This window comes from Clytia hemisphaerica, unplaced genomic scaffold, assembly GCF_902728285.1.
Source record: "Clytia hemisphaerica strain Z4C2 unplaced genomic scaffold, Clytia hemisphaerica genome assembly, whole genome shotgun sequence".
Lineage (NCBI taxonomy): Eukaryota > Metazoa > Cnidaria > Hydrozoa > Leptothecata > Clytiidae > Clytia > Clytia hemisphaerica.
The window spans coordinates 257254-317299 of record NW_027104535.1 but is presented as its reverse complement, the minus strand read 5'-3'; the positions used below and the strand labels follow the sequence as shown (position 1 = coordinate 317299).

General features: G+C 35.7%; 3 protein-coding genes and 2 long non-coding RNA genes across 6 annotated transcripts; 1 reads left to right on the top strand and 4 right to left on the bottom strand.

The window, feature by feature from the left end:
* Positions 1-9830: 9830 nt before the first annotated feature.
* Positions 9831-15860, bottom strand: LOC136822529 (uncharacterized). The gene is made up of 9 exons (XM_067078796.1): positions 15657-15860; positions 14372-14587; positions 14047-14117; positions 13624-13936; positions 13246-13476; positions 12552-12848; positions 11743-12039; positions 10974-11258; positions 9831-10114 (listed from the first exon to the last, which is right to left on the bottom strand). The coding sequence occupies exons 1-9, from the start codon at positions 15775-15777 to the stop codon at positions 9846-9848; spliced, it is 2100 nt and encodes a 699-aa protein (XP_066934897.1). The 5' UTR covers positions 15778-15860; the 3' UTR covers positions 9831-9845.
* Positions 15861-23130: 7270 nt separating this feature from the next.
* LOC136822537 (uncharacterized) lies at positions 23131-27185 on the bottom strand. 2 transcript variants are annotated; one of them, XR_010848909.1, is made up of 4 exons: positions 27103-27185; positions 24432-24482; positions 24026-24099; positions 23131-23502 (listed from the first exon to the last, which is right to left on the bottom strand). It is a non-coding gene; the product is annotated as an uncharacterized lncRNA (long non-coding RNA). The 2 variants fall into 2 exon arrangements; XR_010848908.1 differs by lacking the exon at positions 27103-27185 and having other exon boundaries at positions 24432-24605.
* A 7164-nt stretch (positions 27186-34349) lies between these two features.
* LOC136822544 (uncharacterized) lies at positions 34350-35920 on the bottom strand. Its single transcript, XR_010848910.1, has 3 exons — positions 35840-35920; positions 35338-35404; positions 34350-34732 (listed from the first exon to the last, which is right to left on the bottom strand). It is a non-coding gene; the product is annotated as an uncharacterized lncRNA (long non-coding RNA).
* A 2834-nt stretch (positions 35921-38754) lies between these two features.
* LOC136822510 (PPE family protein PPE10-like) lies at positions 38755-39450 on the bottom strand. The gene is made up of 3 exons (XM_067078777.1): positions 39339-39450; positions 39099-39206; positions 38755-38909 (listed from the first exon to the last, which is right to left on the bottom strand). The coding sequence occupies exons 1-3, from the start codon at positions 39448-39450 to the stop codon at positions 38755-38757; spliced, it is 375 nt and encodes a 124-aa protein (XP_066934878.1).
* A 1955-nt stretch (positions 39451-41405) lies between these two features.
* LOC136822527 (collagen triple helix repeat-containing protein 1-like) lies at positions 41406-42476 on the top strand. Its single transcript, XM_067078793.1, has 2 exons — positions 41406-41695; positions 42035-42476. Exons 1-2 carry the CDS (start codon positions 41462-41464, stop codon positions 42386-42388), a joined length of 588 nt encoding a protein of 195 aa, XP_066934894.1. The 5' UTR covers positions 41406-41461; the 3' UTR covers positions 42389-42476.
* The last annotated feature ends 17570 nt before the right edge of the window (positions 42477-60046 follow it).

The window sequence follows — 60046 nt, the reverse complement described above, 5'->3', positions numbered from 1 at the left end:
TAAAGATTCAGTTTCATCCACTTGCATTAAATGCTCTCGTCTTGTGCGGTACTTACTTGCTCTCTGATTATGCATTCTGATTATGCAATGGTGTATTGTATTGGTGGTCACTCACGCTTAAGCTTTTAAGCTCTAGAGGAGTGGGATAATTTTAAATTGCAATAAATCTTACCGTCAACTGCTCTAACTTGGGACTATCTGACAAAACATGGGACGGCCATTCGGCCACCATTTCACTGAACCTCCAAAGTCATTTGATTTGAGTTAATGAACGGCGGATTAAAAAATACACGATTTCTCTTTCACACCAAGTAGGCTTTTAACTCGAAATATAGTGGAATACATGCGAATGTTTGGAACGAAGAAGACCAAATTAGTGGCAATACGACTGGAGCGTTTGACGTCACTCGCATGGCATATTACACACTCATTATTTGTTAATCCTATCGGGCGATTAGGTGGCAGGCGTTCTCTAATTCTCCAATCGAAGTCCGGTCATTTTGAATGAAAACAAAAAAGTTAAGGGCGCACTATCAGTGAAAGTTCTCGTGACATGTTATGACGGAAAGTATGATTGATAACTTGGTGGAGTTATCAAAACAAATTTGATTTAATAGTAAGTGAAAATACAGGCCAGAATATCAACAGTTCCATGTTCGACTAATCCTCCCAAGCTAGAGCAGTTGTGTTGACGTTAGATTATTTTCAAGCACAGTTTATGAAATTTGGTCTTCATGAAAGGAAGTTTTCTGTTACTGTAGAGTAGTCTGAGTCAAAAAGAAGAAAGAAGTTTATTATTTTACACATATTTGTTATATACCTATTGTACGACCCTGCCAACGCACCGGACAGTACAGTATTTTGTCGGATGCCAAAAAGTATCCCTCAGTCACACCGGAAACCTTTTGTCCAGTGTCAATTTTTGAACTTCTGCAGGCTAGCTCTAAAGCTCTAAAACAGCATCTAATAACATGAAAACCAGAAAATGATTCTTTGATGGGCAGTATAGACCTAACTCTTCATACAAAAATTACGGGAAACGAATATTTGGACTTTGTACCCTATGCTGCACACAAGCACGCTAAAGTACAATAATCAGTTTTTTGAAGTTTGCAAAGAAATGCCACATAGAAGATTATTCAAATTCAGTATGTGAATAGAGCAGTAAAAAATACAACTTTTCTATTTTTCCTTTTTTTTGCAATGTGCCCTCCTGGTTATTACCATAATGGCTTTATGGCAACTCCTGAACTTGGGCACAGGATGTACGGTTACACATTTTGTGGATTGCATTGTGGAGTCACAAGAGTGCTCAAACTGTGAGCAACGAGCAATGCATAATGCAGGAATGAAAATAAAGGTATAATGATAATTGAATACTATCCACTGATGATCTGCGGCACTATCGTAAAGCTAGAATCGCTTCGTGTCCTCTTTGCTTGAGAAAATGATTGGTTAGATATTATTAGATGCTGTTTTAGAGCTTTAGAGCTAGCCTGACAGTTAGTCACACTAGGAAATCTAGCTTTCAGAAAAAACAACATCAGTCATCTACAGGATGTATTTGCAACAACAAGGATGAGCAGAGTTACCTGAATCAAGTTCGCAAGACAATTAATTAAAACTTGAAAGTTTGAAACAAAAATAAAATGCGCAGCAGCCAAAATCAACCAACCAAAATTTGTCATTCAATTCTCCCAAGACAGTGCTTCAATTTTTAAGGCCTAGTTTATACGCACGCTAAAGTAAAAACAATTCCGCACATGTAAATATGGGTCAGTGTTTGAGGTCCGGCAAAATTTCTGGGAAATAGCCTACTTTAACCGGATTAATTTTCGCGAGATTAAATTTCATGGTTTCGCGAATTTTCACCATTTTCGCGAAAATAAAACTCGTGAAATCGTTTGGGATAGCTCGTTCGCGAAATTAAATCCGCGCGAAATTTTTCAAAGGGGTCATTCGCGAAAATAAATCCACCTAGGTTTTTTTTTAATTTTGCTTTTTTTAGTTCACTTTTCTTTTCCTTTTATGACACAATGATATATGCAGGAATAGCTGATGCTATACGGCTTGGTTCGAAAGCGCTTCCATCCCTTGACCCCTTTGACGATATTGATCCATTGATTGACCAGATTGATGTGAGTACTGATATCAATGCCGTGTGCAATCTCACCGAAGAACAGATTGAGGGAAATCAGTAAGATACAGAGGAAGAAGATAACGGCGAAGATGACGACGAGGACGCGTGGGTTTTGCCAGAGAAGCAACGCTCTGCATTTGACATTTTTGAGAATTGAGATGATGAGAAAGAATTGTAATTTTTGTAGCATAGTTGTTTTTAGCAAAATTTTCAAGTTTCAAGAAAATCGTAAAGATGACCGAAGTAAATTTTTTTTTAATTTCTTCCCTTCGCAAAATTAAATCCACGCGAAATTTTTGAAAAGGCTCATTCGCGAAATTAAATCCACGCGAAATTTTTCAAAGGGCTCATTCGCGAAAATAAATCCAAAAAATTCGCGAATTTTTGAAATCGCAAAATTTAATCTCGCGAAAATTAATCCGGTTAAAGTATCCGGCAGTGCGCGGATCTAGAAGGGTTCCGTTTCTTCCCTATATATTTTTCTTGGGAAGTTGATCTTCAAATTAATTCTCAAGGTTGGCTTGGCTCAAATTATTTCATTTATGGCTCAAATTTTAGGCAATTTCTCATAGTTTTTGGGAACGTTAATTTCATTTAAAAGCGAAATTTTGTGGCGCATTTTTTGCTTGAGAGTCAGGTAAACGATATTAGCGCTTTCGCAGCATTAATTTTTGATACGCATTTTGGCGGGACGCTATTGTGACTAACTACCTGATGGGAATCAAAACTATAAAGTGACTTACAGCAATATGTCAGATCTAACAAAATTAATAATGGCACTGTCATCATTGACAATAAAACAAAAGATTTTCTGTCAAGAGTCTTGTAAACATTCCAACAATTTCCATAGAAATGATCTGTCACAGGAGTCTACCATTCTTAACACGGTCCAAGGATTGAGCAGCCGAACCGCTCCCAGAACGCCGGGGAGCTCCCGTGCGGGCTGAAAAACTTTAATCTGTCAATCATCTCCTCAAGCGAAGCGGATCATCAGTGGATAGTATTCAATTATCACTGGAGATGCTAATCAAAAATAGTGTGACATTGTAAAAAATGCTCAAAATCAACTTTTTGGAATAACTCTTCATATTTTTTGAGTCAGCCATAGAGATTTCACAGGGTAATAGACCTCAACGTGGAGATATGATTAAAAAAAAATGTTGTTATTTGAGTCAAAATTGTGGCTGCAGTTCAAAAATTCTAGTTTTTTTTAAAGTGTAAGTCACACGATATTGAAAAGTGATCTCTGAATGGGACCTTCTAGACTTGAAAGAAGAAAGGCTGAATTTTCCAAAAAGTGTTAAATGTACCTACTTTTGCGTTGTTAAATGTACTTTTTTGTGGCTTACATTTGAACTATTTTTTTTTTCAAAAGTTAATAGATAATAAGCTATGGCACCTCAGATGCTGGGAAATGGTTTGAAAGTAACCAAAAGTAAACATACACTACTAGTGTAACATAGAAATTTGTTAAATGAGCAGAAAATGTGGCTTACAGAAGATATTACTTAAATTATTACCATTTTGTCAGCCACATTTTCTCTCAATTAACAAACTGTCAGCCACATTTTTGTACTGTTATTACAAAATTCAATCTTTTATCAACAACTTCCCGCAAAAAGCATTCATGTAGCTGCTACCATTGCCAAGTAATTGACTCTCAAAGTTTGCAGGTAGAGTAAGCCACAGGGCCTGTCAGCCACATATTTTACTCACACTTCATGCTTTAATATATTTAAGTTGAGTGAGCCACAAAATTTCGTTCTTTTTGCAACAGGTAGATAAATTATTCAGCTTAACCATGGATGTATTTTGACATGTAAGCCACACGATGGCCTCATTCTATGAGCAAAATAGTGGATGACATCAAAAATGTCACAAAACAGGGGTTAATTTTTTATTAGCATCTGGAACTTTTGAAAAAAAAGGAAAATAGAAAAGCTTTATTTTTTACTGCTCTAGCTATTCACATACTGAATTTGAAAGATCTTATATGTGGCACTTTTTTGCAAACTTCAATTCAAAAAACTGATTCTTGTCCCGCCTTTGCATGACCTTGGCCTAAGTGCTTGTGTGCAGCATAGGGTGCAAAGTCCAAATATGCGTTTTCTGTAATGTTTGTATGAAGAGTTAGGTCTATACTGTTCTGGACACCCACCAGACACGACGTGTTTCAAAAATAATGCACACCGGACTCAAGTCCAATGTTGAGATTGTCCGGTGTTAAAAATTATCCTCAACTGACACCGGACTTTGCTGTAGTAGAGAGTCGTCGTCAAAAAAACGCAACAAAAACTGGTCTGTCTGGTGTGTTGACAAACAGGCAGGGTCATCTTGTTATAACAAGCAAGAAGCTAAATGCATGCCTATTAAAAATAATGGGAATCAATCAAAGTTGCAGTCTTGACTTACCAACACAACCAGGACAAAAGTAAGGTTCAGCATTGGTTTGAAAATTTCTTTGTCTGTACTGTGCTAGTACTGTGCCAAACGCAAACTGGGATCGCCGAATCCGTTTTGAGGATCAAAACACAAGGCGGATTATCGGACTTCGTAAACACACCATTTATGGCGGGAAAAAAAAGATGGCTAACACACCCTAGTGTAAGGCGCCGCCGCCTCCCTGGCGCCACAAGCCAGCATAAAAATAGAACTTTGTGGTGTGTAAACTCATTCTGAAAAATATTTACATTTCACGTAATTTCATATGTTGAAGTTTTTCCAATGTATCTCAAAAGGATAAACACAATAGTAGGAGGTCTTTCATATTTTAGAAAGCATTATTATATCGCGCACAGAAAGTTGTTCTAACAATGTCAATTGATTGATTGAAATAGCTTTTGTTTTAAATTTTTGATGGGATTTTTAGAAATAAATAGGATAATTCATATACAAAAAAAAAATGAAAACTGAAGAAAATAAAGGTTTAATTACTGTACCATGATAAAGCCTTAAACTTTGCAGATGTGCACCAACTCAAATGTCAAGGTAGTTTAGAATTAGTACACTACGGGTGGGGTTCTTCAGCATCCAAAAATGCACTGTAAGGGTGTGTTTCTGTGAGATTGCACTGCAAGGGTCGAATTTTAAAACAAATTCAAATTGATAAAAAGAAAGATTTTTACTTCTCGTTTGTTTGAAAAAGTTTCTATTGTCTGATAATTACAGCTGACAAGAGCATTCTTCTCAGTTTTCTTTAAATAAAAACAGAAAATTTCCCAAGCTTCTTTTTTCACGCAGATTTACAGCTGAGAAATATAGTGCACTATAAGGGTTGGGTAAATCAAGAGAAAATGCACTGAAAGAATACCTTTTCAGCCATATTGAACTAACTGCACTGTAAGGGTATGATTTTGAAAAAAAGATTATGCGCAACACGTACCGCTGTTTCGAAATCGCGTGCGCCCACAAGAGGAAGACACTGTCCTGATTTGAAATATGTGTCTGATATGAAACGGGAACACTTATGTCATATAAAAATAAAACCTTTAAATTGCGTATGTACTCGGCTTTATCTATTTTTAAATTCAATAGATAGAAAATCTCAAGTATATCGTAATAGACTCAACATAGAAAAGTAGTGTTTGAAGAAAAAATGACGAAGACGTGATTCGTAATTCCTGGAACGGAAGGAGCGTGTGAGGTTACGTCACTTTTTTTTCTTAAAACACCGAAACACGGACCAAAAAAATGCAAATACCGTCAAAGAAGTAACGATATAGCTTTGTTTATATTGAATTTGAAAGTAACTTTGATCAAAACGGAACGTCTCCACTACATAGTTCTAGTTATATATCATAGTTAGAAGTTAACTTTCATACCTTAATTCCCGATAATGGCAGAAAGTTTTTAAGATAAAAAGCAAACATAGATGTCACGAATATCACCGTGTATTAATCTCAGAAATGTTTGGAGAATGACGCATAAGGATCGAACCGGTTTAACTCGATTAAATTTGTAGAAAAAGTTTCCCTTAGCGGGTAAAAACTGACAAAATATGACACAAAATTTAGTATGACTCTTAGGGGTTACGAAACTTAATTTTAAACAGACACACCTGTCAGGTGGCTGGGCAATCCTTCTGTTTTAATGGTTTTACCCAAACCATTAAAGGCCTTATTATAAAATGAATTTCAAGATTTTCAAGGTGGCGGTCTACCGCCAAATTAAAAATCATCGCAAAAATTGTCGAATTTCAGTTTTTTGGTGTTTTGAGATCCTTGGGTCCTGAAATTTTCAGGGAACTTGTCTTATGCTGTTAGGCATGGAATGAATATAGATAAGATTCTTTAAAAGCTGGTTTCTTAGTTTGAAATCTCAAAAAATCGATTTTTAGGTTTCTGACTCACAGAAAAATATTTTTAAAAATTTTCTCAATTCATTTTGTAAGCTTTATAAATATTAGTCATTTAAATAAAGAATTAACTTCATAGCTCAACTCAGTATTTCAGAAAGCCTGATACAAAAATTTTGGACTACTTTACCCCCTGACTGGTTTTACGCCCGTCTTTGGTTATTTTTAGATTTTTTTTCTATTTTTAAAAATTTTAATAGTTGTCACATATTTCCTGAAAATTTCATAAAGAAATATTTAGTTGTTTTTGTTTTATTGACAAAAATGTAATTTTTTGATTTTTAGTATCTGACGGTAGACCGCCATTTCAAAGCAAATCTGTGCACTATTCTCGCAAGAAAGCACAGTGAAAAATCAAATTGGAATATTTGGCACATTTTAAAGCTTTTTTTAATGCTGTTTTGGCAATGTCAAATACCTTGTTGAAATCCACAAACTTGTAACCTTTATATTAATAACCATGGTCTGTATGTCGTATGTTTGTTTGTGATACACTACTTTTATTTTCAGAAAGTTTTTTTGATTGATGGTTTCGAGATGCAGCAGCTTGATTCTACATATTCTTTCTATTTCTTTTGAAACTAAAAAGGACCATCTACATATTGCGGGTCAGTCAAAAACTTGGCCTACCTCTGTGGTCCGGCCATATGGCCTCCCTTATAGCCCAACAAAAAAATCAATTTAGACGACCTTAAATCTTCAGACCACTTTTTTGGATTCTAAACCCCCAAAAGAAACATAAAATATCAAAACTTGGTGAATTATCTTGACCCGGACCAGATTGGCCTCATAGTGTGTGAAGCTTTAGTTCGCCAAGCTCAAAAGGGATTCTTTAGATTATTCTGGGGGGGGCAAAGGTGTGCCCCAATAGAGGTTCCAGTGATTCTCAACAAAGAGAAAATTCCCACTGCGCTCCATGAAATCGGAAGTGCCAGGGCGGTCCCCCATCCATGCGGTATCTTGGCTAGACGATGCTAAACATCCATGACCTTATTAAATTGGGTGCTTTCGCCGTAGTATGTTTCTCCCTTTCTTGTGTCAATCCTTGCTATCAAATACCGTGAAATCTATGTCTGTTGCATAGACTCAAAACTTATTTATTTTATTAAGGTAGGCCATAGGATAGGCCATATGGCCGGGCCACCGAGGTAGGCCATGTTTTCGACTGACCACTTTTTTTTATTGAATTTGATATTTGATAAAATAGATTTCACTTGTACGGTATGCCTATCATTGCATGAACAATTCCATCGATAATCTTTTTCGTTTTTCTCGATAACCGTCCACTTTTTCCAAAATGATAGAGTGGTATTAAAAACCCGCACCGAGCGAAGCGAGAATAATCTTATCGAGAAGTCGGGCTGAAACGGTATCACGCGGGAAAAGTGAGCGTAGGAGTTAGGTAAGCGTAGGAAGAAAATTTGTCGGCGGCAAGGGCTGAAAGGACTGTTAATCAACAGCCTCTCACCAACTTTTGCTCGTTCTCCTACGCAGCTCCTATTATAGCAAACGCCCGCCGTCTTTATGTTCCCGCCCTCTGACTTGATTAATTAACAGACTAGTTTGCTAGTCTAATCAAAAAATCAAATCTGACGAGGCTTGTATGGCTGGCTACCTTGAAATCTTAATTTATAATTCTTACTACTAGCCATAACTTGCATTAAGATGCCACCGCAGCAAAACGAACACATAGAGTTGAATTTGCGTTCAAAAGGAATGATCTTAGCCCTACAGGTAATTTTTGTTAAGAGTGACCTCTCATCTGAGACAAATTTCTTTCAAATGCTAAAAGATGTGTCAAGGGAGTGATTTACAGTCTACTTAGTGACACCCGTGCCTTGTCTTACACGTTTTTTATAAGAACAATTTTATAAGAATACGAGGCTGAAATTTCGCCAAAACCTAAGAACAAATTAAGAAGAATCTGAGCCTCAGATATCAGAAATTACTGAGAAGTACAGGTTTCCATTTTCATTAATATTGACATTTAAGCCTGAAAAACTCATATAAGATTAAGCGCAACCCAGCCAGAATCATATGACTTACTGGTTTTTCCTATTAAAAGCGTATATCTGAAGATACTGCTCTTCATATGTTATTGCCACCGCAGGAAGCCTAAAGCTTCCGAGGATGGCATTCATAGCTTCACGCATAAGGAAGTTGGGCAAACATCTCATAATTTTGCTCGCGTTTTCAGTATTTTAGTTCCGGTTAAATGGTGTACCGGTAACATTCTTAGCTTGACTGTATTTCTATTGTTTTATCATCATTAAAAACACTTTCCGGATTTTTTTTGATCTGATTACCCATTTTCAAAGCTCTAAGATAAGAATGCTACCATTAAGCGGAACTAAAATTCTGAAAAAAGCGCGCAAAATTATGAGATGTTTGTCCAACTTCCTTATGCGTGAAGCTATGAATGCCATCCTCGGGAGCTTTAGGCCCTCTGCGGTGGTAATTACATGGCACAATACCCTAAAATCACACTTTAATTTAAGGCATATACAAATTTCTCAAATTTACCTTATGATTTTTAATCAACGTTTCCACTTTTTAAATCATATCGCTTGACACATCCACAGCGTATTGGAATGTAGATCACTGGAATGGCTATCATCAAAAAAAAGATATAAGGCACAAACCAAAAAATGCTGACGTCAGCAAAACTTGTTTCTGAATAACTCCAGTTTTGGCTGATGATATAAACGTGTGGAATTTTGAACAAAGTTGCAAATCATTAAAATTCATCTTGAGAGGAAACTATTTTGAAATATCGCTGACGTCAGCGTCACTTTATTGCAAATTTTCGTATTTTGTTGATTTTTACTGAAGGGTTTGGGGTCTATACCGGATTTCATTTAACCCAAGTTAAAGTACTTTTAAACTGGAGTAATCGTAATATATCACAAAACTTTTAGGTGTTAAAGTATGTGGACACATAAAATTTTTAACATGTATATAAACATTTCCTAATTTACAAATCAAAAAAATTAGAATGAAAACTTTTTCTACCGTAGCTTTGATAAATTTGATAAATGTATATTCAAATCTTTATCATACTTTGATAAAAATCTCCTTCATATTCGAGGTCCCGAGAAGCATTGAAATTAAATCCCGAAGAGCTAGATTGGGATTGGGATCGTTGACCTTTCTCAAACAAAAAAAAGTGAAGCTTCAAGATTTTCGCCAGAGTACATTCATATCAGATGGGCTTTAAACTCAATACATCCAGCTACCATGCTGATGTAGAGCTGGAGGAAGGAAAAATTACCAATACCCCTTACCTTTGCATTGTTTTTTTTTTCAACTCCAAAATAATATGAAAATCTTCGCTTATAATTTTTCAACTATTTAATTGTTTATATTACTCATATAAAAAGTTTCCATTTGAGCATACTTATATCTGAAGAGGGATGGAGACGAGCCAAAGACAAAAGAATTTCTGCGGGTAACATACCAAAAGCCTCCATCCATTGCTTCAACAACCAGCTCATTATCACCGAAGCAAGGACCTGATTTAACATCTCTACACATCGAATTCTTGCCATTGTTGACTGTTGGATATTTTCTTGGTGGGTTCAATTCAAAAATGAAGGTTTGATTGCTATCTGCTATTCTTTCTAAAAACCAAAATGTAATTATACTCATTAGTCAAAAGTTATACTTAATGATCATTATTCAATAAATTCTTTAACTGTAAATAAAATAAAACAGGATACTCTAATATTGAGCTCTAAACAGCCACAAAGACCGAGATGGAACCAGAATTGTACTCTCCGCAATTGTACTCTCCGCTTTTAAATATATCCTCTCATTCTCTCTGCCAGTAATTCTAACTGATCCGATTCTGTGGAAAAAGTTGACTGGTATTTCCATGATTTCGAAAGACTCTATCTTTGTGAGAGCCTGTACGAGGACAGTTTGGAAATCCTGTCTCAGATTACCGAGTGAGCTTTTTTACTTTTAGATGAAAAAGAGAATCAAGGAGCTAAAAGCTAAAAGCTGATAGCGATGAAGATTAATGTTTTTGATTTAATGTTTTAAATTTTTCACAAGTGGATAGGGTATCTATAGGGTCATACAAGGGTGTGTTTAGCTTAAGCAAAACTGCAGTGTGTCCAGTAAAAAGCGAAACGAGTTATATACCGACATAAATCCTCGTAACCTGTGTTTATTCTTATGACTGAAGAAGCCCACAATTCATTATTCTAAACCATATACCTTATCGGGGAAAATTTTCGTCGGTGAAAATTTTCGTCGGGGAAAAATTCGTCACTTGTCCAAAATTTCGTCACTTTTCCCCGACGAAGTTTTCCCCGATAAGGTATATGAAATCTTTCCACTTTTTTCCGGACACGTTGTAAACCACAGTAATGTTACTAGTCTACACAATAGACAGATCCAGGCTTTTAGGCCTTACTCTAGGAGTTTTACGCTCGAAACGAAGGAAGATATGACGTAGCCTATAATGTTACTTACTATTCCAGATCCAAGGTTTATCAGTAAAAGCACCAAAGATTCTGCTGTTATTCTCAAGTAATTTGAAGATTGTCACAGTATTATCTTTACCATTGTTTCTGCGAGACGAAGAGATGCTATCAGATTCATACTCGAATCCACAAGCACTGTAAAAACCTGCCCTGTTCATATGTTTTGAGTAATAAGAGGTGCGCAAACAATTTGTGTAGCGTCCAAATTTTCTTGACTCTTTCAACCATTTTCCAATCACTTGATTTTGAGTTATGGTCAAGAGATTTGATTTGACTGAAAGTGAAAGTTTTAAAAAATTAACTCAAAGATTATTTTGAAATAATATGTAAGAATAGTAGTTAAATCAAATATCGGGTATAGTCTGTAGCAATCAAGGTCGTAATACTATTTGAGAAAAAAAGAAAATTCCCACGAAATCTTGTAGCAACTAACGGTTTGGAAGTGCTCTAACTTTAGGTTGGAAGGATAGAGTTTAGATCTGAGTTTTAATGCTAAACTTAAGACTTAGGACCTTAGAATCTGAGAATCCAAAAGTTCAAGAATGGTCCAATAAGGCTCAGAATATAGCCTGGAAGTCTATAAAACCCTCCCAAATTGAATATTCGATTACATCCAACAAATAGCCCAAAAGTGATATTTTCGCCCCCGAGCTTCAAATTTCGAAAAGCGAGAAAACGACGAAAATTCGCAATAGGTATGTTTCGACACAGATAGGGAAGTTTGCAATAAAATGGAAAGCTTCGTATTTTCTACTTACAAGGCAAGAATATGACGCGTGAAATATTCTCAACAATAACTTTATCATCTGTCTCATTCCGGATGGTACAAACAAAAGTTCCGTCATCAACCACCAGTGCCTTCACCAAAAATAAATCATCTTTCGTTATGATGGTAACATTCTGTACCGGTACATCCGCATTTGTGATCGTCCCGTTCATATATTGAGTATTCCCGTATGCAAAACAACTGATATTGACAACGTCACCAGCTAGAGCTATGATCGAGGGTAAGGAGGTTTCTGGGTTCAGATTTGTCTTTTCTGTTTTCTCGGGAGCTGAAATAGTTGTAAGATAGCTGATATTTTTATAGATTCTACGCAAGGCTTGGGGCCACCTTCCCTCCTCCAATGCCCTGGCTTTATATTTTCAATAATCCCCTCTTCTAGATAAGGCTTCTCCTATGTAGGGGGGTTTCATGGTTGGCGGAGGAGCGGAATCAGCCCTTTGTTCGGACGGAGTGGCGGAATTTGGCGAAAATTTAGACGGAATTACGGAAATTGGGTTCTCCGACGGAGACGGAAAATTAGACAATTTTAGTGCAGAAAAACAGAATTTAGCAAAAAATTTTGCAGAAGTGCGGAATTGTGGAATCGGATACCCCCTGAAACCCCCTCTAAGGGTTCGTACACATTTTAAGGTAGAATCTTTTCCAGATGACGTAAATAAAACATAATGCATCATTTCAAAAGAGTGACCCGTAAGGCATGAAATTAAAAATGAAATTTCTTTGCATAAACGAGTGTAATGGGAACATATAGAAATGAAATAAAACCAAATAAGAAGTTACGTAAAATCTTAACCACAGTTGCACTGTTAACCTTTTCACTTCCACTTCGGACAGTACAAAGATATGTTCCATTCTCAGATACTACAGCTTTCACATTTAATAAATTGGCCTTTATAGATTCGCTCACGGAAGGGATTGGCATTCCGGATCTCGTGATAGTCCCGGTCATTATTCGGGTGTTTCCGTATGCTGAACATTCGATGGATGTAACATTTTTTGTAGTTTGGATGAATGAAGGTGAGGACGATTGCAATTCCAACGAACGTATTTTCAATTGGACTGTCATTTGAGCTTTACCTTTGAAAGGAAACAGACAAACAGAAGTCAGAGATCAAACATTCAATACACCCTGCGACATTTTAAAACAATGACTTGTTGTTGCGGCAAGAGTTGGAGTCACTTAGAGCCATAAAGCACATCTACATATTTAAAGACCCAGTGACATTAAAACAACTCTGTCTTGCAGCCCCAGCAATGGAACTTCCCCCATAGTGGGTTTTTCCTATTGAATTTCAAATGGGAATAAAAACAAAGTTAATTTTCCAACGGGACTGAAATTGTGGGGTAAATTTCCAACTGGGGCAAAATTTCAGCCGAATTTTTTATTCGCGGGGGTCCCAACGGGTGTTTGACACAGAGGTGTACTGAAGTTCTACATTTTATATAGTTTTGAGGAATAAAGCAACGTTCTTACCAAGCATGTTTTCAGCTTCACAGACATAGAACCCTTCATCTGAATATCGTACATCTTTTATAAGCAACTCTTTTTCTCGGATATGAAAGCGACCGGCTGGTAATGACCAGAATATTCTTTTCCATGTAATTTTGGCAGGTGGATTGGATCGTACTTGACACAAAGGGAAGTGGAAATCAACTCCTTGTGGTGCAAAAACCAATGCTTTTGTGGTATTTATGACTGGGTGAGCTACAAAGAAGAATAATGACACGACTGTTAAGAACATGCAAAAAGCGAACCCTATGTTAGTTGAGAGTCAGGTCAGGAGATTATTTTACCAGTTGGAAAGAGGGAACAAAAATTTTTAGAATAAAAATGACTTCGATAAATTCTTACACAATGTGTGAAGATTTCCTGAAACACTAACTTCTCCGAGCAAGCTCTTCGCACGGCATTCGATCGGTCCTTGATCGCTCCATGAAATATTTGAGATGATCATTCGACTTGAAACTTCAAGGTTTTCTTTATTCTTCCAAGTGATGGTTTTAGCGTTTTTAGCTGAACTTTTCCAAGAAATTTCAGGCAATGGGTTTCCAGAAAAAGAACATTCGAATGTTGTTGAATCAGTTAGATTAACAATTCGGTCATCAAGTGAGCTTTTGATCAATCGTGGTGGTTCTAGGCTTAATCCTCTTGGTCCTGGAGGACCCTGAAACCGAAATAAATAAGTCATTACTCTAAGTCTGAGTCAAAAGCTCCTTTTCCAAGAGTGCATGAGAATTGTTTACTGACAGAAATTGGAAAATATATTTTACCTACCGGTGGTCCACGAATGAATTTAGCTGTTGATTTTACATCGCTGGAATCCTTGTCAATAGTGGTGCATTTTTCTAAAATAAAATATTGAAATTTATGATATCACAATTGCTTTCTTGTTTGGGCGTAAACAAAACCAATGCTTGTTATGTATGTAAAGTGAGATGCCTAATAGGGAAATACGCTCCGCTATTATAACATATCCCTGGATATGCACAGACGAACTCAGAGATTTAGATTTTTCACTGAAAATATTTCAAACCGGTTAGTTGAATTAAATATAATATTTCTATCCTCAGAATTTAAATTACTAACAACTCAATAATACCTTTACAGCCACACTGGGTTACGAATTGTTTACAAATGTTTTTCGTAGGGAATTGCATGAAGAATTTTTCCAAAGCTTGATTGATTTCTCCATTGAATGTTTCATTCGATTGCTTTTGAACGAAATCAGTTAAGGTTTCAATACTTGATAAAATGTTTTGTACATTTTCATCCAGCATCTTTGGAGCATCACGTCGAGATCTGTCTTTTACCACATCTACAAAAGGAGAGATTTAAAAATTAAAAAAGACTATTCAATGCTTTTTAGAGTATTCGACCAAAAAAGCTAAGTGGACCACGAGTGGACCACAAATTCATCATCTATTTCATTAATGCATAAATGAAATTTGCGTTCCCGTTTCGTGCTCTGTAAAGGAGACCTACTGTTTTACACCCTTGTCTCGTAGCCCCGGTTGAAATTTTCCCACTAGTGGGAATGAAAATCTTTTATCATAATTCTAAAGGGTATAGAAGTTCTATTATTCTCAGGTCGAAAAATCCAGCGGGATAATTTTGGAGTAATGAAGTATAATCTCAAAGGGCTAGATGCGAATCTTCAACCTTTCTCAGGCAAGAAAAAGTGAAGCCTCAGAATGTACGCCGTATTTTTTGACGACGGATTGAATTTAGCAGTTTCTTTGTTTTCGAGTGTTTTTTTTTTAATCTAGTGTAAAATTTTATTTTCAATCCGGAAGGCCGTGTAACTTAGGTAGGATTCAGTGGCTTCAAATCCGATTCGCTTCTAGCCCTTTGGGCTTATACTTTATTGTTTTTGGAGTGCAAATTTTTGAGATGATGGGTTTGATGGGGATACAAACAAAGTCATGCTGGATGGGGTCCCAGCCTGGGGGTACTAGGATTGCGAACTGACGGGGGGTGCTGCCCGACTTTCAACCTTTGGACCCTTACCGGGACTAAAAAGAAGAAAAGAAAGGAAAATTTTGTGAATTTTACGACTCTTATTGGGACTAATTTGACCTATTTTTAACCAAATTCGATCTTTCCGGGGGTAAAAAGTTGAAATTTTCCTATTTCTCCGACCCTTAGTGGGACTGAAATTTGATTTTCTGATTTTTCCGACCCTTAGCTGGACTTTTGAAATCTAAAAAAGAAGGGTGGCACATACCGTACCCTCCATTTGCCTAAGTACCCCCCCCCCCTGGGGGTCCCAGCGGGTTTGTGAAACAGAAGTTCTAAATTTAGTCAATTAAAAATATTTTTAAACATTTAACAAGTCTATCTAAAGATCTATCAAACGCAGAGAAAAACGATGTGAACTGACATACCCTTACTCCAATTTTCTAACTCCAATCTGTTAAATCGAGAGTCCACTTCCAGATATCTTAGAAAATTAAAGACAGAAAGACAGCCAAAACAGAGAACTAATAACCAAGGTAGTTTCTCCATATCTTTCTCAAACCACTAACAGTAAATATAGTGACACAGATCAAAGAAAGATTGCAGACAACTTTTTACTCAGTTAAAGTCAAAAGTTTGAACTCACTTAAAAAGTCACTTGAGAACAATGACTTTCTCAGAATAATTCGAGACTCCTTTCTGTTAGTACTAGTGCTCAATTTACAACAATTTTGACTATATTTTAAAACTGTCAGTGTGTCTCATATATCTATTCTACAATTTTGAATCGATAACCTTCAAGAAATATTAATTAATTTCCATTGGTTTTGTGTGCACCAACCTTTGTTTTGTCTGCTATCTTTCAACGAATGCTTGTCCTAACATATTTAACACCCCTGTATCACAGATCTGCTCGGACACCAGCCCAACTGCTGCAACCGGAAAATTTCGTCAAAAACGAATCCCCTGCGGGAGAAATACCCAACAATTTTAGCAACACTGGAATATTTACTTTGATTTCATCCCCAAAATTGCACTCTAAAAACCATCCCCATTGGATTTTTCGATTAAGAAACAATAGAATTCTCATTGGGATTTCGATAGAAAGTTTCAACCATTGAGTTTAAAGCCCGAAGGGCTAAAGTAGAATCTAACCTTTTTCAGGCAAGAAATAGTGAAGCCACTTATTTACCATCCAGAACGCGCCTAGAACGCGCCGCAATCATGACGACGGATTGTATATAGCGGTTCCTTTGTTTTTGAGGACTGCATTTTTTAAAATCTAGCGATAGATTTTCCTTTCAATCCGGAGTTTGTGCAAAAACCACGCACGGGCGTTCTGGATAGGAAATAAGTGGCTTCATTTCCTATCCAGGAGTCTCGAGTCTAGCCCTTCGGGCTTGGAAGTCAATGGTTTCAACCCTGCTGTCGGAAAAAGTTTCACCGGGGCTGAGACAGGGGTGTTATTGTATACTGTAGAAAAGATAATTCAGAGCACTTTAATTTCTGAGAAAAATGATTCAAATAATTTTAGAAAATAAAGATGAAAAAAGACGAAGAGAAAAAATAAACATTTTATTCCTTTGGGCTATAATCTTTACTGTTTTTACAGAGGTAATTTGAAGCCTTTTGGTTCTAGTTATATAGTTAGATATAAACAAACTCTATGCCTTTCAAAACAACTGTCTAAGGACAATGACTAGACTGGAGTCGTTAATAATGCATGTAATACTAGTAATACTAACACAAATAATGACACGGGATTTAGTTTGTATAGACGACTGGAAGAATCCGGTGTTCCAGCCTTATATAGATACCCCGGCTAGCTACGCAGAAACTTGCGTAGCGAGAAAAAAATTTATCAAGCAACAACAAACTCTCAAAACAAAATCAACTCAAATGAAAAACCTTTAACACACACTTTCCACACTTTTTTTGAGCGGGAAAAAATTATAATTACAATATTGACACTTTTCTTTTGTTTGGAGTTAGTGCACAAAGGTTTCTAGACGACTAAAATTGTTCCCTCCATTTCTTTTTTGCTTTATTTCATTTTAGAAGTTCATGATTTCTACTATGTCTGAATTAGTCGTCTGGCTTGCTAGACTAGACAATGACTGGTAAGAGAAGGATAGACATGACCAGAATTTCTATTTGAAAAGAACGCTAGTGGTCCGCAATGATAAATTTGATGTGGCGAAAAAAGAGGGGTGAATAGACCTTTTGAAGAATTACGTCACGAACATCACTTGCCTCATATTCAACCAATTACCATGGCGATTATGTCCCTTGAGAAATCAAATGATTTTCTTATGAATAGAAAGAAGTTTCAATAAAATCCACATGGCAATAATTTCAAAACGAGGTAAGTGATGTTCGTAACGTAATTTATGAAAAATTCTATTAATTTGGTCATGTTTCAAGGAGAAATGCCAATGCCAGCTACGTCAAGAATTCAGGAAAACGACTAGAAGGACGTCCACCTAAAAGATGACGAGATCTCATCCAGGAAGACACTCTGGCATTCCACTGCTGGCAGCACAACGACTAACCAACAATAGAAGAAGATGTAATGAGTTTGTGGCATTGAGAAGTTAAATGATCTATTCGGATCAGGCACATGCGTTTACTTTTGTTTAGTTTCATTTTTGATAGACATCACAAGCCTACATTCTTATCTTAAAATCAGCGTGGTTTCAGTTGGAAACTCCGTAGTGAAGGGTTTCTTGCTAGAAATTGTATGAAATTATATAGGAATTTTGTTATCGCCTGAGAAAGCTATTGAAGCAAAAATTGAAAAATTAAAACAATTTCAATTTTAAACGTGACACACAGATTAATAGAAAATTCTTTATCTAAAAATGAGGAAACAGCGCAATTAAAAAGGAGGAGCCTTGAAGAAGCCTTTGCCAAAAGAAACAGATAATCACCTAGTAAGAAAAACGCAAATTTAGTTTTATTTAAGATTGATAAATATTTAATATTGACTGTTCTATTCACCCCATATGCTACTTTTCCATCAGAACTTTCAATCACTGAGGCCAAGCTGTTGTCTTGGAGCACATCGATGAGGTCTAAGTTCATTGCAAGTTATTGTTCTTCTTCAAACACAATCAATAATGGGCTGTTCCATTAAAAAACCATACAGTGGGGTGGACGAACCTTTTCAAGTCAAAAAAAAATATTGAAAATTTGTGAATAGCCCCTGGAAAATGGCAAAATTTGCAAAAACACCCTTGGAAAAATTCTTCTCATACATTAAGGCGAGGGTGGACGAACTAAAATCAGTCATTTACCCCTGGAAATTTTACAATGACTTTTTACCCCCTTGGAAAAATGAAAAAAACACCCCCTGGAAAGTTTTCTCGGATTACCCCCTGGAATGTTCGTTCATCCTGCATGGATATAAAATGGAATGGTCCAATATTAGATGAGTAGCATTTTCACAATTGGAACCAATAGATTACTAATTACGATATCATGGCATTGCTATCATCGGTGGTTGCTCATAGCAGAAACATATTCCCCAAAATTCAGTCAGCATAAAATCTTGTTCATAACAACCGAGACATTTTTTGGCATTTCGTTCAACCTCTGTGCACAAAGGGAAATACGAGCATGAGCGCTTAGGATGTTCGACAATGGTATTTCTGCGACGTGTTGTCGAAATCGTCGTCGTCGTCGGTTTTGTTGCCGTTGTGGTTAGTGTAGTTCTAGATGAGCTGACGGTCGTAGGTTTTGATGACTTTTTGTTTGGTTCCTCTGTGTTTGTGAAGTACAGAGGATATGCTGTGACCTAGGAGTAAAATAAAGAGATAGAAAGGAATCTTGAAGAGTAGAGATTCCCACAATACATCTGCATAATGCTAATCGTTATTACTAAGTTGAACCTTTTAGACGGCAAATAAAACGTCACCTCAATAAGGAGGTTTAGGTCCCTAGCACATTCGTAACAGCTCAAACCTAGTTTTCTTTTCGCAGCTTAAATCATATAAATGTTGAAATAGAAGCCGAGAATTTTCCTGAATGTTTCAAATCCATTTTCTAGAGCCACTGTCAACATTTGAACATAAAGCCTAGACGGGGTAATCTTTTTAAAATAAAAAAATATTACAAGGTGTTAAAAAGAAGGGACTTCTATTGCAGAATACAAGAAACTTACCGTACATATAAGACAAATTGAGAAGAAAGCAATTTTCAATTTATCCATCGTGGATATCCTTATCCAAGATCGTGGATTCAATCTTCCAAGGCTTCAGTCGGAACTCACTCTCAATAGAATTTCTTGTCAAACAGGTTGCTAGTATATTAAGCAATGCAAACTCTGTTTCACCACAACACTTGGCATCTAACGTTGAAAGTAGCTATTACGATGCTTGTTGCGGTTAAAACATGTGCTCTAAAATTCAAAAGCGTAATAGAAAGAAAAATGAAAAACCGCAACTATTTATTACCCTAGACCGTTATCTCCATATAAAGAAATGAAAGACTTTTTTGTGTATAATACAGAACATAATTTCACATTAGCTTATCACATGTTTTCAAAATTGTGCTATCAAATTAGGGTTTTGGAAATCTTGGAAATCTCTTTAATTAGTAAATTTCTTTTTAATGAGTTTTCGAATGAGGTTTTGGCTATTAGAAGAAAATCATAACAATGTATTTAACAAGTAATCACCGGACGCAAGATTAACATAGAATCAATAAGGCTTAGAGCTCTGAATGCTTGGCCCTAGGGTCTACACACGGGGGGGGGCACTGAACTTGACGGCCGACGGGGATGTGCTGCGGGAGTTTGAAAAGTGGACCCTGTCAGCTGCTGTCAGATCTGAATGTTTGCTAAATCTTGGACCCTACCAGAACGGAAAATCGAAAACTGTTCCTATTTTCACGCTGAAGCGGCAAAAATGACTGAAAGTAGAAGAAAAGTTGAAATATTTCCATATTTCTACCCTGAAAATTGTCAGAAATAACCAAAAGTCGACCCTGTAAGCTACACTTGTAAATTAGTTAGATTTAGGGCCCTGTCAGATATCTTCAGAGCCTAAAAAGGGACCCTGACCAGCGGCACGTCCCTGTACCTAATTTTGCCTAAGTGCCGTCCCCTGTGGGCCTACATAATTTACTTCTAGCTTCTACTAAATATACCAATGAAATGTCTCTCATTCAACAGTTAAGTAAGACGGCTAATCTGTGGAATTTGTCCTTTATGTCAAGAGTCGCCAACATACTTATGTTAATGGACAAAATATCCTATCTCCTTTTAGTTGGAATATTGAGCGGATTTCAGTAATACCAGACTTGGAAACTTATTCGGAGCATTTTTTAGCATTTTTTTGGCAGCAAAAACCTTTTCATCCTTCCAATTAGAAGAAGCCCATTATCAAATATTCGAATGTTGAAAATGACGTCAATTTTCTCTTGCCAAAAGTCGTTTGATATATTTCTGTATATTGATGGTTTTTTAATGAAGTCGCTAAATTTAAACAGTTAATTAGTTTAAAAAATATTATTGGTGCTATAAAGCAGCTCTTTGAAAATATCAATGTTGCTAAGGATTGAAGATAAATCCTCTTAGGTTCCAAATAAACGCTTGTTAATTATTTAAAAATTTTCCAACCCCCCGGACCTTATTAGGACCCTCCCGTCTATTAATTTTTAAGAATATTTTCAGTTGGCAAAAAGAAGTCCCCTTATTTTGCTCCAACAAACCTGATTTTAGCCTATATTTACCTTAATTTGCAAGCAAGAGAATTTGAAATCCTTACCCTATAACAGCAAGAGATTTGTTCTCCCGTGGAAATTTGAATCCTGAAATTTTATTCCCACTGGCTTAAGATTTCTCAACGGGTCACTGAGACAGAGGTGTGTAAAAAAATTAGCACGAATTTATAATTTGCACAGTCAAATTAGTATTTTCTTGTCTGATAGAGAAATATGTTTGAACCCTTTCTCATATCTGCTAAATGGAAGGAGGGAGACCAGGCTATGCCGGATGCAGCCACATCATCACATGGCCCCCGGCGTGCGAATCGAATTGAGGGGGCCAAAAAAATATGTCGTCCACCATGGTTGGGCGACGAAGAAAATGTTCGACTTTTCACCCTTATTTCACCCCTCTAAACTGTATACATAAAATTTTTTAAAGTAGAAAAAAATTACTTTACAAAATATTGGGGGATGGGGCCATGGCCCCCTGGCCTCCCCCCCCCCGGTGACGGGGGCCATGTCATCAATGCTACTTTTCCATCAGAACTTTCAATCACTGAGGCCAAGCTGTTGTCTTGGAGCACATCGATGAGGTCTAAGTTCATTGCAAGTTATTGTTCTTCTTCAAACACAATCAATAATGGGCTGTTCCATTAAAAAACCATACAGTGGGGTGGACGAACCTTTTCAAGTCAAAAAAAAATATTGAAAATTTGTGAATAGCCCCTGGAAAATGGCAAAATTTGCAAAAACACCCTTGGAAAAATTCTTCTCATACATTAAGGCGAGGGTGGACGAACTAAAATCAGTCATTTACCCCTGGAAATTTTACAATGACTTTTTACCCCCTTGGAAAAATGAAAAAAACACCCCCTGGAAAGTTTTCTCGGATTACCCCCTGGAATGTTCGTTCATCCTGCATGGATATAAAATGGAATGGTCCAATATTAGATGAGTAGCATTTTCACAATTGGAACCAATAGATTACTAATTACGATATCATGGCATTGCTATCATCGGTGGTTGCTCATAGCAGAAACATATTCCCCAAAATTCAGTCAGCATAAAATCTTGTTCATAACAACCGAGACATTTTTTGGCATTTCGTTCAACCTCTGTGCACAAAGGGAAATACGAGCATGAGCGCTTAGGATGTTCGACAATGGTATTTCTGCGACGTGTTGTCGAAATCGTCGTCGTCGTCGGTTTTGTTGCCGTTGTGGTTAGTGTAGTTCTAGATGAGCTGACGGTCGTAGGTTTTGATGACTTTTTGTTTGGTTCCTCTGTGTTTGTGAAGTACAGAGGATATGCTGTGACCTAGGAGTAAAATAAAGAGATAGAAAGGAATCTTGAAGAGTAGAGATTCCCACAATACATCTGCATAATGCTAATCGTTATACTAAGTTGAACCTTTTTAGACGGCAAATAAAACGTCACCTCCTCAATAAGGAGGTTTAGGTCCCTAGCACATTCGTAACAGCTCAAACCTAGTTTTCTTTTCGCAGCTTAAATCATATAAATGTTGAAATAGAAGCCGAGAATTTTCCTGAATGTTTCAAATCCATTTTCTAGAGCCACTGTCAACATTTGAACATAAAGCCTAGACGGGGTAATCTTTTTAAAATAAAAAAATATTACAAGGTGTTAAAAAGAAGGGACTTCTATTACAGAATACAAGAAACTTACCGTACATATAAGACAAATTGAGAAGAAAGCAATTTTCAATTTATCCATCGTGGATATCCTTATCCAAGATCGTGGATTCAATCTTCCAAGGCTTCAGTCGGAACTCACTCTCAATAGAATTTCTTGTCAAACAGGTTGCTAGTATATTAAGCAATGCAAACTCTGTTTCACCACAACACTTGGCATCTAACGTTGAAAGTAGCTATTACGATGCTTGTTGCGGTTAAAACATGTGCTCTAAAATTCAAAAGCGTAATAGAAAGAAAAATGAAAAAAACCGCAACTATTTATTACCCTAGACCGTTATCTCCATATAAAGAAATGAAAGACTTTTTTGTGTATAATACAGAACATAAGTTTCACATTAGCTTATCACATGTTTTCAAAATTGGTGCTATCAAATTAGGGTTTTGGAAATCTTGGAAATCGTCTTTAATTAGTAAATTTCTTTGTTAATGAGTTTTCGAATGACGGTTTTGGTATTAGAAGAAAAGTCGTTAACGTGTGAGGGATGGCCGTTTCCGTTGTTTTAATAGTTGATGTTAATGAGCTCGAAGTTGTGTGTGAATTACTCTTAACTACATTTGGAATGTTATTTGTAGTAGATATTTGAGTTGTAGAAACTATCGGTGTAGTTACTGTTAGAATTGTTGTAGCTGGTTCATTCTCATTCTCTGACACGCCAGATTCTGTCAAGGAAGTCGCTTCTGTTCTGTTATTGGTTTTGCTTTCGACTGTTTCTTGAAATGTACTGGAGCTTGTGTTTTTGTTGTTTGTTTCACTTTCAGAAGACACAAACACAATGGAATCACTCTGTTCTGTCGTTTCAGCGAACATTGATATGAGTTCATCTTCTAAACCAATGGCTGCTGATGTTGTCTGAAATAGAAATAGCTTAAAAATAATTTAAAAGAATACCTCGATCGATGAATAAATTGATGAAATGTAAAGGTTACTTTTTGCTGCAACTCTTGATATGTGTAACTCAAGATTACGTCATTTTCCCTATCGGAAACACCCAAAAACACCGTAAATTGAGCCATGAGTGTTACTAAGAATAACAACAAATGGTTCAAATTCCGGTTTTTTCGGGTGTTTCCAAAATGAAAAATGACGTAATCTTGAGTTATACAATCTTATAAAACACCAACCTCGTTCTCTGCGCATTATGAGCTTTTTTGATGCTTACTGATACCGCTAGATAATCTCTGGCACCCATCAGTAACGTAAATATACATGGGGACGAGGTTGATAAAACACCTATCAATTCTCAACAAAAAGGCCCTATGGAAGGGACACTTTTAGACATTCATTGGTTCAACACCAGTACAATTATAGTATTAGATCATCTAGGTAGGCCTAGGTATTGTTTGTAGAGATATGACTAATAAGTGAATTTTACCGGTTTGATGATTTGCCAGCAGCTAAACGAAACCACCATTAAGAGAAGTTTTGATCGATCAATCAGGACCATAGCTGTTAACAAAAAAATCAGTCTTAAAACTTATACATGTACATGCACATATTTAACAAAAATATTTACCTGAAATTGAGCCTCAGAAAGAATAACTTGGTGAAAAAGTGAACCTTAGAGAGGCGCCTTTCAAAATATTTTCTACCCTTAGACTTCGACGTACCTTTAGAAAACCCCTTCAATTCCGACCCTTTATAGTTAATATTGTGGCTTTTTCATTAGTAAGAGACTTAAGAAGATAAAAAACTGACTCTAACAGCCTGGAGATAACCAGAACCTATTTTCAGTACGACAGAATGTGAAAAGATATTCAAACTCAGAGTATATTACTTACTTGTGACAGAGTGATTGCCCACAAAAGAAATGCTACAAACCAGTCAATGCTCTAAACAAATAAATTCACAATTTCAATCAGTGTTTTCCTCTCACAAGATGAAAACAATTCGAAGTATCGTAACGAAGAGGAGACTACGGTATAATATGATTTCTATTTTTTTATAAAGTGATACCTGAATTGATGACAAACTTTTATATGGGCGAATCTGATACCGTTTATAAATAGAAGAATGAATTCAAAATCAGAAAATTGGCACCAAATTTGCCATTAAACCAAAACCTTAATTAATTTGAAACCACATAAGAGCGATGACCTCATCTTTTTTCATTGACGCTCTTGTATGTTTTTGTTGTTAAGATGAATCCTTAAAGTTCTCTTGAAGCAAAATAAATACCGTTTTTCTTCCACCTAGGCAAAAAATCTAATCACTGCTATAAGTTTTTCTCCAAGCATAGATAATAGGTAGATAGTAGAAAGGGTCCCATCTTTCTTTTTTGATTAGTGTCTTGCTTTTCTAGTTAGAATATGATCTCTCTTTAAACACACCCTTTGGTTTTCCTCTGCATTGGAAAAGATTCGATCAGAAAATTTGGTCTTCCGTTTCATTCAGATTACTTTGAGGGCCCGAATAGCAGAGGGCCTGAACAAAAGGGAAGGTCCAAAATTCTTTAAAAATCGAATAAAAGGGTGGATCTGAATAAAAGGTCCGAAATTCTTCTCCTAAACACTCAAAATAAGGTAATTATTAAAGCTATTAGAAGACTCTTTAGAGAAACACAACTTGTGGTAGCTGAAAATATTTTCAAAAATAAATAAACCAGGGGGTCCTAATAAGAACAGGGCGAAGAAGAAGCGGCGAAGCGGGGACCTTAGAGGAGGAGAGAATACACTGTACTCTATTCTTTACTGGAAAATCCAAACATTTGAAATCTGGCGATTCTCTAAAGTCAGTATATTCTTCAAGTCAGTGGCTAAAACGTTCTAACAGGGTCAATCGGAAAGGAATGATTGATACTTTCGCCAGGAGAATAGCTTTAAAATCATCAATTCCATTTTAACATAATAAAGTTCAGGGGCAAGAACATGAGATTTATCCCCTCAGAAGGACAATCACGCGATTTTGTTTTGTCAGTACGCATGACATCACCAGATCTTCAAAATGCACACTTTACACTTTAAAAAAATGAATTCTTTTGCACATACTTAATGTAGTGACGTTATATCTTAACCAAAAAGTAAATAAAAACAAGTTTCGGGAAGTTTGGTGACGGGGTAAATAAACTATGGATGATTTTAGTATTTCTGATAATGGGTTATTTTGTATCCTATTATGCCGGATGACCAGAGGTTGCTTTGGAAATGCTGCACAGTGATTTCCACAAAGATTAGCCTAACGTTTGCACCGATTCTCGAACTTCAGCGGTATACATTCACACCCCTGTCTCATAGACCCACTGGAAAACTTTTCCTCAGTGGGGATAAAAATTCCTATTGAAATCCGGATGGGAATAGAAATTTTATTGTTCTAAGGTTAAAAGATCCAGTGGGTATGGTTTTGGAGTGCAGTTTTTAAACATTGAATTTCGAATGGGGCTGAAATTCCAGGATATTTTCCCACCGGGAACAAGATTTTTGCCAAATTTTCCAATGGGGCTGGGGTCCCAGTGGGTCTGTGACACAGGGGTGTACTCCTAATTGGCTGACAGGAGGAGGACAAGAGACATGAATTGTTTTCTGTATTAAACATTAAGGGAAGGAGGACAAGAGACATGAATTGTTTTCTGTATTAAACATTAAGGGAAGGAAGATGTATCAATGTGGGAGTATTTATCAGGAACTTTTAATGTGGATGACCAGATGTGATAATTCGCACATTTTTGGCTCCATATCCAACTAGTTTAGATTACTTACATAAAAAATGTGATTTGCGCGTAATCCGTAATTGGCCGATTCCGTTTCGACATTAATCGGAATTCTTAGGGGCGGATCGGGAAATATGAGAAATATTTTTACGAGATAACTATCAATGATTTCTGTTCATGGCTTGACGTGATTTATATGGAAGTCGAGTCACTTTATCAATTATGAACCCTATTCTTTTTTGTAAATCGAATTCTAACTAACTTTCTGGCTGATTTTCAAGGGACCGAATTTTTTTTTGAAATTGTAGAACGATTTGAATTTTGAAGAGCATTTTATACAGTTCTTTCCAGCTTTAGGAACTTTATTAATCAAATCTTTACACCCCGTTCTCAAAGACCCACTGGTACCACTTCCCACTGGAAAAATTGGCCAAAATATCATCCCCAGTGGAAAATCATACTCCAATTTTTGTCCCCGCCGAAAATAACTAGATAAGAAAATCCTCACTGCAAAATATTGTGCTATTTTTTCCATCCCCACTGAATTTCCTGACTTGAAAAAAAAGGATTGAAATCCTCAGCCATAGAAAATACGGGAATATCAATCCTCTTCAAGTTTCAGTCCGTTACTTTTATCCCCAGTGGCTGAAAAAGTCCTACCGGGTCTGTGAGAAGGGGGTGTATCTTTACAGTAAATGTCACAGTTTGTTTGTCGCAAGGTTTAGATTCTACACCACCAAGAAAGGACTGGAAACAAAAGAAATTCAATCTTGGAAAAATATTGTAACAGATGAAAAAATTGATACCTCAGCTCAAGATTTCAGTGCTACCAATTTTTTCGTTGTGCTCCTTTTCGTAAATCGACGTAAATTTGAATGAGGGTTGCTTAAATTCATTGGTTAAACCTTTTTTTAACATCAGGTTTTATGAGAAATGTCAGGTTTAATTAAAAGATTTTTTTCAATGATTTCAATCCCCTCCTTCTTCTTTCGTAATACTCATGTCTTTACTTGCTCTTGGTTTCAAAGTGTAACATATGCTGAAAATAAATACAATATTTTTGAATGAATAACGTAATTAATGTAAATGATATTATTAAAACTTGAAACCGAGTAGTCCGGAAAATGTCTCACAGGAAAAATAAAACCAAAAGTTCAAGAAAAATATGAAAGTTAGAAAATTATCTTATAACCTTAATCACCGAAAGACTAAAATACCAAGGAAGAATGATATAATTTTGACATGATAAAATTAAATGCAGCACCTGTGTTATTGCAGTCTGAATCTGTAAACAACTGCTTGTAGTCCAAGTCATGCAATGTAAGGAGAAAAAATCCGTTAGTGGATGCTAGCTGCCTAGTGTTTACGGAGTGTCAGTATGTTTTTATATTCCGTTTTAAAGCCCTGCAGGAGCTTGACTTGAAACTTTTGAATGGAAAATAAAGCCGCTTATTTCCCAAACGCGTGACCGACAGGTTTTCAAGCAAACACCATATCGAAAGAAAAATCCATCACCATATTTTGAAAATACACCGCTTAAAAATAAAGAAAGGACGAGATTCGATCCGCCATTCTAAATGCGGCGCAAATCTTAACCCTATTTTTATCAGGGGGGGGGTGTTTTCCACCAGGCTGGCACTCTTTAGCTAATAGCTCACTGAATATTTTTTTTAACACTTTTTGAAAAGTTTTGAAAGTTTTTGACTTTTAATATAGTCATATTAGCAGCATGTATACCAAATTTTACAATTATATACCGACCAGATCAGGTTTTATGACTTTTTTGTGCAGGCATATCATAAAATCCAGCTAAAACCCTGTAAAATCCCAAAATCTTAAATTTAGCATAACTTTTGATCTAGGCATCCAACTGACTTCTAATTTTGACAGGTTTTAGGTATCAATAATAAATTTTAAAAAATATTTTAAAAATTTTCATAAACTGCTGACGTCATCAAAAATGACGTCATTGTTTTTTGAAAAAATTTACTCATTTTCTGCATGGATTCTAAACGTCAATTTTATTAGTATGTTAAAAACCGGCAAACATATTAAACATATTTATTTTGGCTTTTAGAAATTCAAAACAGAATTGAAAAATCTCCATTCGTTCAACTTTAATTGCTATTTTATTGAATAGTTCTTTTTCATTGGTCAGCGATAATTGTGAAACTTTGTGATGACGTCATCACCTTTATGATGACGTCATCAACCCAAATTTTTTTCTATGAACTCCTTTTATGGTAGAGAACATTTCTGCCAAATTTCAAGTCCATATCTTTTCTAGATCAAAAGTTATGAAAGGCTGGTGGAAACCCCCCCCCCCTTGAGAATACAAAATCCGAAAAAGCCTGATAATAATAGGGTTAAGGCTTAACTTTTTTCTTGCTTGAGAAAGGCTGAAGATTCCACGCTTTAAACACAATGAAAGACTAGCTTGGGAAGTACCAATTTTTCGCTTTCATACGATCATGAAATTATAAAAAAAGTCACCAATCGATCAATGGATATTTCAAAAGAATGATATTCCTAATGGGGATGAAATTTTTGCCAAAGTTTCCAGTGGTAAAATGGTACGAATCGGGGAAAAGGGGGGGGGTCAAATTATGAGAATTTGACTTTGGTTATCAACCAGGCTAAACTATCATCCACCATTTTTAGATTTTCAAGCAAACATTTTAAGCCTAACTTACCTGTGATACTCGCTGTAACTTATACCTTCCTTCTAACGAAAAATTAACAAACAGCTGGTCGAGGGGAAAAGATAGATGCAGAGGTGATACGGGCCGGGAGCTATTAATTAGTTGTAATAATTTAATGCGGAGAGATTTTCGTGAATGACAGGAAACTGCCTTTAATTGATATGATGATTGCTACGTCATTAATGAGGTTCGCATAATTATTGGTAAACAGAAACTCGTGATTGGTTTATGAGCCATAATTTATGCAATTATCTTTTTTTAGCTGTCGTTTACCGTGATTAGGTTGATTATTTGTAAACAAGATATGATTATCTTTTGCTAAATGAGTTTAGAGCTAAAAGTTATAAAATTATAAAACGAATCTGTAATTCAGTTGTATAAATCAATTTTTTATACCGATCAAAATCGATTGGAGACTTTTGAAATGAGTATTTAGAGGCATGTATCCACCTCACCCCTTCACCCTTCACTAAAAATTTCCGAAAATTGACAAAATATTTTCGAAAAATTGTGAAATATTCTGAAACGTTGTAATCGGCACAATTGCTTGTATGTTACGCTGAAAGAAAGATTTTGTAGTGATATTTTTATCAGAAAAGAGTCTTTCTTCCAGTTCGCCCCCTAAACAAAACAACAAGGTTTTGCTTTTGGTATTTTACGTTTAATTGGTCCAGATTGGACAATCTTTCAACATCAAATTATCTTTCCAACAAAGTACTTCTTCAATTTAGTTATATCTATATACCTTCAAAAGTAATGTATCAAAATGTGCAGACTGCAATGGGCTGTTCCATTAAAAAACCATACAGGGGATGGACGAACCTTTTCGAGTCAAAAAATAAAGCATTAGAAAATGTGGGGATACCCCCTGGAAAGTGGTAAAGTTGCCAAAATTGCCCTTGCTAAAATTCTTTTCATACCTTTAAGTGAGTGTGGACGAGCTGAAATTAGTTTCTTGCCCCCTGGAAATTTTAAAATAACTTTTTACCCCTTGAAAAAATTTTTTCCCGGATCACCCTCTGGAAATGTTCGTCCACCCCCCTGTGTGGAGATAAAATGTAATGGCCCAATTCTTTTTGAAACAGACTATAGCAGTATCGATTTAAAATAGCATAATTACTGGCCGCCAAATGAAGCATCTCAAGCAATCGTGAAAATTGCACAACAATCAAATTCTAGCCACAATCTCTAAACCATGGTTATGAATAAATAGTTCTTGGCAACTTCTTTGTAACTTTTTATAGGAAACCTCTTAGATCACAACAAAGATCAACAGTGAAAGGTAAAAACTAAATCAATATATTCTTATATAAAAAACACTCGGCGGACGACTTTAGTAGTCAATGAAGAATGCACCCAACTGGCACACAACGTTGTTTCAACATTCATCTAACGTTATATCGGCTGAGAAAACGTTGTGTGCTAGCTGGCCAACCCTCACTCTTAAATCATTTTCAATGAAAGGGAAGTAAACTTGGCTAGACATTTTCGGTGCGTATCAAAGTCCAATCGTACGTAACGCAAAGTCGCTTACGTACAGTTCTCATTACTGACATGCGTTTTTGTACTTTCAAATGTAGCCAAACTCATCGGCTACTGGTAATGACAAAGGGCGAAGGAATTTCTGAGAATTGAAAAATTGAAATATGGGAATTAGATTGATAATTAATGAATTGAAATGAAAAATAGATTATTCTAATATTTCCGTATATCACCAATAACATAAAATTCTACCTAAAAATAACTTCATAAAATATACTTTAATTTTTGATATATATAATCTTTAAAACTTTTATATCAAAATGTACAAGAAAAATAAACATGTAAATATTAGTTAAAATTGTATTTCTTTAGACTGCAAAACAGTATCGTGTCGAGGATTGTGAGATTTGGGGAAAAAAAAGACCTTTGACTCCAACTTAATCAGGTGCTACTATAGGTGCATTAAATATTTGTCTTCGATCCAAAAAGCTTGAATATGGGTCAGAATCGACTTGGCTTAAGAGACCGACCACATAGGATGTACAATAATAATTGATGAATTTAAGGTTGTGGTATCGCAGGTGCCTTCTCGTAACAAAAGCATAATCCCCAAAATTCCTGAAATTCGTACCCATCTGAGCCACCATTTTTGCATGAAATACATTTCTTCACAGCCTTATCCGCATCTGTGCACAAAGACTGTTGTATACAATCTCTCATAACGATGGGTGCTCCTGTTGTTTTTACCGTTTCTTTTTCTGCTGTTGAACCAGTGGATGCATCAACAGTTTCAATGTTATTTGACGTTGAATCACTATTGCTTGGTGAAGAAGTTTCAATATTGTTTGATGTTGGTGATTCGATTGGTACTCCCTTTGAAAGTTGCGCACTCTGAAAGATAGAGATAAAAAAATGAAAACGTTAAGCCTACTATTTCAGTTGAAGAACTTTTTGCAAATTTCGTTTTACGAATACAATACTGCTGAAAAGCACTCTTCTCTGAAACAATACGCACCCAATTCTATAAAATTGTATGATAAATTTCTAAATAAAAGGCTTAAACTTACCATGAAAACGAGTAACAAAAATGTGCAGTAAACAGTATTCTTGTTCGACATCGTTAGTATTGTAAACTCTTTAATAATATTTTTGCGATCTCTTGTGTTCGCCCACTGGATATGGAAAATGTGAATGTGCGTTTGGTAGACAGCCAAATGCTTTTTATACCAATCCCATCGCAATTGCTTCACTATTAATAGGATGATTCTTTTCCTGCTCAAAACGAAGTCATTAATTGAGAAACCACATAATTTGTCCTCTCGTTAAGTTCTTGGCATACTTTATGTGACGCTGCTATGTATAATGCTTTTGTTTTGAACTTCTCTTTTGACCTGTCACAAGAGTTTTATAAGACAACGCCCTCAATATGTTTCTTTACATCAGTTTTTATTTGTTTGTCTTAATTAATTAATCTTAAATTGCTTGTTTTGATTTTGTTTTTGCTTCCAGTTTTTTTTTGCAATGCTAATAAGGGGCTTTTTTTCCGTTACCTATTCCACCATTCATTTAAGTTATTAATTCGATCAATTCTTGGACTTGCCAAAAACGGACATTACCTACATTGGTTGCGAAAGGCAGCATACTCTTATTAGGTAGATCGAACGGCAAAGAAGAAATCACTCGAGATGAAAGATATTCGAATGAAGAGGCTTTAAGGTTTAGCAAAATTTCCATCAATTTGTTATAAAGCAAAATTGTAACAATACATTCATTTTACAACTCTGTAATTCGATTTTTGGTTTAAATGTAAAAATTTCATCTATAAATTTAAGATTTTTGAGCACGCTCTTCAGGACACCATAACCAATATTACAAAATCCCTTTCGTTCATTTTGTGCACATTTAAAAGGAGAAAAAAAGGTTTTAAGAATTTTACTCCACAAGTTTTTCAAAAAGACAGCTAATTTTCACAAATTTGGTCAAATAAATGACACTTCTTATTTCTATGGTGCTCTAATGACTTGTGTGCTAATAGTTTCAATTATTCTCAATCATAAGGTCTTTCAAGCTTTTTGACCTACTCGTATTCCAAACTATCACCAGCCTAAAGTTGCTTGCCGTTTTGTGACCTTTTTGCTGGGTTCGATCTTTTAAGGCTGTTCGAGCTTTCATTGACCGATCTTTGAAAACTCCAAAATTAAGCCTTAGCGTTAAGAACTCCCTTCCTCGAAGGCCTTCTCGTAGTATTAAAAAGTTTTTTAGTTAGGGAATTAATTTCAAATCAAGGGCCAACAATGATGGTTATTCACGAAAACTAAATGCCGGAGGTCCTTTTGCAAGCCTGTAGGCGTCTTATTCATAATAGTTAATAGCGACTTGTAGTGATTTGGGGAATTTTCCCAACGCCGAAATTAGCAGTTTTCGATAAGAAAGTCTTTGGTCTTAGTTTTAAAAAATCACGATTTTTTAAGGGTACAATAAAACCATTCAAGTTAAGACACCCCTGTCTCACAGCTCCGGTGAGAATTTCCCAAGGGGTGAAAATTTATATATTGAAAACTTAAGGGGAATAGAAAATCTATTGTTCCTAAGTCGGTTTTTAATTTTTTCCTATAATTTCAAATGGGAATAAATCTAAGTGAATTTTCCAGGGGGACGTGATAAGAAAACATTCGAGTTGTATGAGTTCTAATATATGTAAATCTTTGCGGAATCCTTAAATGAGTCGAGTAGATATTCAGGCTATATCGGTGTTCAGGTTTATGGCGACTCTTCTGTGGTAAGGGGCCATTTTCAGAAGCTTCCTTAGGACGCACTCCCATATAGTCAGCCCACAAGTGAAGAGTAGATGTTTTGTAAACTAAGTAATAATAATCTAAATTGTCTACTGAATCTGACAGCTGACCAGAATATGCTATTGGTACTTTACAGACAGGTCTGTGGACCCCCCTCTTAGGCATTCAGGAACCTCTGATGCTTTTGGCTGAAAATTTTAACCATTGTGAATAAGTAAACAAGTCAAGTCAACAGCATTTTCCACAATCTATATAAACTAGGGCTTGTTTAGGGAAATAAAGGCTATCGGTAGTTTGTAAAATTACACGATAACGGACAAACAAAAGCTTGGATCGGCACCGCAAAATAAGATTCATGTAATCTCCCCTCTAAAATATTTTCAAGGAACAATCATGCCATCAATGATGCCGATATTTCTACCGAAGATAACAAGTCCCTTTTCAAGTTGCACAAAAGATGACATTTTACTATGTTTGGTTATCCAGTGTAATTTGATTTGGAGGTTACCAATGGGCACCCCTGTGTCAAAGACTCACTGGGACACAAGCCCCACTGGAAAGTTTGGCAAAAATTTCGTCCCCGGTGGGAAAATCCTTTAATTTCAGCCCCACTGGGAAATTAACTTTGATTTCGTCCCCATTCGAAATTCCATGTTTAAAAATTGCACTCCGAAACCATCGTCACTGGATTTTTTAAACTTGAAACAATAGAATTTCTATCCCCATTGAGATTTCAATAGGAATTTTTATCCCCACTAAGGAAAAAAATTCTACCGGGGCTGTGAGACAGGAGTGTCAGTGGGTACCCTTCTATAATCTCTTTACATGCCCATGGTTGACTTCAAAGCCCCATTTTAAGAAACCTGTTACATAAATTCTAACTTATATTCTAAAGTAGGCTGTCAGCAAAGTTTCATTTGTTTATAATAATCCCCTTAGAAATATCATCTAAAATTATGAGCTACAGATCTGATGATTTTCAAATGAGAGAAAGAAAAAAGACTTTTTTTCAGAGAAGGTCCAGTCGATCTTGCCTTTAAATTAATTTTGGTTAAAATAAGCTGCATATTTGAAATAATAAATACCATGCTATAAATAATGTAATATTGATATAAACAAAACGGGCAGTATCCTCTGCGACAATTCTATCAGAAGAAGCCGTAATAAATAACGTTTCAGCTCTTCATTAAATTTCAAACCACTCCATCCCACTGAAATATTAAAGCTTTTAGACACCAAGGAGCTTGTTAACACAGTAGCCTTCCTGGTGACGGAACATCTTCTCAAGGCATTGGGTGCTGTGGTGGTTGATGCAGACACCAGCACTGATTCCAAAACAATGCGAATTGAAATTGATCAGAGTCATAACAATGTCCACACGAAGCTGCCGCGATGTCTTCTGGTGTGCACGAAGGACTCAATTGTTGAACGGTACAATCTTGCATTGCTTCTGTTTGCTGTAAGAAATTGAAACAACTCGTGGTTAAAATATTGCAGACAAAGACAATACTTAGGTAGTCTGAATGTTGGTACATTATTAGAGGTAATGTTGCGAGTGCTCTTGTTCCAAGCATTTTTGCTTATTGGGTTTTGCTAGTGAGGGAGTTTCTTATTGATGACTTTTTCGATAAAGAAAGGTTGCCTCGCACAACCCCCTCTCACAGACCCGGTGGGACTGAACGTGATGTGGATTGATATTCCCATATTTTTTATGGCTGGGGATTTTAATTCTTTTGTTTTCAAGTCAGAAAATTCAGTGGGGATGGGAAAAATAGTAAATATTTTGCAGTGATGATTGGTTTATTTGATTACTTTCAGTGGAAGCAAAAATTGGAGGACAATTTTCCATCGTGGACGATATTTTTCCAGTGGGAAGGGATCGCAGTGGATCTTTGAGAAGGGATGCAGCCAGTGAGTTTATATGGTCAATTGTTACAGCTGAGCATAGTATAGAACCATGAACAAGACTGGTATTCTATTGGTCGATTTTTTAGATCTGGAATCTTCAACAGAACTACATTTCAAAAAAATATTACTCAGACTAATAAACAAATTTACATACCATCATTGCAAATACGAGATAAAAGCAAATCACCAACATCACCAAATTTGACTTGAACATCGTTCACCTGCAAAAAAGTGAGATAAAAATCTATTGAAGAACAATTCATAAAAAATTTGATAAAGCAAGGTCAATAATTTTATACTTTTTGTAGTCAAACTTTGGCGCTTATTAAAAAACAACTCAAATTTGGGGAAAACACGTTATATAAAATCACAATTACTTATAATAGATAAAAGAATTTTGAATCACCAAAGAGTCTACTCAAGTCTATCTCGATATTTTTAATTATGAAAATGAAGATCATAGGACAATTATACAAAAAGTAGATTTTTTCTTCTTCATTTTCATATTTCAACTCTTGAATATCTTTTCAACAAACATAAAATCGCTATTTAATTCGAATTTTATGAAAAGTTAAAGCCTTTTGTGTCTTCGCTGCAGATTATAATCTCGATCAGCCCACACAACCCTCGAACAGAAATCAAATAAAAACACCCACCTTATCTGGTAGCAAGTGGAAATAAAAGCGATGTTATTCTTCTTCTCTTCAACGAATCGTTTGCTGCTTTTGACTTGAATAACTTTAATGATTTATTGATGTATTTTACTAACTGGAAGCCTTTTATATACGACCGCAAATCACGCACACTAGTTAAGCCGCACAACTATTTCAAAAGAAAATTCAAAAAGTATCTATTGTCTCATTTCCCTTGAAAAACAATAGAAAAACACTGACTGGATGACGTTTGTATTAAATTATGTTACCAATGCAATGTTCTTAACAGTAAACAGCTATATTTTCAGATTTTGGCTCTGATTGTCCGTGACTTTAAAGATATTAGGGCAAGGACATCGGAAATCTTGCAAATTGATGACTAATCTTTCGATTCTATTCAAAGCTAAAATCAACGGATGTCCATGGGACCTGGTAATGAGAGTCATTCCAAAAGTAATATAATTTTCATACTTTAGTGATCTTAGTCCGAAAAAAAACAATTACATCTTTCTGCTTTTATCCGGACAAGAAGAAGTCTGGGAAGCTTATATTGCTGAGATCTTGTGATTTTTGAATAAAATATCTATAAAGTGTTATGATATGGAGGTGTTATTTTCGCTGATGAACGACTTGGCAGAGCGCCCAGTGTTTCCGTTAATGTAATCAAGGGAAGCGGTAACCACTGGAAACCGAACAACAAACCGTTGTTCTTTTTTTGGTTTACTTTTTATGAATGTTTTTTCTAGCGGGATTCTAGTATAGATTGGAATTCTTCTGTAGATAGTCTTTTCATTGTTTCGTGGGATCCACGGCCGTATATAGGTTGACTGTTTTCAACAGAAATTTGGAAAAAACAGGGACTTGAACCGGGATCCCCCGGCTTGTAGTGCTCACACTTTAGACCAATAGACCATCATCCTTTTATACAATATCAATAGATATTTGATTCCCAAGGCAGGGTAACTCAGTAGATATTTGAATGAAATCAAGAAATACAACCTAAAAGTAGGTCATCAAAAGTGACATGAACAATTACATTTATGTTTGAAATTTGACTTGGACACACTGGGTATAGGCTGATGTAAAGATTTTCATTTTCGTAATGCTTTTCTGAACAAGACCTACAATCATAAATAAAATCTTTAGGTGCCATGTCAATTCAAAATGACATGATGAAAATCTTAAAAACCGTTATCTTTTTTTGTCAGGAAGAAAATTAAAAACCATCTAATCATCGAACAATTATTCTAATCGCCTTTTTAATGACCACGCGACAGGCGTATCTAGCATAGTTTTTGACTTCACAAACCGGATACAATCTTTAAATAGGGGTTGAGTTATTTGGAAACCCGGTTCGAGAGTGACGTATCATTACGTAGTATTACGTAGCAAATTGATGTGTTTGTATTTTTTGACATGATTTATATTTCTGGTTAACGAAAGATTGTTTTGACACGAAATCTAGATAAATATCATGTGAACTTTCGATTACTCACTATATGGGGGCTATATGAAGAGCGGTAAGAAAAGGAGAAAATATGTTTTAATGAAAATCTGGTGTAAAGAAAAACTCGTCTCAAGACCATTATTTTTGATTAAGATTTCTGATCATTCAAAATCTGTTTCATTTGAGACAAACACCTTTGAGGGAAAATTTATTTGCTCAAAATTGGAAGAATAGTCTCTCAAAGGGTGGCAAAAACGTCGAAATACTTTACTCGACATCGTTGCCTCGCCTAAAGTCTATTCACGATAAGTGTGCACTCTTTTTTCATTTACCTATAACTTTTGAAGGAATTCCTCAATCTTTATAAATTTGGTATCGTTAGAAAGATATTAGTGAGTGGAACAATTTGGAATAAAAAAATCTATAAAAAGATTCTAAAAATGAAGATGAAAATGAAGAAGAAAAAAATGAAGATCTTATGGAAAGTTGCTATAACTATTATTTTCACTGAAGTGACTCCTTCATTATCGAACGTCATCACTGTGAAAAAATTTCTCAAAAATAATCATTCAGTCAAAATATATCAAACAAAGTTATAAGCTGATTGACGTCTAAAAAGGCTGTTTTCTGCTGTTTTCTGCTGTTTTTTGGGGTCAATCACTTAATAACTTTGTATCATAACTTTATATTGAATAAATATTTTAGTAAAATTTCTTCACAGTGATGACCTCCTAAGATCAAAGAATCTCTCCAGTGAAAATGAAAGTTATAGCACTTCTCTACAAGATCTTCATTTTTTTCTTCTTCATTTTCATCTTCGTTTTTAGAATTTTTTTAAAGACTTTTTTAGTTCAAATTGTTCCACTCACAAATATCTCTCCAACGATACCAAATTTATAAAGAACGAAGAATTCCTTCAAAAGTTATAGCGAAAAGAAAAAAGAGTGCACACTTATCGTGAACAGACTTTTATGGTGGCCTAGGAGTGCAATAGTGAAAAATATAAAAAAAAACATTTGAAAATGAATTCAAAACCAAAATTAAATTGAAATTAATATCAAAGTCAAAATCAAAATCAAAATAAAATTGAAATCAAAATTAGAATTAAAATTAAATGAAATTAAAATCAAAATCAAATTAAAAATGAAATGAAATTGAAATCAAAATTAGAATGAAATAAGATTAAAATCAAAATTAAATTAAAATTAAAATCAAAATCAAAATCAAAATCAAATTAAAATAAAAATCAAAATGAAATAAAATTGAAATCAAAATAAAACCAAAGTGAAATTGAAATCAAAGTGAAATCAGATTTTTTTGCGTACGTGGCCGAGGAGTGCAATAAGGACAAAAATACAACCCCTCATGGCCTAGGAGTGCAATAGTGCATGGAGGTTGTAAATGAAAAAGTGAGCATGCCAGCAGGACTTGGTGGTTATGGTGAATCTGCAGCAGGAGTTGGTGGTTCTGGTTAATCTGCAGCAGCACTTGATGGTACTGGTGAATCTACAGCATGAGTTGGTGGTTCTGGTGAATCTGCAGCAGGAGCTGGTCGTTCTGGTGAATCTGCAGCAGGAGTTGGTCGTTCTGGTGATTTCGTAGCACAAGTTGGTCGTTCTGGTGATTCTGCAACAGCAATTGGTGGTGATAGCAATACGGTGATTCTGCAACAGAACAAATATTTTCCAATTTTTTTTTCAAATATTTTTTTTAATTTTTTTTTATTTTCAAAATTTTTTTAATTTTTTTTTTACTACAAAATTAAAAAAAAATTGCAAAAAATATTGGAGAATATTTGTCCTGTTGCAGAATCACCATAACCACCAACTCCTGCTGCAGAATCACCAGAACCACCAACTCCAGCTGCAGAATCACCAGAACCACCAAGGCCTGTTGTAGATTCACCATAACCACCAACTCCTGCTGCAGATTCACCAGAACCACCAACTCATGCTGTAGATTCACCAGTACCACCAAGGCCTGTTGCAGATTCACCATAACCACCAACTCCTGCTGCAGATTCACCAGTACCACCAACTCATGCTGTAGATTCACCAGTACCACCAAGGCTTGTTGCAGATTCACCATAACCACCAACTCCTGCTGCAGAATCACCAGTACCACCAACTCCTGCTGGTATGCTCACTTTTTCATTTACAACCTCCATGCACTATTGCACTCCTAGGCCATGAGGGGTTGTATTTTTGTCCTTATTGCACTCCTGGCCACGTACGCAAAAAACTCAATTTGATTTGGAATATTTTGACTATTGCACTCCTCGGCCATGAGAGGTTACATTTTTGTCCTTATTGCACTCCTCGGCCACGTACGCAAAAAAATCTGATTTCACTTTGATTTGATTTTGATTTTGATTTTGATTTTGATTTTGATTTTGATTTTGATTTTGATTTTGATTTTGATTTTGATTTTGATTTTGATTTTGATTTATTTTGATTTTGATTTTGATTTTGATTTTGATTTTGATTTGATTTGATTTTGATTTTGATTTGTTTTGATTTTGATTTTGATTTTGATTTGATTTGATTTGATTTTGATTTTGATTTTGATTTTGATTTTGATTTTGATTTTGATTTTGATTTTGATTTTGATTTTGATTTTGATTTTGATTTTGATTTTGATTTTGATTTTGATTTTGATTTTGATTTTGATTTTGATTTTAATTTTATTTCATTTTGATTTCATTTTTAATTTGATTTAATTATAATTTTAATTTTGATTTCAATTTTATTTTCATTTTGATTTTGACTTTGATATTAATTTCAATTTAATTTTGGTTTTAAATTCATTTTCAAATGTTTTTTTTATATTTTTCACTATTGCACTTCTAGGCCACCATAGTATGACTTTAGTACCCCCCGGGGTCGATTCTCGTAAAAAAAGACAAATCGAATCAAATTATGCGACTCGTATAGTCGTTTCATATGCATTTCCTGAAGCAAATCAAACCGGTTCAGAGTATGTTTACACGCTTTTTTTATAAGAATACACTTTATAAGAATGTCGTCCAGTAAGGTTCACTCCTTTCACAAAACTGCCATTTTATGCTTGAGACGTATGTACTACATGTTAAATCTAGTCTGAATTATCCTAATCAAAGAATTCTCAGTCGGTAGAGCATTCGCTTTACAATTTAAGGGTTGTGGTTTCGATCCCCGGTCACCGCCAACTCCAGCAGATGAGTAGCTTAGATTGGGTAATCTGATCTAGGCGGTAAGTTACTGGGAGCTGAGAGTAGATGTGGTGCTCCACCTCAGCATTCAATCTCCCAGGTCTAGCGCAAATAGAAAAGGGGATAGACTCCCTCACTCCCGGCTCCGCCGACAGCCACCAGATGTATATACTTACTTACTTATAGAATGATGTAAGAATATTTTAGGATGATTTTCCCAAAAAAGTTAAGAATATATCCATGATGAAATGGATTTACACCATTTTTGTAAAAAAAAGCGTGTATGAAATGAATGTGCTGTGAGATTTTTTGAAAGAAAAACTCGAGTACCCTTCAAAAGGTTTAAAGTGTTCAACCTACGCTAAACCTTCGGGCAGGTGGAGAAATAGTTCTCAAAAAGTTTATAAAGCTTCAATAAACATGTTATTGCATAAAACCTTCCTACAAAAGAATCACAGAGTAGAAGATACTCTTCAAAAGATTTGGAATAAAATGAAAGAGTCGTCTACACTCCTCCCTGGAGCTCTCCACTAGACAATAAAAGAACTACCCAAGCTGGAACATTACCACATACACTTTGATTGTTCTAAATACTTAATATTGTATAAGGTAAGGCGGATTGATTGAATTTTCTCACAATAACAACGGAAAAAAAGGTTGAAGACAAAATGCAGCCTCACAAGCGCCTAAAATCATAGTACAAATTTGACTGAAAGCACCTCATTGTATACTCGATAGTGACCTGAAAACTTATATTCTTAAAGCAAGGCTTTTCGTCTGAGACAGAAATGGATTTTACACCGAATATTAGCAGAACAAGTTTTTTCAGCAAGTTTCGGCGAATTATGCGAGAATTTTAATAAGGAAAAGCCTTTTGATAATACTTCATTAAGAGACGGAAGATAACTTTTAACTCTGCATTAAGTTGATAACAAAATTATCAAAACTTATTATTTATACAGTACCAAACCAACAGCCTTGGCGAAGGATGGATTTCAAAATCAAACTTGCAATTTTTCTACTCTCGCTATCAACAATCTCATGTCACTCCCAATGTTGTAAAGGGAAAGATGGTAAGGACGGGCGCGACGGGCGAGATGGACGCGATGGAAAAGATGGTGAAAGCTGTAGTGTTTCAGAAGTTCAACAAGTCGTCGAAAAGAATTGGAAAGAGTGTGCTTGGAATAGGATCGAAGATGGCCGAGACTACGGGTTGATCAAGGTAAGAGCCAGCCAGCCGGAATATCTTTTTTAAATTCTACTTGAAAAGTGGTCACAGTAAGACCTTTCTTCTGAGACGAAAATTTGGTTTTACAAAGCAAATTAGCATATTCATTGTAATTTTGGTGAATTTTAGAATGGAAAAGCCCTTTTATATACTTCATTGAGACGACAATCTGGCTTAGACTGAAGAACTTTTAATACTGAATCTGCAAACCAGATTAGTACTCATTGTCAACAGGACGATGCAAAAAATATTGAAATAAGAATGAAAAATATTTGATACAGATTACCTCTCAAAAACTAAAATTAATCTTCCGAATATTCTCTATTTTTTTAGAGTTGTGCATTCAACAAAAAGTCGAATTCCAGTTACCTGAGAGTGGCTGTTGCAGGAGATATGAGACTTCACAACTGCAATAACTGCTGCAAGCGTTGGTTCGTGACGTTTGATGACAAGGAATGTTCGCCGATACCTATCGACGGGATTGTTTACCTTATGATCGGAAAAGGTACTCAGAATACACATCGACCAAGAGTTATTCGTGGTCATTGTAAAATCCCCAAACGAGGAGCTGTAAACGTTTCCATCAACGTAGGCGATTGTCCAGACACAGGACCTGGTGATGCCTACACGGGAACGCAATCTTCTTTCAGAATCTTCATTGAGGAAGTGAATGCACCACAACCGTAGAAACTGCTTGTAGGTTTCACACTTTTGAGTTTATATCTTGAAGAGTATAAACATCACCAATAAATAACTATGTTTTCTATTTTCTTTATATATCAACTCGACCATTTACTATCATTGTGCGCAAAAGTATGCAAAAATAGTAAGCAATTCTTTTGAAAAAAATTAAAGATTGAATTTTATTTCGCTAGATCAGGGCTATCCAGTGAAATCAGTAGGGAAAACTGTCCTTGAAGTCGTCCTTAAAAGAGGGAGAATTAAACGAGTTTTCAAAAAGTAAGATTACGACATAAAGTCAAGCGGAAGGGTATTTATACGTAGTAGGCGTCTTTTATCGATGGCAGGGATTTTCAGCAACCAAAACATAGTCAAAAAGTCAAGTGAAAAGTGAAAAATTTAAAAACATGGTATACCGCGTATACTATTTACTTACCTATCAGAAGATTGCTTTCAAAAGAGGGTACGAAGAGACTTTAGTTGCTTCTCGATAAAAAAAATGTCATACAGGCATTGTGCTTATAGGCATATCTAGGCTCAGAAATGGCAAAAATCTAAGCATACAGTAAGCGTTAGCTTGAGCCTATGAATATGTTTTTTCTGTTCTTGGCTGGGATTTTACGAATTTCCCTAAAGCTTTACTTGGTATACACGCTTTTTTTATAAGAATACAAATGGCCAAAAAATTAAGAATATGTTAAGAATATCATCATCATGGAATTTAGCAACTGAACCTAAGAATGCCATTTTTAATGCATTTTAACCTGTAGATTGCCAATTTCGGTCTAAACCTAAGAATACCGTAAGAATATTTTTGGATGTTTTTCGCCAAAAAGTTAAGAATATCCCATGATGAAATGAAAAAACACCATTTTTCAACCTCGCGAGCCAGGGCGAATCGTTGGCGGTCAGGCGGCAAAAGTGAGGTTGATCATTTTTATAAAAAAAAGCCTGTATAAGCATCGTTAAAAGCATTTTTCAGCCTTGCTAAGCCCTAAGCATTTTCGAGCCTGTTTTTTCGAATTTTTGTATGCATTTATAAACATTGCATTTATAAGCATCTGCGCTCAGACATCCTTTTAAGAATTTGTGTGTGCTTATAAAAAACATGTACCACATACCTCGATAACGTTCTCGTTGTTTTTGTCCAAGAGGTCAACACTTCGTCATACTGTATGCTTCGTACAGAAAAGGTACAATACTATTAGTTACACGGTCTTCTCGAGGTGGGATACGGGATATACAGGGTCAGTAAAACCGTATTGGTGGCGAGGCTTGCCGAGTCCCAATACGGTTTTACTGATCCCTGTATATTCCGTATCCCACCTCGAGACGACCGTGCAACGGATTTATCCCGTTGAAGTCCCTTCATCTTTTCCAAAAGCCCGAACAAAATTCAGAACTATCCATCAAGTAGATACTTACATCAAAGAGCTACAAAGTAAATCAAACAGTGAAAGTGGGATCCATGAAAGTTGCATTTTATAACATCGCAATTAAAAGTCGTGCTGTATCCATACAAACTCAAGAAAAGTAAAAATCAAAATAACTTTGAAGATTTTCTGTTTGTTGACTTTCTCAACCTCGACCATTTCAATTTCGATTTCAATTATTTTCAAAACAAAACATTCGAATTTTGATCAAAACATTCGAAAGCACATTCGTCAATATGCAATGTCTTCTTTTTTTTCTCAATCGAACGTGAGGGAGACAGATACGGTATATATCCCACCTCCACGTGATGTCTTTTGACCAATGAAATCGTTAGAATCTTACTGATGCGGGATAAATTTAATACTCAGTAGAACTCGATTGAACAACGATCGTTTGTACAGCCTAAAATTCAAAGTCCTTAGCTCATATACATTAAGAATAGTCCATTTTGGAAATTTAAATTCGGCTCGATTTCGAATCGATTCGCTACATCCTATATAAAAAGTAAATCGTCATGGGGACGAGGTTGGGTAACTCGGCGGAGGACCTTTGAATTAACCCATGTTCGTCCGTTCGTTCGTCCGTCCGTTCGTCGTTACCAGCTTTTTCTGTTTTTCGGCACAATGATGCATAATGATCATTCCTAAAAAATGACGGAGCCCGATTTTCGAAAAATGAAAAAAAAATTTCCCGGCCGAAAATATCGGAAACATGCCGGAAATCGCTGTTTTTCTGGATCTTCATTGGACTTTTTCCTTATAATTGGTTGTTTTTTCATTCAAAAACATTATTAATAGCAATGCCCACCATCAAGCATGTTTCAATTTTCAATAAAGTAGATTTTTGAAGCCGGAGCTGTTTAAAAATCGCCGGAGCTGTACTTTATTTTTTTATGAAATTTTGCACACTGATGTAAAATGACAATACCTAAAAAGTGACGGAGTCTGATTTTCGAAAAACATTTTTTTCCGGCCGAAAATACCGGAAAAACCAGTTTTTTGACATTTTCTTGAATTTTCATCCTTAGTTGTTTCTGATTTTTTGCAGAAAGATGCGTATTGGCAATGCTCAAACCATGGCCGAATTCGATTTTTGAGAAAAAAAATTTTCCTGTCGAAAATGCCGGAAATCGCCGTTTTTGCAGATTTTCATTAGACTTTTTATTTGTATTTCTATGTTTTTCACACAAAAACATTATAGATAACAATGCTCACCATCAAGCATGTAATGATTTAATTGTCAATAAAACTGATTTTTGCGACCAGAACTTTCTATTTATTTTTTCCTTACAACCCTTCCCTATCCCCCCCATTAACAATCAATGATGAATTTATTGAGTTATGCACTTTCGCTAAAAACTATATTTTCTGACTGATTTTTTCAATTTTTATCCTCGCATTGCTATCTAAATTTTCATTATCGGGTAGGTTTGGTCATCGTTTAGCTTGTTTTTGTTATATTCTTATTTTTTTGGCCGTTTTCATCATGGACATTCTTATAAAGTGTATTCTTATAAAAAAGCGTGTATCACATTTTTCTGAAATACATAGAGAGAGCTCAATGCATTTTTTGCATTTTTTTAATTTCTTTATTAACTTTTAGTGTCTTCAGTTTGCTCATCGTTACCTCCAGCTATATGGCAAATTTTGAAGCCAAAATATGTTTAATTAAAAGAAAACTTATTAAACTATTATTAACCGAAATTAGCCGAATTGCACTGCGAGTTAGCTGTGTAAATTGGTAAATACCAATAGACCAGAACTAATATTTTGGCTTTAACTTTATGTCTTTATGTAAATCCCTGATCTGGACCAAAAAGAATTTCTGAAGGAATCTATTCATGATATTCATGACGTAATGTTTTCTACGGAAAGATCCTGGCTTTTGCTAGTAGTGGCAAATTTTATACAACATTTGGGATCAGGTGCAGTTAGCGTGGTCACTGGTTGGATTCTTTAGTAGTGGAGAGCACTGTTAAAGAATATAACCTAATGTCGTTTAACCTAATAATGTTATAAAATACAGACCAGAAAGTATTTCACTGTTAAACAGTCCAACCTAGCCATGTCCGGTTCACTGTTAAACAATCTGACCTAGTCCACTGTTAAACAATCCAACCTAGTCCACTGTTTAACAATTCAACCTAGTCCACTGTTTAACAATTTGACCTAGTCATGTCCGGTTCACTGTTAAATAATCCAACCTAGTCCACTGTTAAACAATCCTACCTAGTCCACTGTTTAACAGTCCAACCTAGTCCACTGTTTAACAATCCAACCTAGTCCACTGTTTAACAATCCAACCTAGTCCACTGTTAAACAATTTGACCTAGTCCACTGTTAAACAATCCTACCTAGTCCACTGTTTAACAATTCAACCTATAGTCGTGTCCGGTTCACTGTTAAACAATCTGACCTAGTCCACTGTTTAACAATCCAACCTAGTCGACTGTTTAACAATCCAACCTAGTCCACTGTTTAACAATCCAACCTAGTCCACTGTTAAACAATCCTACCTAATCCACTGTTTAACAATCCAACCTAGCCATGTCCGGTTCACTGTTAAACAATCCGACCTAGTCCACTGTTTAACAATCCAACCTAGTCCACTGTTTAACAATCCAACCTAGTCCACTGTTTAACAATCCAACATAGTCGACTGTTTAACAATCCAGCCTAGTCCACTGTTTAACAATCCAACCTAGTCCACTGTTTAACAATCCTACCTAGTCCACTGTTTAACAACCCAACCTATAGTCGTGTCCGGTCCACTGTTAAACAATTTGACCTAGTCCCACTGTTAAACAATCCTACCTAGTCCACTGTTGAACAATTTAACCTATAGTCGTGTCCAGTTCACTGTTAAACAATCTGACCTAGTCCACTGTTAAACAATCCTACCTAGTCCACTGTTTAACAATCCAACCTAGTCCTATCCCTTGTCACGAGTAGACAACCTAACCTAGTTTCATTCCTGGTCACTGGGCTCTTAAAGAAAGAAGAGACTCTCAGTTATCCAACGTGCTATAAAAAACTCTAAATCTTTCTGGTTTAGGAAGTATTGGCATTTTCATATTTTCCTAGCTCATTGTAGCAAAAAAGGCAACTAAAAGAGGTAACGAGTGGTAACGACGTGGTAACGAGTGGTAACGACGTGGTAACGAGTGGTAACGAGGTGGTAACGAGGTAACCAGTTAAAAATGGTGGCCCTAAAGGCTCTAATTTTGAATAACTCGATACTGGTGAATGTAGAGCAGGACTTTATGTTTCTAGTGAATGTGATAGTGGAGTTGGTGTTCCTTTTGAATGTGCAGCAGGGGTTGGTGGTTCTGGTGAATGTGCAGCTGAAGTTGGTGGTCTTGATGATTGTGCAGCAGGAGTTGGTGGTTCTGGTGAATGTGATCATGGAGTTGGTGGTTCTGGTGAATGTGCATAGCGAGTCGGTGATTCTGTTGAATTAGCAGCAGGGATTGGTGTCTCTGGTGAATATACTGGTACTGGTGAATGTGATGGTGGAGTTGATGGTTCTGTTGAATGCAATGTTTGAGTTGCTGATGAAGTTGGAGTTACTGATGAATTTGATGGTGGATTTGGTGGTTCTGGTGCATATGATTGTGGAGCAGGAGTTTGAGTTTCTTGTGGATGTAATGGTGGAGCTTATAGTCCAAACCTATAAGCCAACACATTATTACTAATATTAGGTATCTGGCAAAATAAGTCAAACACTGACAGTTGTTAATGTCTTTAGATAGCATTTATCACAATTTAGCCCTATAGAAAACTGTCAAACACCTGAATACAATACATTCAAAATTCATGATAATCCATCCATCCCAAGTCCTGATGTAGATCTACCAAAACTAACAGTTTTGTGCTAAGAAGCATCAGAACCAACATGTATTTCTGTAGAACCTTTATAACCACAAGGATCTGTTGCATAACCACCAGAACAACCAGTCCCTGCTGCATAATCACCATAATCACTAGTTGCTGCTTCAGAATAACCAGATGCTTTAGGTTTTGTTGCAGAATCACCAGAACAACAAGGTTCTGTTGCAAAGTCACCAGTTCATGTCGCAGAATCAACAGAACAATCATGTCCTGCTGCAGAATCACAAGGACCACCAACTCCACTATCACATTCACCAGAACCATCAACTCAACTATCACGTTCACCAGAGCCACCAACTCCTGCTGCACAATCATCAAAACCACCATATTCAGCTGCACATTCACCAGAACCACCAACCCCTGCTGCACATTCAACAGGACCATCGACTCCACTATCACATTCACTAGAAACATTAAGTCCTGCTCTACATTCACCAGAATCGAGTTATTCAAAATTAGAGCCCTTAGGGCCACCGCTTTTAACTGGTTACCTCGTTACCACCTCGTTACCACATCGTTACAACTCGTTACCTCTTTTAGTAACAACGCAAATCACACTATGTACTGTATTTCCACCAAGTATGAGTATAAATGCCAATACCTCCTGAACCAGAAAGATTTAGAGTTTTTTTTATAGTACGTTGGATAGCTGAGAGTCTCTTCTTTTTTTAAAAGCCCAGTGACCAGGAATGAAACTAGTAGTAGTAGTGTTTATTTATTTGTCTATAACAAGACTAGCGACCACACTCATAGAAAAAAATCTAAACTAAGGAGGTTGTCGCAAAATTGTTAAGTTACAACAAGAAATAAATCTACAAAAATTTTTATAAAAATAAGTACCTATGTTAATGTAAGATATAAATGAATCTATGGCCAGAATAGGTAATTTGATAAAAATAATTAGAAATTTTGCGACAGGTAATATAATTTAATTAAGTCCTTAAGACGATCCAATTATAAGGTTGACATATCATCAAAGGTCAAGAATTTCTGAAGTTCATTCCAAGATAAAATGGATTGATATAGTACCTCGTTAAGTTTTAACAGACCAGATTTACATCGCATGACTTCATATGACGCTCAACATCATCAAGACGAGTCAAAATGAAGTGTTCTTGCAGAAGAGGTGGTAACATTCGATTAAAGATTTTGTAAATAAAAAGAATATTTAGGTATTTTACGAAGTCAAAAAAGGTTAAAAGAGTATGATCCAAGAAGAGAGGTGAGGAATGTGCTCGAAAATCGGAAAATGTCATAATTTGCAAAGTTGCTTTTGTAGTGTTAGAATTCGACGGGCGTGAACAGATTGGCGTTTTCCCCAGAGTAAAATAAAGAATAATATAATGCTAAAAACGTTTTCTTGTCGACATAATGCCGAAGTTTACTCAATGTGGTGTTTCCAGTTTAGATGTTCATCGATGTATACAGCAAAATATTTCACAAAGTTACTAGGTCTGAGTCTGTGTCCGTTGATTTTTATTTTTAGATCGTAGTTTATTTTCTTTCTAATAGGTCTAAAGATAATAAGCTCAGTTTTGTTAGCATTCAGAGATATCTTGATTGCATTCAACCAATGCAATAGAAGTTTAAGATCGATGTTAGCTTGCTTGGCTATAGGTTTTGTCGCGAGTACATCCTTTACTAAATGTAAATAGCATATTTATTCTAAAGCTAACTTCTATCAATAAAAGTTATTCAATCATAACGCCGTAGCTAGCAACAACGATAGCTGCCTTCTATTCTCCAAATATACAACCAATCAAATAGCTTTGTAAATTCACCAATCAAAATTTGGAATGAACTCTGAAAGCAAACGTTTAACGAACGATTCGACCAATCGTAAGAAAAAAAGATAATCCCTGGAATTCGAACATTCCTCTCGGTAGAGACCAAACCACCAACTACGTAAGCACGAGATTTTTGATACAAACCTGACAAAAACATTACCTAATGTTGCATAAAGAATCCACCAATCAAACCAAGAGAATAATATTGTCATGAGATTGTCATGGTGTTTATCTAGAGAACATATGTTAAGATGAAAACAAGAGAGTGAATTTTGTTGAGAGGAACATAGGTAAATTCCTGAGTACTGTAATATTTACAGTTAAAATTAATCACGTGGTCATTATAGTCATACTCGTTAATCTGGTCGTCTTTTTGCGAATCAATGTTAGAAAAAGTATTCGAGATAGAATTCAAATGCTCAAAATATGATTTTAAGTAACTTATGTCTTTACCAGCAGGTAATTCATCATCAGAATCAAAATTAGGTGATGCGTAAATTCTGCAAGTTTTGCAGAGGCAGATATTTTTAATGAATTTTGCTTCTATGCCGTTACACTTAGCATGGGATCGTCTTTTGCACCTAGGACAGTAGTTAGAATTTTCGATTTTTAATTTTCTAGCGCATATGGAACAGGCTTCTGTCTGCATACACAGGAAAAAATTTTCGATTTCCAAGGTTGGAAATTTCAAGTTTTCTTAGTTGGAAAAAAGATAAAATCCAATGGAAAATCCAACCTGAAAATGTGGGACATTCTCCAAGGTTGAAAATTTTGCATTTTCCATGGCTTGGAATTTTCGTAAATCCAGGTTGAAAAAAGCCAAAATCCAAATTTAACAAGGTTGGAATTTTCGTAAATCCAGGTTGAAAAAAGCCAAAATCCATATTAAACAAGGTAGGAATTTTTTAAAATTCAGGTGGAAAAAAAAGGCAAAATCCAAGCTTAAACAAGGTTGGAATTTTCGAAAATCGGGGTTGAAAAAAGCCAAAATCCAAATTTAACAAGGTTGGAATTTTTTAAAATTCACGTTGAAAAAAGCCAAAATCCAAAAAGTGATGGCAGAGATGTGGAAAAGAGATCTTAAACAAGGTTTTTGTTTTTGTGAACAGTCACTCGCTAGCCTAGGCTCGATGGCTCCCGGTCAATCTCTCGTTATTGTTCGCACAGATACGTGGTTGATCTTAGATCACTCACACAGCTCAGCAGGGCGCTAATTGAAACTATGACACAAGTACCCTATGTGCTTCACTGTGCGAACTCACTGCGATTGACCGAGGCCGCTCCGAAGAGACGCCTCAACTGACGGAAACTTACAGCTTGACTGCTCACATTATAGCCTAATAACTAGGTTAGCTATATATCAAAACAGTTTTGAGCGAAAAATCGCTTGTGGTTTTCCCAAGGACATGCGCAGAAAATGGTTAGAAAAACGTAATTTCCACATGGATTTTTAACGTTTTCCAAACTGTTTGGAAAAACACAAATTTCCAACCCAAAAAGTCTAGTTTTCCAATCGAAAGAGTTTCAATTTCACAAAAATGTAATTTCCACATGGATTTTTAAACGTTTTCCAAACTGTTTGGAGAAACACAAATTTCCAACCCAAAAAGTCTAGTTTTCCAAGAAAGGGTCTCAATCTTAGAAAAATGTAATTTCCACATGGATTTTTAACGTTTTCCAAACTGTTGGAGAAAGACAAATTTCCAACCCAAAAAGTCTAGTTTTCCAATCGAAAGAGTTTCAATTTCACAAAAATGTAATTTCCACATGGATTTTTAAACGTTTTCCAAACTGTTTGGAAAAACACAAATTTCCAACCCAAAAAGTCTAGTTTTCCAATCGAAAGAGTTTCAATTTCACAAAAATGTATTTTCCACATGGATTTTTAACGTTTTCGAAACTGTTGGAGAAACACAAATTTCCAACCCAAAAAGTCTAGTTTTCCAAGAAAGGGTCTCAATCTTAGAAAAATGTAATTTCCACATGGATTTTTAACGATTTCCAAACTGTTTGGGAAAAACACAAATTTGCGACCCAAAAAGTCTAGTTTTCAACTTGAGGTATCAAATTTACTAAAATATGTATTTTCACATCGATTTTTGACCTTTTTTTTCAATTCCCAAACTGTTTGGAAAATAAAAATTTCCCACCCAAAAAGTCATGTTTTCCAACCAGCCTTGGAAAATTGTCATTTCTACATGGGTTTTTTTCACTTGATTTTTCAAGGGCATTGGTTTATTCTACAAAACCTATGGGTAATTTACGTTTTCCAAATCAGCTTAAGGTAATCGTTCAAATTTCCAACCTTCAATTATAAAACCAAAATTTCCAACCCAAAAATATCGAATTTCCAACCTTGGAAATCGAAGTTTCTTTCCTGTGATAGGTATAGAACAACCAAAAAAATGTTAAGAAAAAAAAACAAAAAAAATAAACACAAGGATAGACTTACGGAAAATGTAAGAATTACCCTAAGTCTTACGAACGAAAAGAAACAAAACATACCCCAAGCCTTACACATAAAACCATCAATATTAAAATCAAATGTCAAACATTATTGAGAATGGCTGCGTTTAGACCAGCCTGGCATTTGTAATTGCTTGCAGTATTCTTTTGAATTCTATTGTTCCGCGCAATTGTTCGGTTTGTCAAATGCCTAATGATGCCAGCGTGTTGGCATTTCGTTGGCATTTGAAATTCCATTTTGAGCAAAGGAATCCCCTTTTCTGGCATTTCGAATCAAACAAAGGAACCAAGACAGAGAGAAAAAGTGACATTTTTGATTTTTTAAAGTATTTGACGTTTTTTATTCAGTTCTTTCTATAGATTGTAAAATTTGCAAGATTTGCCATAGCCTAGCCCTACGGCAAAAAGTTTCAGTCTTAATGACTGCAGTTTTTGAGAAATTCCATGTTTTTCATTGTTTGATCTGTCAAAGTTGAACTTGAGGGAATCACCTTTTCAGTAACGACTCTAAAAAGACGATTCCTTAAATCCCATGACAGAAAATACAATGGAAAAGCTATTAAAATCGAATCCCTCATGAGCAAATGCCAAATTACAAATGCCAGTTGGTCTAAACGCAGCCACAGATTGGAAATTTCGAAATAAGGTCATTAATATGGCCAATCCTTAAAGGATTGTCGGGGATTGTCAGTTTCATTAATCTTTATATAAACGTTTCCATTGAACGACCAAAACTTATGAATTTGATTATCCTTCAACAATGCTTTTGATTTCCCCCATAGTAAATGATTATAGTTACTCAAGTTGCTGTTTATGAAAATTTTGTCTGATAAGATAGCTTTTTCCTGTATTGCTGTTTTATGAAATTCTTTGCTGGAGCGTAAAAGAGCTCCACAGATTTTTCGATTTTTAAAACGAACAATAGTTCTCCTTGGGAAGGGATGGGACTAGGTTGGATTGTTTATCAGTGGACTAGGTCAAATTGTTTAACAGTGGACCGGACATGGTTGGATTGGATTGTTTATCAGTGGACTAGGTTGGATTGTTAAACAGTGGACTAAAGTCTGTCCAGATATAATTGGCAGTGGAAACAAGAATGCCTGTAACTTTTGATAGTCAAATATAATTATGGAAATTTTTTTTGCTTGTTTTAGAGAATCAAAAGCGCTATATTTGAATGTATTTTTGGTTGAAAAATTCGCGATTTTTAGCGGTTTAATTTGCGATTGTAAAAATTAAGCTTTTTTTCTACTTATGCTATAACGTTCATTTTTACACCAGTGGTAGTTCAACTTTAGGTTAAGAAGTTTGTTAAATTTCAAGGCAAACAGAAAAGTCCTTCGGAAGATATGGGACCCGAAATACCCCTTGGTAGCACTTTTCTGTGAAATATCAAATCTCCAACTTATTACTATATTTTGGATTCCCAGGGTATGGGTATGTCCATGTATAAGGTGATAGAATAGCTAATATTTTGACATTGATTGACATTTAACTGTTAAACATATTTTACGAAGGAGAGTATGATATTCTGGTTGGAAAGATATCTAGAGTCTTTTTTGCAACAGTATCCAGAAAAGGATACATAATCAAGATAACTCACTTTTTCCGGAGATATTTCTGATTCAGTGATATCCTGATTTACAGTTCTCCCTGACTGAGAGCCTGAACCTTTCATGTTTTAAAAACTCATTGCTTACCTGGTTTGCAGAAAACTTTTGGTCACATTTGGTCACGAATGGTTCAGTTTTCAAAGTTTTTAAAAACACCGGAAGTCCTGTTGAAGCCGACTGGCTAATTTTCCCGATTTTTTCCCGATTTTTTCCCGATTTTTTCCCGATTGGTTCCGACAGTACACTAAAAGAGCTTCAAAATCGTCTTGAACACCAGAGAAAACACTGAATGGTTCAGAAACTTGCCGGTGTTTCAGGTAATGCATTTTGGCTTGGATTTTATGAAGAAAATTGATAGTTGATTTATGGAATCCCAGAAACACAGGAAATGTTGAAAACACACCACCTCGATAGGTAAGGTGTTTCTGGGAAATGATTTTTACCAAAAACACCACAAAAAAGCATGAAAGGTTCAGACAAAGTGTAATATTTTATTTCCAAATTTCTAAAAATGGGTCATTAAAAAGTATTTTCAATTTGTATTATATTAAAAAAAACAATGAAATTTTTTCTAAATCAAGTACACGCTTTTTTCTTAATAAGAATAGTGTACTTTGGTTGAGGGTGAGCATTATTCTTATTTTTCTATTGTTCTAAACAATAGGCCTATTGTTTTAAACCCGAAATCTCACCCTGATATTCTTATAGAAGTTATTCTTATAAAAGAAAAAGCGTGTACTGTATCTCGACTTTTATTGTCTTAGGTATCATTGTTTCGAAAGAATCACCTTACGAAAAAGGCGTTTTCCAACTCGACATCAAACTCACAGAAAGGTACGTTTCAAATTATTTTTTCGAAAAATCCGTCCTCCTTTATCTAAAACCTTGTAACACTTTATAATAAGGTAAAATCAAAGTATAGTAATTTCACCTAAGGTTCAAGACTTTAGAGATTGTAAAGGAAAAATACTCCATAAACCTGTAGCGTTGAGATTTGGTAATAATCGTTGGTTATTGATTCTTCTTATAAATCATCAGGTTTGCATTATTCTTTTGCATTCTTTTTTTAAAGCGGGTATACCCGGTATTAGTTCTATCGGTGGCTCGGTGTTAGAAGAATAAGGAAAAAATTGCTGGTATCTTGCCATACGGTGACAAAATATTGGTTTTAATTTTTTTTTCATTACTTCGGTTTCGTTTAGACATATATGAATCCGTAGGACACCTTGTATCATTGACTAAGTTTTCGTAAGTCCTACAATCGGATATTCAGGTACTTCCACGGATTCAATACTGGAGTTCATCTAACTTCTTTATATCAATTTTTCAGATATCCCTTTGAACCACCGTCTGTTAAATTCATCACTCCAATTTACCATCCAAATGTCGACACTGCCGGAAGAATCTGTTTGGATCTACTCAAAACGCCACCAAAAGTAATTATTAAACTTGTTTTTATTTTTTCAAGCCCAACGCTCGCAGACATGTCACACCGGGTTGCATCAGCACCAACTCTATCTGACCTTAAACTGAAATTGAAAAAAATAACAAGCTAATGTTGAATCATGGAATATAAAAATAACAGGAGTTTTTTTAATTTTCAGGGGAAAATGGTTTCAGTCACTTTTTCGATAACATTGCACTCCTTCTTTTTGCAAACAACCAGAAAAATCTGTTGCAGCAATTTTTGCAAAAGGGTCCTTAAAACTCCATTGTTGGGCAGTTTTTTTGCATCATTTTGCAAAAAATCAGATAAAACCAATGAGCCAATCCCAAGAAAAGCTTGTAACAGACGAACGGACAAACGAACGGACGGATATGGGTTAATTTATAGGATCTTCAGGTAGGTCAAAAATGGTGTAAGAAGATGTTGTTGAAACCAACGTTTTTTGGGGCCTTTAGGCCTTTCGAACAGTCGACTATACTATGCAATATACTGCAATTTGAAAGAGAAAGTTAATTTTCTTGTAGTGTGACGTAGAAGTAGAATGTAGCTGAAATATTTGACGTCAAATAAAAAAATCATGCATATCAAAAGTTTTCATAATTCTAAACAACTTCAGTTTTGAAAAAAACCTCTCAGCGCATGCAGAAGTAATTCTCATCCTGAATTTACTTGTCAAAACTGTCAGTTATCGTAATAAAGTTAGTGAAAGTGAAAAGTGAAAAATAAGCAACCAAGATGGTCACCTTTGTGGATCGAAATGGTGTGGAATTAACAGTCACTCCATCAAAGTTTGAACAATTAAAGAAGTGTGGCTTGCTTCCAGCCAACGCAGGTCAACCATCAAAAGTTGAATCAAGCTTAGCTAAAAACAGCCATCATAAAAAAGTTAGCCAAAAGTTGGCGCCCAAGATGGTCACCTTTGTGGATCGAAATGGCGTGGAACTAACCGTCACTCCATCAAAGTTTGAACAATTAAAGAAGTGTGGCTTGCTTCCAGCCAACGCAGGTCAACCATCAAAAGTTGAATCAAGCTTAGCTAAAAACAGCCATCATAAAAAAGTTAGCCAAAAGTTAGCTCCCAAAATGGTTACTTTTGTCGATCGAAATGGCGTGGAACTAACCGTCACTCCATCAAAGTTTGAACAATTAAAGAAGTGTGGCTTGCTTCCAACCAACGCAGGTCAACCATCAAAAGTTGAATCAAGCTTAGCAAAAAACAGCCATTATAAAAAAGTAAGCCAAAAGTTGGCGCCAAAAATGGTTACTTTTGTCGATCGAAATGGTGTGGAATTAACCGTCACTCCATCAAAGTTTGAACAATTAAAGAAGTGTGGCTTGCTTCCAGCCAACGCAGGTCAAGCATCGAAAGTTAAGTCAAACTTAGCAAAATACAGCCATCATAAAAAGGTTAGCGAAAAGTTGGCACCCAAAATGGTTACTTTTGTCGATCGAAATGGCGTGGAATTAACACTCACTCCATCAAAGTTTGAACAATTGAAGAAGTGTGGCTTGCTTCCAGCCAACGCAGGTCAACCATCAAAAGTTGAATCAAGCTTAGCTAAAAACAGCCATCATAAAAAAGTTAGCCAAAAGTTGGCTCCCAAAATGGTTACTTTTGTCGATCGAAATGGCGTGGAGTTAACCGTCACTCCATCAAAGTTTGAACAATTAAAGAAGTGTGGCTTGCTTCCAGCCAACGCAGGCCAACCATCGAAAGTTAAGTCAAACTTAGCAAAATACAGCCATCTTAAGAAGGTTAGCGAAAAGTTGGCACCCAAAATGGTTACTTTTGTCGATCGAAATGGCGTGGAATTAACACTCACTCCATCAAAGTTTGAACAATTAAAGAAGTGTGGATTGCTTCCAGCCAACACAGGTCAACCATCAAAAGTTAAGTCAAACTTAGCAAAAAACAGCCATCATAAAAAAGTTACCGAAAAGTTGGCGCCCAAGGTGGTCACAGAAAACAAGAGCGAAGATGAACAAAGCCTTGGCATATCAAAAGAACGTTTAGCGTTCGCACAACAACTCATTAAGGAAGCCCAAGAGGCTCCGTTGCCCGAAGATGACGGTCGATGGTGAACTCTTCTCCGCATCAAAAACATAAATAATAAACAACCAAAACCTACAAACTCCTGAAATTATTTTGCATTCAATGTAAATATAAATCTGTATAATTAAATTACATTGTGTATCATTCCAAAGAATTAAAGCGCCTTTGAACCTGCCCTCGGAGTTCTAAAAGCTTGATTTTTAAACATAAATCTTTGTGAAAAGAGCAAATCCGATATTGATAAAAGATATAAGATTCTTCAGTTCGAAGACTCGCTAATGAATACACGTTTTTTTAATAAGAACATCTAAAATTTTTGAAGCTTCCAGATATTCTTAACGTTTTGAGTTTTAATCCTAAAAATGTTCTTAAAATGTTCCTATTTTCACCATTTTGTCAGTTTTTTTTGTCCATTTTCCTAAGAAAATAGGTGCTTATTTAGGGACCGCAAGCCCTTAAAATGTTCTTAACTTGTTCCTAATATTTTTGGCCATCGAAGCCTTATGTTCTTATATAGTTTATTCTTATAAAAAGTAAAACGTGTATGGTCCTGCAAAAGAAATTGAAAAACCCAGTTTATGCTGTTTTTTTGACAACAGTGAATCCTATTCTAGGGTCTGTAAATCTCGATACGTAAAAAAGCTACTGAAACTATTATCTTATTGGGGGGAAATTTTTGAAAAAATAAAAATCCACAGGGATTCTGCCAAGGATCAAGTCAAAAAAATTCAACCAATGAAATCGGACCATTTTTGAACTCTCCAGCCTGTCATGAGAATCATAATCAGGAAATATTATCTATTATGAATATTATGGGGTGATTTCCCTGTGGACGGTAGTAGAGAATTCCCGGGGGGGGGGTACTAGGGCAAGATGGGTTACGGGGATGCTCCGCTGGTCAGGGTACCTTTTTTAACATCCACGAGTCCCAGGTAGGGTCGCAAAAACACCAAAATAGATAAATCAGTCCCTCGTAGGGTGCCTATTTTTGGAAAATTTGGGGAAAATATAGAAAATTTGAGACAATTTTTGAATTTCAGTCCCATTCAGGGTCACTTTTTTCGCAAATTTCGAGTCCCACGTAGGGTCCATTTTTCGAACCTCAGCGGAGCACCCCCGTCGGTCGACAAGGGTAGTACCCCCCAGGAGAGAATTTCCCCACAAACTGAAACTTTAGAGAACCCTGCCCTCTGTATACACCTTTCCCGAATTGTTATTTAGGCTTTTTGACTTTTTTTTTTAATGTTTGAATGTTTATATCGAGTTTCATAAAATTGTGCGTCACAAAACTAAACAAATAAAAAATAAATATGAAAAAGCACTTCCGGTTCTTGAGTTATTTTGATTTGAATTTTTTTTATAAACGATAAAATTACATGGAAACGAGGCCGGGCTGTATGTTTTAATTTTCATAATGGAATTCACCGTGAACAAAAACAGTCATAAAAATTGATAGAAAAGAGCTTTTGAGCTCAAATTTTCAGCATGCACTTGTCTTTATAGGAGGAATACAAATATATAGTTTTCAATATGGTTTGAAGACCTTCAAAAAATACCAAAGAATTCGGGAAAAGTGTATTCATGCCAAAAATTAGAAAAAACCTAATGAAGCAATTTTACACAAAGTCCAAAAAATCCTATTTTTAGCCAGCCCCCCCCCCAATTTTTGGACCTACCCCGGTGGAGGTCCTATAAATTAACCTTCGTTCGTTCGTTCGTTCGTTCGTTCGTTCGTTCGTTCGTTCGTTCGTTCGTTCGTTCGTTCGTTCGTTCGTTCGTTCGTTCGTTCGTTCGTTTCGTTCGTTCGTTCGTTCGTTCGTTCGTTCGTTCGTTCGTTCGTTCGTTCGTTCGTTCGTTCGTTCGTTCGTTCGTTCGTTCGTTCTTTCGTTACAAGCTTTTCTCGAGATTGGCTCATTAGTTTTTTTCTGATTTTTTGCACAAAGATGTGTAACTATAAACCCTCGAATGTGACGGAAACCGATTTTCGAAAAAAAAATTTGGGGGCAAATTTGGGCCAAAAAACGGCTAAAAGACGTGTTTTTTGGACTTTGTGAAAAATTGGATCATTAATTTTTTCTGATTTTTTGCATGAAAGTAGGGTACCATCATAGGTAAAAGATGGCTCAAGCAGATTTTTGCAAAAAAATTTTGTTGGCTCAAAAAACGCATGTTTATCTATAAGAATCACTATTAATAAGCATACATCAATGTTCTTAGCCAAATTACTCATTTTTTTGATAAGATAGATGTTTTTTTTGCTCACGAAGTCTTGAATATGAAAGAATATTTCAAGAGCATGAAATTTTGGTTTCTAAACGTTTTTTATAAGAAACAAACGACTAATTTTAATAGATCGTCACTAATCGTGTTCTGAATGATTGTTTAATGGTCACATATATATCAATTATATATGTAACCAGGTCCATAAAAGTATCACTTGTTCACATTGGATTGACACGGATGTGGAGCAAGATTGGTAAAAAAGATGAAAGGAAAAACATTTTTTTGTTTATATCAGCACAGTATAATAATAGGTAGACACTGTCCTGATATGAAATATGTGTCTGATATGAAACAGAAACACTTATGTAAAAATTAAACCTTTAATACAAGGTTAAAGTTTCAAAGAAAAAAAGCTAATAGCTAACAATAAAACTTTGAAAAAAATACCTTCGCTGATGGAAATGAGTGATCCAGGTAACATTGCAACCAAGTGTAACATTATTCTAATAACTTTTTCTCTAAATGAAAACATAAAAAGATCAGTTCCATTTACACCCTTTTAAGGCTATGGCATATTCACTCAAAAAACACTAAATAAACTTTCCTTTAACCTCAAAGGTTTGTCTAGAAGATACCCCGACTACAACTCTTATAGCAATTACCTTAAGGGAACTAATTTTAGTGGAAAATATTTTTTTCACGTTCGAAAAAAAATTCCAAAAAAAAATACGCATTGCACGGGAATTAATTT

Bases quoted from the DNA above. Each gene is read 5' to 3' on its own strand.
- LOC136822529 (XM_067078796.1), bottom strand. From the start codon at position 15,777: ATGGAGAAACTACCTTGGTTATTAGTTCTCTGTTTTGGCTGTCTTTCT. The intron at 13,477-13,623 runs GTAAGAATTTAT...TCTTCTTTGTAG, and splicing joins AGGAAATCTTCACACATTGT to CTCACCCAGTCATAAATACC. The intron at 11,259-11,742 runs GTAAGTAGAAAA...TTTCACTTTCAG, and splicing joins ACGCGTCATATTCTTGCCTT to TCAAATCAAATCTCTTGACC.
- LOC136822510 (XM_067078777.1), bottom strand. From the start codon at position 39,450: ATGGAGGTTGTAAATGAAAAAGTGAGCATACCAGCAGGAGTTGGTGGT. The intron at 39,207-39,338 runs GTGAATCTACAG...GTGAATCTGCAG, and splicing joins AACAAGCCTTGGTGGTACTG to CAGGAGTTGGTGGTTATGGT. The intron at 38,910-39,098 runs GTGATTCTGCAA...TTGCTGTTGCAG, and splicing joins AGCAGGAGTTGGTGGTTATG to AATCACCAGAACGACCAACT.
- LOC136822527 (XM_067078793.1), top strand. From the start codon at position 41,462: ATGGATTTCAAAATCAAACTTGCAATTTTTCTACTCTCGCTATCAACA. The intron at 41,696-42,034 runs GTAAGAGCCAGC...CTATTTTTTTAG, and splicing joins GAGACTACGGGTTGATCAAG to AGTTGTGCATTCAACAAAAA.